The sequence below is a fragment of the Drosophila rhopaloa genome, unplaced genomic scaffold (assembly GCF_018152115.1).
Source record: "Drosophila rhopaloa isolate 14029-0021.01 unplaced genomic scaffold, ASM1815211v1 contig_2, whole genome shotgun sequence".
Taxonomy (NCBI): Eukaryota; Metazoa; Arthropoda; class Insecta; order Diptera; family Drosophilidae; genus Drosophila; species Drosophila rhopaloa.
In genome coordinates, this window is record NW_025335083.1 from 5,958,722 (window position 1) to 6,030,517 (window position 71,796).

Genomic DNA, 71,796 nt, shown 5'->3' on the forward strand with positions numbered 1-71,796 from the left:
CGGTTTGTTTATGTTTTCATAATGCACCTGTTCAAGAGATTTTGTACGTTTTTTTTTATAAGCTACTCTCACTATTGAATGCACAAGCAGACCATGGCTATTTATGAACAGCGTTATGCAGCTGGCCAATTAACATTTTTATTTACTTTGCTGCTGTCTTGTCAATAATGTGCGTCAATTTATTTGACACGAGAAAAATAAGTATCTTTAAATTGAAATTTAAGTGTGCAAGTGATGAATGCAAGAAGATTAATCATGCAAATATGGTTAAAAACCTTTTAAAGTGTTATCTCGATAATGGAGAATTTAATATTGCTTATTTAACTAGTGTTTTAAATCTATTGGATTATTAAGCAGAAGTCAAGCATATTTCCATTTTTATCTCACCATTTGAATGCGAATTTATTATTCCGGATGCGATGTCCCTGCGAACATTTCCTAATTAGACAGAGATCCCTCAACCCTGCGGCGTATCCTTTTGGCAGGCGAAGGCCCACACACTCACATGCACACACAAAGGACTTACCCACACACACATACCCAAATTGGAATGAACGTCGAAAACTTTCAACGCCACAATGAGGCATTGCGTATGGTTTAAGCTTTATTTATTTGCGGCCATAAATAACGCTTAACGCATCTAAATCTTGAACTTTGTGCGAATGCGCTGGGTTAGGATGTGGGCAGTTGGCGGCGGTGGGCGTGGCAGATGGGAATGGCCCGAGTTGTTTACCCGGACTAAGGATAACTCGACATGGCTTAAACGGTTCCCGTCCGATTCAAAAGCCAAAAGTTAGAAGACAATACAAAAATCGTGGGTATTTCCCCTGCCGAGATTTATGAGCGACCTTTTTGCGCTCCCTTGAAGGGTAACGCTTAATAAAATGCTTTAAAGTTAACCATATTTTTGGTGCTCCCTTTTCTGTTTAACTTGTCCAAGTTTTTTCTGTTGATCTTGCGCCATATTTTACAGTTGTTGCTGTTTTCCAGGCATACATGTACAACAAAATAGAGAGTGGAACAAGTGTAGTTGAGCCCATCGAAGCTTACGTACGATTTAAAGCGCATAATGGAAAATAATGTTGGAAATAAATTAATTTTGTATATTTAAAATAGTGATTTTGTGTTCTTATCATAAACTCAGAATTAAGCTCAGGTCTAAATTTTAAAACCTAAAGGCTCTTCAAGCCATTAAAAAAGTATGTTCGTTTTAAGAACAATTAAAAGTAACAATCGTTAAAACATAATCATATTTATTGGAGATTTTTAAAATTGTTAACCAATTTACATACAAATTTAAGTCTTTAAGAATATATTTTCTAAGAAAAAAATTAAAAATATGTGTAAGCATTTAGTCCTTTATTCCTTTGTTACTAGCGTAAAAGCGCAGGGTGCGTGCATCCTGGCCCAAAGTGATGCCTTTCAGGGCTGTCATGTTGTTCCACCAACTGATGGCTTACAGCTGCCTGCTAAAACTTGTGTCTCTTCCTGTCCGCCCCCTCCCCAGCAACCACCTCCGCCCCTCACCCACGAACCAGCACCAACACATCCTGGCACCAACATACACAGATATTGGCTCGGCAAATGTCAGTTTTGGCACCTACAACACTTTGTTGAACTTTTCGGTTTTTTCTTGTTTTTTTTTTTTTTTTTGGTGTTGCGTGAGTGAATATTTTTGTTTGCCAATGCCAGGGGGAAGGTCCTGAAAAGGGGAGGAGGCGGAGCCCAAAAGCTTTCACACACTTTCCCTTGGCGTTGTGGATTTTGCTTACAAATTAACATATAAATTGATTTTTCGCAGCAGCAAAGTGTTGAGCTTTTGTAAATTGTCAATGTGGGCCAAAGGTGGCAGACTTGTAGGATCGTCGGGAACAGCATTTGAAGTCCATGTTTTTTCTTTAAAATGCAATATTTTGTTTACCAGTGAGAGCGATTAAGATTCAATTGCAAATGTTCAGTAATTGTTATATCATGGCTTAAACTCCTTTGGCCCGCCCAAGCCCGTAAATCGTTTTAGCGCTTTTCCTGAGGAACTAGGTCAGCCGGAAGTTGTATAAATTACAACCCCTCCTTTGCCCTAAAAAAGAACGGAAACTGGGCAACCACATGCCCAGCTTAGACTTATTATGGCCAAGATATCAGTAGAACTGCAATTGTTATCTTTAAAATAGCCACAAAATCCATTTAAACTATACAACAAAGGCTGGAAATAAACAAACAAAGCTTAGGCCAGGCCTTCGGGCCATCTTAGATCCAGGCAAAGTTCTGGCCAAGTTAATTACACTTAATACGCATGGAGTAATGGTGAGCGTGTGTGCGTTACCACTTCTGTGTGCCAGTGTGTCTGTGTGCGAATGGCTTTGACCAGAAAACCTGTTTGGTTATTTGGTGATTTGTGTTTAGAGTATGTACAAAATATCCCTGCCAAAGGGTTCGAGGGCATTGGTCGGGATTTGTGTGTGTTAAGAGAAAATATTGGGTAGTTATTTGCCCAGAGATAAGCATAAGATATTGCATACTTCTCAGGGAAGGAAGTGCTGGACTAAACATTGGCTTTAAAATATGCACTGGAGGAATGTAGTTCATTAAATTCAACCCGAGCACAAAGTAAAACGGAAAATACCTGAAATAATACGTAATTATATTTACATAAGAGTCTTAATAGGACAAAAAATACTTACTCATCCAAAAGTTTCACAAAAGATAAGCAAAATCATTTGCGAACAACTATTGGGAAAAAAGACTTATTTCCATTTAAGGTATCCAACATTCGTATCTAGCTATTAAAACTATGAAATCCTCTTTTATTTACTTGCCGAGTCAGTCGAAAGTGTGACCATTAAATATTTTGGCAAATGTTCGGGTGTAATCACCAGCAGAATGACCAAGGATCACAATCCAGACGGAGGAGCTGGGTTGTAGCAACAGCTGGCCAAATTATTCTAATTGCCAGTCAATGGACGTTGCCTGGCAAAACAAATTTAAAATTCCATCAATTTGGCAAAATAGTGAGAGGGCCGAGAGATCCGAATCAAATTATCCTAAAGACGTTGACATTGCTCTTTGTGTGCCGGATCTGGCAAATAGAAAGTTTCCCAAGAAGTCCTTTGTTCGTTTCATTTGTTGCAGTCCAGCAAAATTGATTTGTCAAGCAGCCACATTAAAAATTGACAACTAGACAAATACCAAACGGAGCAGGCCGGGAAATACGTGTAAGGTTTTCCAAGATGAATGGCCGTCCCACATCATCTTCGGGGCCAGCTGGCAGGCCAAGTCTGTTTGTAGTCAATATTTTATGAGTTTGAATTAATTTGGAGACGAAGACATCTCCGCAGCTGCTCGATTCGTGGCCAGGCACGTTTCGGTCCTGTCCATTGTTTGTCAGCCGAGTTTTGCAGTTTGACATATTTCCACAGTCCACTTTGGCTTGGGACACTCAAAGTTTTTGTACGTTTTTCGTTGGCACGGTATTATTAGTTATGCAAATTAATGTGCATGCATGCGTGAATGTGAATATTTAATTCCGACTCTACGAGGAACCTGTGACAAAACACTGGGATCCGCTCTTTTTATGGCACAACCCGAAACGAGCCATATAAATGAAGCAAGTTGGCAACGGCACATTTGATACCAGGGATTTGAAATTGGCTAAGTTTTCAATGGCAAAGAACGTGCCTGAAAATACGGAGAATTTATACCGAAAGTTTTGAGCACTGCTAGTTTCAGCTCAAAGACTTAAATTTATGTCCATCAATATTTAATTGGCCTATTTAGCCAGCTCAACGCCTAATCTCTTTCAACCTAATGACCAACAAAGTTCTCCATGAATCACCTGCCATTTCGAGATGCCTTACTAATGCATGACTCTGATTGCCTTTCTTGTGGTTATAAACCACACTCGCAAGGAAACACATATCGACTGCCTGAATCGTTTACTTTATGCACAAGCACTTCCGAACCACATAGGAAATTTTATAACAAACATTAATTTTGGTTAATAACTTTATAAGACAAACTAGCCAACTTATGTAGATATCAAACGCCCGCTCGCATGCGGATGTTCCGCCCTATGCCACAAACTTTGACTCAACATTTTTCACACAATGTTCAAGGGGCATCCAGCCAGCGGGGTCGAGTTGGGGCATAAAATAGAATTGGAATAACCATACGATAAGCCCAATTTGTGCGCAGCTTTAGTGGAGCATTAGCCAAACATAAAGCAAAGATAGACGCCACCATATTTGTGCGTTGATGTGCGTCACTTCCGCTTGTAATTGTAGCTACAATGTCACAATCACTAGACCATATAAACGCGGCCAGAAGGACGCGGGGTGTGGGTGGATTGGGGGTTCGGCCATCCCTCGCACACATAAACAACCAGCACACTCACCCACACACACACTTCCTATGAGGCTGATATGAGGCTGGCTTTGTGTGCGCTTTTAAGTGGTTCTGCGTCTTGCCCACTCGGGCTCCATTCCACCCAAGTGAAACTTAGACGATGCACTGTGGGCTGCAACTTAGTATTCATGGAGAAAATACCACAAAAAAGAAATATATTTCAATAAATTTACACTTTTTTTAAGGCATACCAAAAATAAAATTTAATTTTTACAAACATTTATAAATTTTAGAAAAATTTGTATTTATTATAACTTATTTCAACGTTGAAGGTCAGAAAATGTTATTTCGAATTGTCGAACATATTGGTATATTATTAATCAGTAGGGTCACGTTGAACATTTTTAAAGAAGGGTTTTATATTATAAAATGAATTTTTATTTTTAATCCTTCAACAACAAATTTTCTAAAAATAAGGCACCTTTCATTTAAATATAGATATATGTTCTTGTTTTTATGTCCAATTTTAGTTTAAAGCAACAAATTGGAGATTTAATAAAATAATTCTTGAGTTAAACGATGCAGATTAAGTTTCGTTTCAATTTTGGTTACGTCAATTACATAATAACAAAAATTTTAATTTTGGGAAATCAACATAGTCTAAATTCTGGGTAATTATAGTTTTAAAATGAGTTTGGTCCCACTGTGCGGTGCCTGGAAACCTCAGCCTCGCAATCCTCGCTCGTACTTGCCACTTTGTAAGTAGCCACACCCACAACCAAATTCGTATCCCGAAGATACTCGGCATTTGGGAGATATGGGTGAGCTGGTGTGTGGGTCCTCTGCATTGCCTTGGCAATATTTACAAGTCACTTGTTTTTATGCCTACATTAATTATGCGCGCCTCTGACTTTGGTTTTTGGTCGGTACCGGGTGCTCGTCTTTGATTTTGATGCCGTTGCCACAATTCCTGCTTGGCTTTGGTTTTTCTCTCAGTTGCTGTCAACGATGTGGCTGCTTGAGAGGAAGCCCCAGTACCAGGACCCGGACCTCCCCATCCCCACCCACTTTCGGGGCCATATTTTTGCCAACCTTAGACGACTCTCGGTTGGGCGGGCTTAAGGCATTTCCAATAAATTTCGACACTCATGTGGAGCTGCTGGTGCGGAGCTGGTTTAAACCCTGCTCTTAATTGCTCGGCGCTGGAAAGTGTCTTTCGCCTCGGGCCAGCTATCTACAGCCTTCTACAGCTGCTCATAAATGTCAGGTCGAGGTAACAACTGGCTGCATTAACTGACCCAGTTGTGCCTTCCCTTTTGGCGCTCGCAGCCGTTCTCCGTTTGCGCCCTTTAATGACATTATTGCGCACTGAAACGTATAATGCGTCAGGGCCCGGGTTTCAGTCCGGGTTTCATTCCGGGCTTCAGTCCGGGCCTTGTGTTAGCTTCGCTTTGAGCGGGGCTGTGACCTTGCCGCGCCTTGATGTGCTCATTTCGGGCAGACACTGCGTATGCGTGATGTGAGCATCTTGAGACCTGCGAACAACCTTGTGATGCAACGGGCTTTGTTGCCCAACTCAAATTGTGGCTGTAAAGCTGTCATTGCATATGCGAAAAGCGTTTGCATTTTGCTGGGATTTTGCCTTTGACTTGCGATAATTACATTCTGCCTTACTGAATTTAGAAAATGGTTCATATTCAAGTTTTGTTTGCTTAAGTATTCCTTTAGAATTTTAAATATGAGTTTGACTTGCAGTCAATAATTGGTCTGAATTTGTCTGATTAGTTTGTTCCCTATTTATTATTTGTATGTACTTTTCCAACAATTTCTTACTCAATTCAAGTTTTAAATACATATTTCTAATGAAATAGCTCAGGCTGCGATAATTTTAATCAACGAGATGGTATTTATCTGCACTTTCATTCACTTTGTTTTACACCCAACGCAGTTCATCTCTCTTTTAATTTTCTTTCAATACTCCAACACACCTAGCTCGGCATTTCCTCCGGCTTCAGTTGCCTACTTAGCGTCCCATTTGCATTTCCCTCGGCATTCGTCGTTATCCCGGCATTATCCAGCTGGAAAAAAGAAAAGGCTCCATCTCCATCTCTCTATTTAATATTCAATCGCTGGAATTGTTTGCGCCCCTTGTTGGCAATGCAGCGCCTGACCATTCGGACTAAACAAAAGGCGGCATAATTTAGTTTTTATTAAATTCTTCAGTTTAATGCGTTTTATTCGGTTTAATTTCTCTCTTATCCTTTTTACACTTTGCTTCTGTTATTATCTTTATGCATTTTAATTTTAATTTAACTTAGAAAACTAATTTATAACTAGATTGTGTGTCTTCCCATTGTTCTTCTGACGTTTACCCACTCTGCTATCCTTTAAATGTTCTGCGACCTTGTGTGGCCATTATATTCGGTTTATGCGTATATGTTCTGCTTTGCCTAACCATTAACTTAATGCTAAACATTCTCTTTATATTGTAGTGTATGCCATATAATATTTAAAATTATTCTGCCTGCAGGCAATTCTTTTGTTTAATATACCTTTAAGTGTGTGTCTGTGTTTCGGGTTGAGATTTAAACAGTTTGCTAGGCTAAAATGTTTTTCTGTGGTATTTTTGCATTGTTAATTTAGTTTCTGCTTCTATATTCCTTTAGGTGCGTCTGCCAACTAACTCACTTGGTGAAAATAAAACTTAATCATTTGCTACATACACAAATCATTCCGAGTACGAGTTTGTGAGTGTGTCTGCAGGTGTTAGTGTTTGCATTGTTCTTACGTCTAATGATTTATTTATGCAATTTACAATATTCCATATTGTGCTTAAATGATTGCTTCTGCCCTCGCCTTCTCATATGCAGATTTCCATTTGCTAATTGTAAGCTTTTTGGTTTTTACATTCTTCAAAATACTTTGCAAACATTTTGCAATATCCTCTTCATTCGATTTTATTTCAATTTATGTTACAGTGGGAAAATTTGAACACTTTACAGAACATTCACGTTAAAAGGGAAAGCTTGGGCTCCGCTTAAACGATCTCTATGGCCTACATTTACATACAAGTCTCAAACAGTTGGGGCTATCCTATATTTAGTTAGTTCTTACAATGTTAGCCGTCTAATTTACGATATCTACTTTAATGTTACCCGGAAACGCTTGTGTTCATGTCTGTTCGATTCGATACAACAAACTTAAGGCGGGAGAATCAAAGTCTGGATGGGTGAAGGTGAAGGGTTAAGGGTTAAGGGTAAGGGAAAAGGAAAGGGATTGCTTAGGACCCAGAGAAAGTTCTGTGGAGAGCCAGTGCGATAAATTATTTAAATACAACACTGGAGCGGATGTGGCCCGAATTAAAATTTCATAAAGTGGAGCACACTACAAAGGGGAAGCCCTTAATGCCACTCGCGATTTTCGGCCGGAATACTCGACTTAGCCCTTCGCTGTGAAAGGTTCAACAGCCGGAGGTCCTCGAGCCGGAGTCCTTTGTGTCGCGAGGAGCAGGTGTCGCCATGGCGAAAACACATGCCACTTGGCTCTGAAGTGGATCCGAAGGGGTGGCTCTGGGTGACTGGGTCTTCCCCGTCGATTGTCAACTAACAACGCCTCCGAGAGCACGACAACTCAATCGGCACCGTCACACACACAGGAACCCCCACATGTCTAGTCGTAGGCCCGGGATTTCTTCAACCCCCCCTCCTCGGTTGCCTTCTTTCTTTCTTTCCTTCTTGGGGCATTGTTCTGCGGGGAAGCTGCTGAAAACTTTATATTAAATGAAAAAGTTTTTCAATTACATCTGCGGAAATAAAATGCTGCCAGCTTGCCACTCGAAGCACGCAGCAAACAGAAACAAACAACGACAAGAGGCTTTTGTTTAGCGGCGTCTTTGTTTTTCGGCTTTATTAGGTTAGGTCCGCCTATTGTTCTGCCAAATACCCTAAACGCATGGAGTCCTGGGAAAAAGTGGTCAAAATGGTGGCAGGAAGTGTCAAATTTCAGGGGGCTACCAACATTTTCCATCCTAAGAACTTGAATTTTTGGTAGCTATTTTACCTTCAACATATACCACTTGAATAACACATGCTGACAGAATTAAATCTTAAAAAAAAGAAATCAATCAGCAATCAGAATGTTTTCAAAACACATCGAATTTTTAAATAGGCTAAGTTTTACCTATACCTTAAATAAACTTTATCGAAACGCTAAGAAATCAAAACTCAAACTTGGGTATTTGAACTTCGGCTTGCCGGTGAATTCCTGTTCCTGCGCTGCTTTTATTTGGTTTTCTGGGCCTTCTTCTTTTCGGACTCGCAACTCGAGCTCTCCTCTGCCAATTATTAGGTTAAACTTGGGTCTGCCTTTTGTTTGCTTGTTTTTTGCGGGCAGGCCAGCAAACAGAGAAGGTAAAACGGGGAAAAAGGGAAAAGTAAGCGAAAAGTAAGCGAAATCAGGGGACGGAAACAAGTGAAGAGTGAACTTAGGCTATGAGTGGTTTGCTGATCAGCCAGGCCATTTACAGAGCCACTGAATCGTCTAAGGCCGCTTCGTCCCTGGCAGGCTGCTGGCCGGGTCAAATGTCGCTGGTCTCCTGCCCGTCGCCCCCGTACCCCTCGTCGGGGCTGTCGGCCAGGGGCCCATTAAGCTGTTTGAGTTTCGCGGTGTCCGGGTTGTTCTCCTCCCCGCCGGCAGGTGGCGCCGCCGCCCCAGCAGCCTCCTCCAGACGCGGCGAATTCGCCTCGCTCTCGTCCAGCTCCGGGATGGTGGATGTGGCTGTGCCTGTGCCCGTGGCTGCCGGCGGAGGTGGTGTACCCAGAGTCGGTGTGGCCACCGCCGGCTGGCTGGTGGGCGACTGGGCGAAGCGGTAGCCGGGCAGACAGCTGGGCCACTGCTGAAACGGCGCCGGCATCACCGCCAGATCGCTCTTGTAGCCCTCTGGCGGCGAGGGGAACTGGTGTTGCTGCTGCAGCTGCAACTGTTGCTGCTGCTGTTGCTGCTGTTGCTGGAGCTGCTGCTGCTGCGGATAGCCCTCCGCCGTGAAGCGCACATTGGGCAGCTGGTACTTCTCGTAGCTCACCGCCGGACCCCGCTGGATGAACTCGGCCTCGAGGCTGTAGCGCAGGGTGGGGTTGCCGTTGACGCTGCCGCCACCCAAGTTTCCGCCTGCCGCCGCCGCCGCCTGGAACTGCTGCTGCTTGTGCAGCCTGTTGTGTGGCAGCGTGCGGTAGAAGTTGGCGGCGGGCTGCACCTGTTGCTGCTGCTGGTGCTGCTGCTGCTGCGGTGGCTGCTGCACCAGGTGGGCACTGCTGTAGTCGTAGGCGAAGGATCCGTCTTGGCCCAGGAAGCACACCGGGTTGAGGTGCACGTCCACCTGGTGGGGAGCCGGCTTCAGTTGCACGCCGCGCGGCAAGGTGGTCATCGCCTGGGCGAAGCGCCCCATCAGCGGGTGTGCCGCGTGCGGATGCTGGTGTCCCGGATGCGGATGCGGATGTGGGGCGGCGGCCAGCTGGTAGCAGCCCTCGTACTGACCGCAATCGCTCTGCGTCTCGTACTCCCCGGCGCCGTCCAAGCTCACGGCCGTCTTGAGCTTGTGCTTCACGCTCTCCGCGTCGTTGACCAAGTCCGGGTTCTTCTCCTGGTAGTTCCTCAGGGAGGCGGGGGGCGAGCAGTAGGCCGCAGCCAGGCCATGGCCATTGCTTAGGAGCAGCGGTGGGGAACCCGGTCCCGTGCCCATCAGGTTCACGTTCAGCTGCAGCTGCTGCTGGCCGGGATTGGGCGTGGCGTAGAGCAGCAGGTTCTGCTTCATCTGATTCCCCAGGATAATCCCTCCGCCGGCTGCTCCGTTCGCCGCCTTGGTGGGTGTCAAGGTGTCACCCATTAGGAGTCCCGCATTCGCGTTCAGACTGTCCCCGCCATCGTTCAGGATCGAGGCGCACTTCATCATGCCCATGCCCGTGTCCTGGTTACTTCCCGTGGATGAGTCCGTGCCGCCGGCAATGCTCGTCACCTGGTCGCACTTCTTCCGCTGCTTGGCCGGCTCCGAGGGCTTCTTGCACTTGACCACGATGGTGCAGAGGAGCACCACGAAGATGATGCCCCCGCCGGCGCTGCTGGCCACTATGTAGTTCATGTAGTCCCTGGGGAACGAGACCTCGTTCACCACCGGCGGCTCCTTGATGATCACCCGCAGGGTGTAGTTGCTGAATGTGGTGCCGGCGATGTTCTGGCCCACGCACGAGAAGGTGCCGTTGTCCTCGGCGCCCACGTTGTAGATGAAGATCTCGCTGCGCTTCTCCTCGGCGCCACTGCCTCCGATGGTCTCGTCGATGTAGTAGTACATGTGCAGGTTGTCCACCAGGCTGTCGTTGCTCATCACCTGGCCGTTGAACAGCCAGAGCACCTTCGGCTCGGGAATGGCCCGCACCAGGCAGGTGATCGACATGTTCCGCCCCTCGCTCACCTCCGTGTAGCTGGACTGGGGACTCACCTCCGGCAGACAGGCCAGCTGCTCCCGCTGCAGCCCCTTGATCACCTGGCCCTTCAGCCGCGCCGGCTCCATGCACTTGGGCTCCTCCGCCAGCGGCGTGTTGTAGTTGACCAGCCAGGAGTGGATGTCCAGCAGGCGGCAGTCGCAGTTCCATCGGTTGCTGTGCAGACTGATGCCGTGCAGCGACTTGGGCAGGATGTGGGGCCCCTGGATGAACCCGATCCGGTTGCCGTCCAGGCGCAGCCACTCCAGGTTGTCCATGCCCACGAAGGCCTCGTTCTCGATCCGCTCCACCTGGCAGTTGGACAGCTCCAGGGTCGTGAGGAAGGACAGGTGGCGGAAGGCCGATGTCTTCAGCTCCCGGATCGGGTTGCCACTCAGCGAGAGGCGCATCAGGGAGCTGTAGTCCTGGAACGTCTCGCTGGGCACGTTCTGCAGCGCATTCTCGCTGAGGTCCAGCTCCACCAGGTTGGTCAGGCCGCGGAAGGCCTTCTCGTGGATGCGGATCAGCTGGTTGCGCGACAGGTAGATCTTCTGCAGGTTGAGCAGGTCCATGCGCAGGAAGCGCTCCGACTGCAGCACCTGCAGGCTATTTCCGCTGAAGTTGAGCACCTGCGTGCCCGGATCCATGCCCTCGGGCAGATTGGACAGCTGCTGGCCGCCGCACTCCACCGTCTGCTTGCCGCCCTTCCACTTGCACACACACACCTCGGGCGGACAGGCCCAACTCAGGGCTAGGAGTGCCAGGAGTGGCAGGAGCGGTGTCCAGCGTTGCACACCCCTCATTGTCTCAAGTGGCTGCCTCTTGGTTCGCGGATTTCTCTGTGTCTAGTTTGTTGGGCTCTGGCTTTAGCTCTTGGGTAAATATTGTCGCCAGCTGGCTCACGTTGGCATGTCAAATTATGCAGCGCTGTTTTGTGCGCGAGTAAATGTTATTAGCCGATCGGACGCTGTCACGTCTACTCGAACAGAGTCGGGCCATAAAAGCCGAGCGTCCCGCACTTTAGTCGCTGTCGCCGGGCCGCCCGTCATTGTAATGGCGCCGGGGCTTTTGTCATGGCTGCCACTTCCGCTTCCACTTCTACTCCTTCAGCGGCCTTTGTATTAATTTCATAAAAATGCCAGGCTCTTGATTCTCGCTCCACAGCGCCCAGAAGTAGGCAATGGAAATGGGCTCGGGGGCTATTGTCGCCTCTTGCGGCTTTCTCACTTTCTCCGCACGCCTTTCTCCGCTTTCCTCTCCCCTCTCCCTCTTATCTCCCGGCAACGCTGTTTCACTGCCGGCAAAGAAAGGCTTTTGTCCTTAATGAAATTATAATGTAATGCATTTGCGAGTTCTTGTCGAAGTTGTTTTGTGCCTCCTTAAATGCCGGGTTCTGGAAGAAAATTAAAAAAGTCACCAAGAAAGGATTAGTAAAAGGGTCTGGAAATAATTTAATATTATAACGAAGATGTCCTTATATATTGTATGATTTTTGTACAAAATATTTCGAAACAAAGTGCGCTTGAGCAGAGAGTTAAAGTTATGTAAAGTGCTAATTATATGTCTGAGGTAATAATTTCCAACATTAGTGCAGGTTTTTTGACTGAATATCAAGCCACTATATATAAAATTACAACTTTTTTTTGATTAGTCATTTATTTTCTTAAGTTATATAAAATTATCTACCTGTGTATGACCACTGGATTATTTTAAATCAATTATTTTAGGTTACAGGTTATTTTAAATGTAAATGATGTATCATAAAGTAATTATTCCTAACAATGGTAAAAGTTGTATTTATTTGCTGTTGAAAATGACACCCAAAGTTTAAACAACATAATATAAATTTAAATTTCGTGAAACCAATTTCCCCTTTTCGATAAATCATTTATTATCTTTGTGCATTTGTAAAACTAATTTAAAATCTATGACCCCGTCGATTTCGGATTTATAAAATGCGATTAAATTAACAAAAATGTGGCTCGCAAACATTTTACTTTAATCCTTACACATTTTATGTATTCTCTGATTAGAGTCAAACAAATTTTCCGCCGTGCGATTAGCACACAAATAAATTGAAAATAATTTTGCTCATTATCTGCCTGACATAGACCCATAAATTAAACGCAGCAGAGGTAATATATTCCCAATAATAAGCTCACTGCCAGTTTCTGTGTCTGAGCGGGCTGATTTATTTTTAACAGTTTACAACGGCAGCTGCAGGCTGCATTTCAACGAGCCTTCTCAATTATTCAAGTGTTTGTTTTCTTGCATAATAAATCGGATCGAATCGGATCGGATCGGTTCAATTTCAGCTCACGAGTGAATCAAGGGCCACAACAAGCTAATTATTGCACTCTTTTCCCGAATCGATATCGCAGTTATGTAAATATATATCCGGGCTGGATGAAATGAAATGTAAATCGCACTCCCAGCATTGACACAGCGAAAGTACCAATTGAGTGCGCATTGTCCGACTTTAATTGGATGGAAATGGATTGGTCGCTTTGTTGATATAATCCCAATCATTTGCTGGCCCCATTAAGAAGCATCATTATGTTTCCACCTTGTCCCTGCTATTATTTTCTTATTATTCATATTTTTATGAGGGCAGTTCATTAAATTCCCCAGGTCCAAGCTGACATTTATATTTGTCAAAATTAATCTAAGTGAAAAACAAAAGGCATACCAAAGTAGAGCAGGAAACGAGAGCAATAAACAATTGAAAATGTCAGGCATAAATCATGCAACATATTGCACGATGCCTTAGTTAAATAACAGATAAATTACAGGAAAATTAACTTAAATGCAGGTTTATTGTGCGCACCGAGAAACTGTGTGTACGTGGAAGCCACCATAAAACAAAGCCCCGGATTTTGTCTCACTTTCTGGGTAACCCAAGATGAGCTGGTCGCTGGACAAAAGCGGATCCTAAGAGATTCCGGCGCTTCATTAGCTTCCCCCACGCCAAAAATAACAGACCGTCTCGAATTTCAGTTGGCTGAAAACGAACTGAACCGTCTGGCGCCAATGCAAATCCGTAATGGATACTCGGCTTCCAGCAAATTGACTTGATTTGGCAGGCACCTGAAGTCTGTTTTTCGACCGACAGGACGACATTATTAATAACCGAGCATTAATCACGACCTGCGACTTTCTATGGCCTAATGCCGCCGCAGCTGCTTTCTTCTTTCGGCTTTCACTCAAATGTTTGGTGCTTAGCAGGAAATGTAAGTCGTGATTGTAATGATACACCGGCCAGGTGAGGATACTTAAGGCCCTGACTTACACACAATGGGAGCTTGTTAATTAGGAGAATGTAATGGAACCGATATTATGTAAAGGAAACTCGACATAACACGCATATTGCACACTGAAATTTACTCAAAAATAAACTGCGATTATTTAGATTTTCCATTGGTCAACTGTAGATATTTGTATTGGCTTTTGCCTAATTGAACAATTTAATAGTTTTTTCCTACTGTTTTCGTTTAGTTTATGCCGAATCGAAATTTTAATTAAATTTCGGAAATGCCTCTCTCTTTCGCAACTTCTGCCCAGAGATAAATGGAAAATGTTCTTTCTCATTTGGTTGGCTTGTCAGCAAACATTTTTTGACATTTTCATTTGTCAGTTATGAAGCAGACACAGACTCGAGATAGAAAATCCTGGCTCGCATTTGTGTGAGTGGAGTGTGCACATTTGTTATATCCTTATCACAGAATGATTTGACAGTCGAGACCAAGCGGCAGTTGAACCCCTGCCAGTGTGTGAAGCACTCACTTTCGCCCGCTTCCATCCTGGTCTGAAACTTTTTCTATCTTGTGTGATTTAATAAGATGACATGAACGTAGCAGCCTTGGGCCATTTGAGAGATTTGTAAAACTCCTGCTACGGCTACGGCTATGGAGACTGCTACTGCTATTGCTGAAATTATTCGGGCTAGATAAATATTTATTTTATTTTTCACATTTGCCATGTTTTTGCAGGCCCACGCGTTGACACGTCTGCTAAACTGCTGTCATTGGAAATAATTTCAATTTCATTCCGTTGGCTCGATCGAAAAAATCAATAGGCATTTACACCAAATTGACCTTTCACTCACGAGCAAATGAAAATTTCATAAGAAATTGATTGCGAAATCGGGTTGCTGTAAAATCCCTTTGAAATATTGATGCCTCCGATAGTACAGGCAATTGATGCGAATAATTTGTGTGCGAAAAACGACTTTATCGGAGCTTAAAAGTTATTCTGGCTTGAGCATGTACAACATGACGTATGTGTGATAATTAAATGTGTAATTTGAAAGGTTGAATTTATATCGTCATGGTATCCGGTAGCTTTGGATTTTGGGTCTGTCAGTTACAGTATTAATTATGTAGAGTGCTTTTCCTGGTTAACATTTATTTTATTTTTTTAAATTACTCTTTTTCGAAGAGGTTTGATGTTGCAAAAGACAACTTATACTATTTACAATTCAGGAAATAACATTTTAGCACTCAAATTCGGGTTTATTTGTATAGCGGAATAAATAGTTTTAGCTTAAATTCAATTTTCTTGGGCCAATCTAAGCGCTTAAGTAGTTAGAGTGCTTTAAACCGCACAGAATTACGGCCTAGGCCACTTAATAGGCCTAAACCTAATTAAAAACTTATCAACAGCTGCGTAGAATGGCAGGCAGTTTGCTAGTTGCCATTAGCAACGCGAAACCCGTCAAGACCAAACAACTTGGGGCGATTTCTTCAACGGCTAACAAATTGCATTACCAAATTTGGGACCAGGAATTTAAAATGCTCTCCTTGAACTTAAGTTCCGTGGGCCCTTTAAAGCCGCATTCGGAATTAGTCTAGTGGTCGGGGAAAAACTTCAATGGGGCCCTGCGAACACGTCATAACATGTGGAAATTAAAATTTACATCACAACTTAAGCGACGTCCTGGCTCAGGCCCTCGACCCGTCGAGATCCGTTTTTGCCGTTTTTTTTGGCCGCTCCTTTTTGGCAGGCAGAGCACTTAATTTGGCACATTGCCGTGCATATTCTGGCAGCGAGACGACGACAACAATCCGCCCAGGTGCAGCCACGGTGGCGACAACAAGCAGCATTTTGTTGTACAATGCATACATTTTTTACAACCTGCCAAAGGAGACCTAGCAGCAGAAACACAGCCTGTGTTGTCAACTGCAGCTAACGAAAATTAGCTAAAATGTGTGTCATATAATATTATATTACAAACTTATAGGCAAGAACCTGTTCGAGCGATAAAAAAACATATTATAATTATTATTAATATAATATAATAAAAGATTAAAGAAACAGCGCGAAAATAGTCGTTGGGCTTAAAAATGTAACTTATGTAATTCTGTACATTCATTTTATAAAATTTTTTTTTTTTAACCGTATTTTCACTTGCTCACTTAACTTCAGTGATAGTTGTCTCCCTTTCTTATAATCTACAAAAGAATTAAGAGGGCATAACTCTTAGAACTCACAATTTCGTTCTACTTTATGGTTTGTCAATAATCGCAATAAAATCATTTTTTATAACTAATATAATATGTTTTCTTTAATTTTACGTAACTTTAATGACCAACATATATTTTTTAAGACTCTGACCAAAGCTTTGTTCATGATCAGTAAATAAAATAATACATCTACTAAACATAAGGTCAGATAAGGTATCTTATCCAATTTTAAACTGCATTTAGCTAGAAAGAAGCCAAGTGCTCACCACTGACAACAGCAACCGAAATCGCGGCAATGGTCATAAAACTTATACCTTCGCTACGAATTACCAGGCCGCAACTAGCCGCAGCAACAACACCGTGGAGAGGTGGGCGCAGGGGCGTGGCGGCAAATAAAATTACGCATGCAATGGCAAAATAAAATATGCATCAAAAATAAGCTGCAGCTGAATCCGAGAGGTGCAAAAAATGCCATAGCTTACAGCAAAAAATATTTATATAAAAGTAAATAAAGGAGCCAGGACTTTTGGGTTCGTTAAGCTCTGCGGGTTTGCAATGGGAGTGATGCGGGTAGATAGAAGGTCCATGGACTCAGTAGGTAATTCTGCGGCATGCATTAAACATTTCATGTCCCATAGAGATCTTAGAACTGTTTGTGTGCAATTAGTTTTTGTATTTTTTTTAGAGGGCATCACAGCTTCGGCTTGTCATTATGAATTCTGCCCGCGTTGCCGCTGTTTTATGTTAATTTCCACTTTACGCTCGCCGGCACAAACACAAACACAAATACAAATATGAATATGAATGTAGTCCAAACAAGCGTTTGTGAGAATTTTCACTTAAAATATATTTTATTTCGTGAGGGCCCGGCAGCAGCTGCTGCTGCCCTAAAAGCTTTAAGAGCCTCGCGCGTTCCGCACGAAGCGTATAAAAAATCAACTAATTTTCATTTTATGCTGCAGCAGAAACAATTTTAATTCAAGACAAGAGCGGCAGTCGCACTCAGAACACACCCCCCCCCACTAACAGCCTCTAAAATTTTAATAGCTCACACATTATAAACGCAAATAAACGCCTCTGCCGGCATTCCTTTGAGCACTTTCGTCCTGCTGCCAGTTCGCATTTCGATGTACATTTGCCTAGAGCAGCTTAGGTTGTTTGTGGCATGTGCACTTAGGGCGGGGCACCGGATTCGCGGGGCGGCGGAATGGAAGGAAAGTTTCCGAGTTTCCCGAGCCACCCCCCAGTTTCCCAGCGTCCAGCGCACACTTTAGGGGATTTTCCTTTTCTCACGCCCCGCCTGCAACTTAAAGGCACTAAAGTTGCACAGAATTAAGCATACTTCCAGGCACTCAGCGGCATATTATGTTTATCATTATGCTTACACTATGGGTATATGGGTATATGGGCCCTAATGTTGCCGTTTTCTTGGCCAACGGCAGCTGCTGCCCGGAAAGTTCATTCCGGCCAGAAGGTGAGTGGCGAGGGGAAATCATAGCACTGCACAAACTTTTTAATTGCTTTTAAAGTTTCGCAAATGTTGCGCAACATTTTGGCTATCGAAAACAAATACCGAAGGGGACATTTTTTATTTTGAATAAATTATTACTAAAAATACTCTAAACGGATCTTAATAAAAGCAGGAAAGCAACGCAGTTTGGCTTCCACTTGCGTGTTGTTTATTAACTTTCATGTACTCTTATATGCAGCTTAATTGCTTTTTAATATAAGAAAAAGTTTGCACGAAAACAACAGCTGCCAAAGGGAAATTGTGAAGGAAACCAACGAATAAATTTGTTTTTCATATTGTTTGTTTTCGGTTAAAGAAATAACGACAGCGCAAATTTCTTACAAATGTTTCGGATAAAACGAAATTATGCTTGGTGCTATATTGAACATTCTTTTTATTTTAAGTAACTTAAGGTGCATTTTATTGTGTATTAAAAAATGGCAGGCTTTTTAACCCCACACTAATCAGCAGTCATTCTATTATCGTAAATACATATGCTGTATGTTCCCCTTCCGCTTTTCAGGTCCATTCAAATGCTGCAAAATCCTCTTCTTTTTGTCTCATCTTTTTATTGCCCTTGCGTAATGTTTAATTATACGCTGGCTGATGACGTCGTGATAGCTTTTCCAGCTTCCTTCTTCTTTTTTTTTGGCGCATAAACATAACGCAGTTTATATTTTATTTATTTTTCCCTTTTTATTTTGGCTCTTTGCTGCTCATTTTCGGGCGGGAAACCCGGCTAAAAACCAATCATAAAAACCGTGCCGTAGCCCAGAGTCTACCAAACGGTTTTATGACATTTTCCTGCCGGCGTGATCCCACCAAAGCCACGCCCTAACGCCCCAACGCCCCCGGCTATCCACACATGCGGACGGGTAATTTGCCATAAAAAATTGGAGCACAGGCTCGTATTTGTGCAATTTCACAGAAATTGTCAATTTGCACTCCCCCGAAGTCTAAGCCGGAATGATGATGACGAGGAATGTCGGCTTTCCAGGACGAAGGGTTCTGTGTTTTACAAGTAGATAAGAAAGGAGCACGCAAATACGCGTTGATATTTTTATGTGTCTACTCTGTGTGCATCGGAAAATCGACTGTTAACATTTAACGCTGCAAATTTAACCGCATTTATGTGTTCTTTTCGGGTTCCCTGGCTTTATTTGATTTTCATTTAATTTCACACACTGGCTGGCCCTTAAAAATTGGCATAACAATTACGCCGGAAATAGGCAATGACAGTTGAGTGCAGAGGAGTGGAGTAGAGTGGAGTACTGTGGGGGTGCTGTAAATACCGGACTCCGAGGAGAGTCCGCTCGGGATGCGACTATTTGCCATCTGCAGTGCACTAACAATGGGCTGCCTCAATGGCACGTAATTGCAGTGCACACAGTCGCAGCGCGCACAGTGGGGCCTATTGCTGGTAATAGACCCAAAAAAGTAATTGGTATTGCTGTCGATGGTTTTAAGAAACAACGCCAACTAGAATTTTTTTAAAAAAATTGTAAATAACTCAAGTCCACAATGAGAAATGTATTAGGGAATGTACTGCCAAAGAATTTTGAAGTGTTAAGTCCGGCTTAAAAAATTATTACACTTTAAATGATTTTATAAGGGAACACACGCACAGTTTTAATATTCTTAAATAGCTATAAGACTTTGCTTTCATTAGGAAAAATAACTTAAGTATAAATCATTCGATTTCAAAGGAATATAGAACTAAAGAAAAAACAGTCGAACTTCGACTTTCCTAAGACAAATTCTATAGATCGAACCAAACTGAAATATATATATTTTTATCTAAACCGAAACACAATGGCTTCGATGCAAAGATAAATAAATTAAACCTACTAAAATATATATATATTTCTCAAACACAATGGTTTCGGTACAAAGAAAAAAATATATATTTTTTGGTAGGTTTAATTTCTTCAACATAAACTCTCGATAAATTGTTATAAATTTTATAGAAATCACCTAATAAGATAAACGATAAACGAACGGGGACAATATTGAACTCCAAAATCTAAAAGTCCCATTTTATTTAAAGTCTTAAATTTCAGTATCATCCCACGGTATATCCAACTATTGTACGGCAGTGCAACATATCCTTCCGTTTCCGTGCGTCAAGGAGACGCTTTTTCTCCTCGACTTGCCGTCGATGATGTTGCAACTTGCAATCCAGCTGCAGTTGTTGTTGCTGCTGCTGTGGATGCCTCTTCAGACCGCCTTTGTTGTCGCTGGCCGTGTGAATGAGTGCAATTAGCAGAGCCACTTGCCCTCAACGATGTCGTTTTTGTTTGTGTCCGGCTCTGCTGCTGATCCGTCGAGCGACTTGCATTAAAAATTAATTGTCCCCTGTCTGAGCACCAGTCTCCTCCGCCTGCATCTGCATTGACATTGTTTCGGGTCGTGATTGCGCAGCACAAAAGTCGATTAAACAAGAAAATTGTCGAGCACGAAGTGGACAAGGCTGCGTTGTCTTCCAAATTATCGAAATATTTTCCCCGAAAAGCTTCTGTAAGCAATTCAGTTTTGTTCTTGAATACGCAATAAATACATGGAAATTGAATGCGTTAAAATATCTCAGTTAAGACCCCCGTCGGCCTTCAAGAAGGATTAGCGACCTGAATTCCTGTATTGGGATTTCTTTGGGGCTGAGCAATTTTTGATTAAAATTACATTCGCTGCGGCCTTTGAAGTGTTGGGCCTCGGACGTCTGCTCTCGTCCCTTAACCGGAATTTCTCGGCCCGGTCAATATTTTGCCAGCTTAGGCAACGCACGTGAGCTGGGCCAGAGGACTGTTTGGATGAAAAATCCTCTGCCTCGGCCAAACTACGGATGGTCACGTTCACGGGGCTTCCTTCTCTGCGGGATTTCGTACCTTTTTGTGGACCGGCCTTTGGGCCGGCATAATTTGCTGGCACTGGCACTGGCACTGGCCACGTTAAGGTCCGGTCCTGATGGATTGTTTGACTAATTAATTTTGCTAGAAAATTTCAGAAATTGCATTTGGCCCGGGCCAAAGTTATTAAATTTTTAATGGACGCTTAAAGGGCCGAAGGCGCTTTATGTGTTTTTATTTCGCCCTTGCCGGCAACCAGCTGTTTAGCATTTAAAGTGATTTTCATTTGGATTTTTCCTTAATGCTATTACGTTCTGTTCGTTTTCCCTCCGTTCGCTTCCTTTGCTCTCGGCTCTCAATTATTTAGCCATTGACAATTAGAGACTTTCGCAGATGCTGCCGCACCTAATGCTATTTCGCCTCATTATTCTCAACAATTGTTCATTCTGCAGCGATTTTCTTGGGGAATTAAATCTGATTCATTGAATTCCTTTGACCCCATTATCGCTCACTCCTCTGTGTGGTCGAGTGTCGCAATGAATCGGGTGAAAATAAAGAAAAAATGTTGCTATAATTTCATTAAACTGGGATTTATTTCTTAGAATTCAATGTATCGTACTGCTAAAATGTTTTGTAATATTGACAAGTGTCTGGCTTCTGGATTTTTGTCTGCTCATAAATACTTCTTAACGAAGAAAAAAAGATGAGAAAGATTACTTCAATATTTATAAGAAGCTCCAATATTAGATAATTGTAAAGTATTATTCGTGTTAATAGAAAATTGCTATCGTCACTACATTTTTAGCTCGCCTAGGGCTGAATTTTTAATGTCATGTTAAGGCTCAAAATTGTATTGTTTTCAATAAGATTTGAAAGCTAAGAATTTCAATTTCGATAAACAGAAACTGACCTGTAAACCTAACATGACATTTAGAAAACGTCTCTAAGGGATGATTTCGTTTGAAAAACTTAAAAACAATCATATAGCAAACACAGAAAACTTTATCGGAGTAAGAAAAGGTCTAAAACAGAGTGTAATTGTCGTCAATTCAATTGTCGTACTGACTGACAGTTCTACGTTTGAAATGGACGGTTGTCAACGCGCTGGCAAGCGAGTCTGCCTTACTTACGTGCTTTCATTTGTGCTGCTTTCGGCCTTTTTTTACTACCTAATGGCGCACAATAGCAGGAACAACATGGGAATAGTGCGACTTCGCGAGGATGTGGATGATATATCGGTGAGTCTGTCTATTTAACGCTTTCAGAGGAAACACTGACCCCGTTAATTTTTCCCAGCATATGCTCCGCCAACAGCAGATGGAAAGCAAGGGAGCCCAGATCTCGAACTGCCTCGGCGGAGAACCAAAGGGAATGGGCAGCGGATCGGGCAGGTGCGACAACCGGGAGGTAACCGCCTATGTGGACACTCTGTTCAAGCGCAAGATGGGCCATCTGATGGACGACGTGTACAACCTGAAGAAGCAGGTGATGAGCGCCGACTGCTCCGCCCGAGTTGGCCAATCCGCTCCCAAAAGCGAGACCGTCTCGGTGGGCAAAGCCCGCATAAACTACGCTTCCGAGGAACTGGGCGCCAGGATCATCGACGTTAAAGCCCCGCCCATCGGAGGCACCAATGTTATCAAGACGCTCCTTGGCCTGGACTTCAGTGCCAATCCTCCCGTGAACATGCTGCGTCCGGCCCTCACTCCAGGATCCTGCTTCGGATTCAGCGGCAGTCGGGCCACGGTGATCCTGCACCTGGCCAAGTCCATCGTCGTGGAGGCCATTTCCCTCACCCACGTGGCCCGCGAGATGACCCCCACCCTGTGCGTGAAGAGTGCCCCCAAGGAATTTGATGTGTACGTGAGTACGGATCGACAAGGTCATCCATTCCGCAGTAACATCTCCTTTTTTGACCAGGGTCTGCTACTGGACAATTCCAAGCGAGAGCTGTTGGGACAGTGGACCTTCGATAACGCGGCCAACAGGCGCTCTCAGACCTACAGTGTACACCACAAAGGCTTTTTTCGGAGGCTGGCCTTCAATTTCAACTCGAACCACGGCGCGAATTCCACCTGCATTTATCGGTGAGTAGTTAGAACGAGGAAAGTGGCCTAAAAACTAAGCTCTCTTCTCATTCGCAGTATTGAAGTGTTTGGGAGACTGCAGAAACATGACTGATTTCGTGCTTACAACAATAATATATTTTGTTAATTATTTTTTAGCCTTAATAAATATTGATTGTTTAAGTTAAATTGTGTATCGTTAAAGTACTAAACGGAAAGTTTATTGATTAAGGTTTTTTTCACTTTGCAGACAAATTACTGAAAGAACTCACATTCAGATTTCTTAGCAAGATCCCATTTGAAGCTTAAGCTAAAAGATTCCGACATTTGAGAAATTAAATTAAACAAGATTTAAACTTGTCGTCCGACAGCCAAAGATAATATAACAATGTATAGATTAGGTATTAGAAAAAATTATCTAAAAATGGTTCCAAGGTAATATATAAACTGGAAGCCTTTTATTAATTAATTAATTTTTCCCAAATGTAGATTATAATCAGCTAATTCCCAAAGGATGTAGTAATTTTGACATTTTTGAGGTCATTTTGGTTTTTGGTATAATGTATAGTATAACAGGTAATGTCATCTCATCTTAATAAAATTTAAAAATTTTATTTTGTAAATTTAAAATTTAGTTTTAACATATGTCCACAGGGATAAGATAACCAAAACCTTTAAGCAAGGCCATACATAAATCCATAAAAAAGCAAAGGGAGGAGTTATATCTTCTGTTTGCAGAATGTTCCCCTGCTAAACGGTGCAACTAATTTTAATTTCGCAGCACGGCCAGCTTGTAAAATTTTGGGATCCCCAAAGACTTGTCGCATTCGCTTTGATCTTTCACAAATGCTGTTTTCGTTTAATTTCGCTCGACCTGAATGCAGAGGGGTAAGCATGGCATAAAAAATGCCGCCCAGGGACGAAAAAAAAGAGGACGTTGAGTAAGGAGGAGGACCTGAGCGGCGGTCTCGAAGTCAACCGTTTGATCTGGGCCCCGGGCACAGTGTCACATTGTCCCTGCCCCGGGACTAATTAGCGCATACAGGAGGTGCCCCTGCACATGCGTTTAATTAGTCGACAATATGCTCAGTTGTCATCTGAGATTACACGGCGTTCGATGGGGAATTCTGCAGCCATCTGCAGGGAACCATGTGCCCAGAATTGTTTCATTTGATTTCGATTCGTTTGATTTGATTTAATGCGATTCCATTTGCGACTAGGAATTCGTTTTCGTAATTTTCAATGGTGTGTGTTCCGAGTACACACACGGGAGGACATGAGCACAAAAGTCTGATTGTCTAAATGTGAATGTCGGTGAGTTTGTGTGGGAGTTGTGCTTGATTTTGTTTGCGCACAAATTTATTTCCGTTTTTCTTCTGACGAGAAGGGTATGGGGAATTTTCGGCGGATTTGGATAAATTAAAGAAAATGTTTTATATTGTTGAACAATTTCTTCCAAATACACACATATTCCATCAATGTTATTCAAATTTGGCTCATTGAAGGTAAGGGAGACATATAACGAACATTTCTTATTTACAAAGCTTGAATGTTTACAATTGACTGAGTTTAAGACAAACTTGAGAGACTTAACTTATTTTTTAAGCGAAATATTCAATGAGTTGATCAAATAATTCTAATAAATTAACAGAAATTCATAAAATGTCTTAAAATATATAAAACTTTGTTAATAATTTTGTAATAAAAATGTAAATGTCAAGTTAGTGCATTTAATATTCGTTTTCAAACGGCTTAATTATTTCCGTTTTCTTTTTCGTTGCCAGCGCAATTGTGGCTTGTTTACACGGCAGCCAGCGTTTCGTTTCATTCTGCGGTCTGCGCTCTAATTGCGCCTCGGCAATATATCAGAGTCCACCTCCCCCAAGCACCACCCACTCGACACACACACACACACCCACCTGAACCAACACCCACCAACACACACTCATGTATGTAGATAGCTCCCCACTTTGGGTTTTTGCGCTTTTTGCGCTATTTCTTAGCCAGCTGCTGCCGTTTTGCCATTTGCTTACGCGTTAAAGCTGACAGGTAAAATGGATTTGTTACGGCAATAGAACAGGTACTTGAAGTGGGAGGGGGGGGAGGGGTGTTGGGCAGGCCAAGGATGGGGATTTCGCAGAGCTGGATGGAAAATGCATGACAAGTGAGAAGATAACCCATGTGGTCGTGAAGGTGCAGCCGGAAAATAACTTGAATGGTCTCGGGTAATATTTAACGGAAATCCCTACTGTGAAAATCCAGAGATCTTGATATTTTAAGCTACATTCAAGTTTAAATACCCAAATGTTCTAATTAGTAATGTATACTTCTTATATAGACTTTTATAATAAAACACTTATTCTTACTTAAAACTTTTTTGTTAGCCAGGACATGCATTTATGTTTTCGTTTAAAAAAAGCCTCAGTTTAAGTACCTATGTAAATCAATATAAAATATATAATAGGTTATGACACTTTTTAGCTAATTCTGCCGTTACAAAGTTCAATAGAAAATTTAAAACTAATATTGCTTAATTACATTGTGCAACATTTTAAGCGTTTTAAAATGTAACTGCATTTTTAAGTTTATATTCTGAAATTATGTTTATATTCTAGCTTATATATTTCTGGTTTTCCTCTCGTTTAGATATTACAGCTACTTAAAGCTTTGAGAAACAACTGCTATTTTTTAAAGAACAATTGGAATTTTATGTTCATTATTATTATTTTAGGATGGGCCAAGGTAACAAAATGCAAAGAAAGTTTCCACCTGTTACACGCATCTCAATGAATACAGTACGGTGAAAAAATGTGGTAATCAGAAAGTTTATCTAATTGGTTTTACTTGTGACAATCAAAGCCTAAACAAGAGAGAACGCTATAGTCGGGTGCCCCGACTATCAGATACCCGTTACTCAGGTAAAGGGAGTGCGAGGGAGATGGAGATAGAAACTTTGATCACGCATAACTTTTTAACGAATGGTCCGATTTGAAAAATTTCTTCTACATTTCGATAGGTATTGATCAACACAATAAAACTGAATTTTTACTTTTCCGAAATATTTAAATTTTTAAAATCGTATATAAGCGATTGTGGGCGTTAAAGGGGGCGTGGCACCTTTTTGAAACAAACTTGCGCTGCGTAGGAACTCCTAGAATCTGCATGCAAAATGGCAATATTCTAGCTTTTATAGTTTCCGAGATCTCAGCGTTCATACGGACAGACAGACAGACGGACAGACGGACAGACGGACATGGCTATATCGACTCGGCTAGTGATCCTGATCAAGAATATATATACTTTATATGGGCGGAAACGCTTCCTTCTAGCTGTTATATACTTTTGCACGAATACAATATACCCTTTCACTCTACGAGTAACGTGTATAAAAAGTTAGCGTTATATGAATCTTTGCTTTCCTCAAAAGGTGTTGTCTTTATACCAAGCGGTCAGTTGTTTTGGATAATTGTATTTTTCAATGGCTGAATATGAAAGTTTAACCTTTTTCCAGAGCTATGCTTTTTAGCCTGAATATGGACTTTTTGGTAAGTTGAAAAACACATTTGAATAATGAGAGCGCTGAGAGCTGTTGCAGTTTGCTGAGTGCTCTGTTCCATTGTTGCTAGCTGGAAGCCAAAAGCTGAAAACTGGCGAACTGGCAAACTGGCAGCTGGCAGGCAGCTGCTGCTCCTGGCTGACGTCCTGAATCCTGACAGGACTGCGCTGTCTGCTGCCCGCCACTGACATTTTGGGATTTCGGGCTGAAAATTTGAGTATGCATGCTGGATGGGCTGGCTAACAACCAGAGCAATAATAATGGTAAGCACTTGCTGTCGGAGTCGAAAAGTTTTGAGTTTGTGCTAATTATGCCGCCAGGAGTTGGGCACTCTCGCATTCGCAATGCAAGGAGCTTGGACTGGCAGCTAATTTTTGCCAGCTGTCAGCGCTCTCCATATAAATCCCTCAAAGTCAACAGCACTGCACCCACGTGACACATCAATTCGCATTCATGTCTGTCGGTGGCACACGCACATACCCGTATGAGTACCCGCATGTGAGCCTGTGAGTTTGTTCATATCCATCATATTGCAATCGTCGGCTGTGTCGCCGCATGCAACGTCGCTTATCGCTCAGCTCTGTAATGATGGCAGCAGACCCGAAAGTCCCCCACGGGAAACCCATCCCGAGCCATCCATCCATCTCCTCGAACTGCTGTTGTACATTTTTCATAACGCAATTCATGTTATTCATGTGCCAGCGACAAGTCTTCGTGCCCCTTGGATCAGACTTTGTGGCACAAAGAGATGGAGATGGAGGTGCACAGTGGTCGGAGATTGGCAGTTGTGCGACAGCCGAATTGATTACTTTTCTGGCGGGGCTGCTCACCCCCTTTTTGGGGCAGTGCACTTGGCTGCAGACAAAGTTGAGCAGGGGATTTAATACAGAAGAGTTCTTTGAAATTGTTGACAAAAAGGCTTATTTTAGAACTTTTTTATTAGAAGCGTGTAATTTCGAGTTTATAAATAAAAGTATTCGTTTAGAGGAGGACACAATCGGTTCCAACACATTGCAACATCCAACATTGTTAAAAATCTAAAAAAATTAAATAAAAATGTAAAAAAAATGTTTAGTTTGTGCTAAGGCGAAGCTTTAAACATAAAACTACTATTCAAATTGAAAAAATAGCTTAGTCTTGAATATATAGTGATAAGACCGATAGTATTATATTTATAGTGCTAACAAATGTTTTGCCAACACTATTTTATATCGGTTTTATTTAAGTTTAAAGTAAATACATTACAACATTCTAATTTGACACTCCAAAGGAAAACATAAAAACCAATGCTAGACTAAACTTGCTAGTTTAAAGACTAAAGAATAGTATTTTGCGGGGAACACAGCCATTACTCCAGAGCAGCAGTAAAGTAATCAATTTAATATCTGCCCATTTCCATTTAATGTCTCCACATTTCGGATATTTATGTCGGCAGACTATTACATGCGCTCGCCCACTGTGCGATGTCATAAAAATTGTCTCATTAATCATCACACGACATGCCGGCTCCCTCGCACCGCCCCCGCCCCAGCCACGCCCCCGTCCACCAAATAACCCCTAGTTCTGGCGTTCTTGTTCGCAATGTTCCCCCACTCAAGGAGCTATTTCTGTGCTGTTTGCAGGAAACATGGACTTAGTGTGAAAATCCAGCGAGCAATTAAATTGGCTCCCCCTTTTCCATTTCCATTTTATTCCCTTGTTCAGATTGGGATTCCGATTCGGATTCGGATTCAGATGCAGCCCCTCGAACAAGTGCAGGCTGCATAAATTAAAGAAGTCGGCCCTTCGTGGAAACGGGAGTTTTATTTTCACTGTCGTGGCATTTTAAATTGTCTGCGCCATATTTAAAATAGCAACTAATTAATTTATTTTTTCACGCCGTGGCTGGGAAGTGCGCATTAATAAACAATTAAGTCGTTTTAATTGCAGTTTGCCTTGTGGATTATAAATTTCCGAGTGAAAATCCCCCAGCACCCATAATGAGCAGGAGCTCCCAACTAAATTCGTTTATTATTGATCAGTTTGGGCCATAAGCTGCTTAACTTTCCGAAGCGCCAAGCCACCCATGGAGCCCCATTTCAAGTCCCCTCGCCGAGGCTTTCAATGGAGTCAGGTGTTCGAGCCCGTTGCGAGGCATTTGGCCAATTCCTGGAAAATGAGCTGGGTGCTGCTCACTTTGCTAAGCCGAAAATCAGCCACACACTCTACGTTGCACACGTGGTGCATGGCTTTTGTAATTAAGTTCGTTGAGGATGTTGACATTTATCTTATTTATTTTTCGCTATCCCGTAAACTTTACATAAAAATAGCCATGGCAACTTGTCAAGTTTCAAGGTGTTATAAAGGCTATTTCTTTTCCGACAAATTATTAAATTTTTTGGGCTTCTGGGAATCTTCTTTAAATCGAAGCCCATTAATTTACATACCTTTCAAGAGCTTTCCAAGTAGTTTGCGGATCTGAAAGTAGAAGACAAGAGAGTTCATTTTAATAAAATAATTAATTCAAAAAAATATCTTCAATCCACCCGGACTGACAGTCAGTTTTTTCCTGCAGCATAAATTCAAGACTTGGCGGACAAAAACATTCGCTGGCATCTTGGCCAAGTTAATATGATGGGACACGTTAAGCAGGCTTGAATGATGAGTATCAAGGACGAAGAGGAAAAAACTAGCAACTGTGTCAGCAGAAAATAGAAACAACAGCAGAACAACAACTCAGTGCAATGTCTGGTTGGAAAAAGGAAAAAAGGGAAAAAAGGACAAGGACGAGCGGAAAACCAAATGGGAATGACGATAGACATTGAACACGAAAAGGGAAAATGGAGCGAAGACATTAGCCTGAAATGACAGCAACAAGATGCGAGATAGACACTTGGCTTATATCTGTTCCGTCCTGTCCTGCGAAGGAGGCTCCGCCTTCTACATCTCCACCCCCACTTTGCTCCGAAAACAAAAGCAACTTGCAACCAAAAGGCGTCGAAAGTGCGTGCAACAAATTGAAGCCAACTCGGTGAACAACAAATGCCAATTGACAGACAGCTCTCCGAATGGAAATTTGGCAGAGCAGAAAGTCGTAGATTTTCAAAACAGCTGTGAAAACATGGTTTTGCCAGTAAATGAAGAGGACAAGATTTTAAAATAGAAAACCATTAGGAACTTTGCTTACAAAAAAGAAATTGTACATACCAGTTTTATTCACTTTTGGTGTGTATTTGAGAGCTTGTATAAAATTCTTATTCACATAACAATGTGATGTTTTAAATTTCTGGTTTAAATTGATTTTTATTTTAAAATACCTAACCTGTTTAGAAATCACTGTTAATTACGCTGCAATAATTCATTCGTTTCGAGATAAAAAATTAGGGCTCTTTGGAAATCGAATTAAATTTAAAAAAAAAAACATGCCATTAAGTTGCATTAGTTATTTAGTAGATATCCTTTTTACAAAGGCGTTTAAAGTATTCGACTTCTAGTTTACAAAATGCTCGGCCTCATTGCGAGCCCATTTCAACCATTCAAAGCAGTTTTTGTTGAGAGTGTGCCAAAGCTGGAGTCTTAGCAAGCAATCTGTAACATGTTGCCAGTTTGAGTTTTCTATTGAAAACCGTTTTTCTGGCCCAAGGACAGCTGGCTTGGCCTACATCCTTGCATTCGCATTCGCAATCGCATTCACAGCCACGCACACACAGGGACTTATTCATCACTCACTCACTTAGTCAGCGTGCCGCCCAAGGATCGATGCAAAGGATGCAAGGATGCGAAGGGATGCTGCTCGGGAGGATGGGACTCGAAGACGATGCTCCTCCTTCGAGTTGCTCCTCTTCTGGCCAGGCAACTACAACGCTTCCAGCTGGCATAAGGCTTTTATTTCCCATTTATAGCGGAGTCCTAAGTGCAGATAGAGAAATGATTTTCAAGCCCCTGCTTTAGTTTAAATATTTATGTAAGCGCGCATTTTATGAGAAATATTTTGCAACTGCTCCGCAGGCCCGCACTCCAGTATTTTGCTTTTATTATTATTGAAATGGGCTCGTACTATGCAAAAACGAAATTATGCCAAGAATTTTTATCTTTTTCAACTGCACTTTGGCAATGAAGTTTGTTTTTGGCCCATAGCCTGAACATTTAAGCATTTTCCATTGCATTTGTGGGATTTTCCTGAAATTATGCAGCTTGTCGGTTATATTCAACTGCTAATATAATTTTGGCAAAATTGCTATGGAAATAATAGCATATTTACAATTGGAATATGTGTAAATGTTTTTTTCTAACTATCAGAGTAATTAAGAACTGCATAAGTGACTACAACATAACCAATAGTTTTCTGAATGTTATTGCCTGAAGCTTTCATTATTAAACATGACAACAATGAAAATGATTGCAAGACCTTTAGAGGCACACATAACATGGCTTCACTTAGATCTCCCAGTTCCAGCCGCAAGAATTCAGTTGCAAACAATACTCCACAACCAAATTCAAATCTATTTATATCAATTTACCCACTTCAGTGCCGACCTGACATACAATTTCCAGCAGAGACCCCAGACTCAGATCTCGTGGTTGAGCAATTTTTCAACAGATAAAATCAAGACCAAACAAATCAAATCAAATGCAGACAACAGCACAAAAATGTTACACACAGAACACAGAACACCCGAACACACCCACACGTGGCAATGGCAACTAAAGAACAGTAGGAAACAACAATAACAGCCAACAACAAAAGTAAATTAATAGAAAACAATAACAATTCCCTTTATTATTATTACTGCAGTGAGTCGAGGGCAGACATCGAAGTGAAGTTCCCTGGGAGAGATTCGAATTTGTTTCGCCTGCCGTTTGCTGTTTGCTGTTTGCCGTTAGCTGTTTGTTGTTGGTTGTTTCTTGTTTGTTGTTCGGTAAATGCCCAAGTTTCTGGGCTCTGAAGTGTCTGTGCTTGTGCATGTGATTTACTCAACGGTATGTACATAAGTAAAATACAAATCATGTTCAACGCTCGGCCTTGCCCCAAAAAGTGAGCCACACTCTTTGACACTGGCCCACGGGGCGGATGCGTGACGGGGGAATATCTGAGGTTTGTCCCGGCAAATGGCTCAGTTCCTCCACTCTCTCCGTGTACTTTTCTCTTTTATAAACTCAACAATAGGGACCAAGAAATCAGGCTGAGTGAAAAAGAACATGAAAAAGCAATACAAATATAAAATACCCTTACCTATTTTAAGCAGCTCTAGTTTTTTTTAGTTAGGATTCCAAACAATAAGAGCAATTTAATTTATACTCCATCAACGGACAACAAAATATAAGATTTTAAAGTATATTTCCTTTCTTTAAATTTAGATCTGTAGAGGTATAGAATTTGGTTGGTTAAAAATTAAAAAAAAATCATTTCAAGAAACAACTTTAAGATAATTTATTCAAGACTTAATGTTTCTGCACAAAGAAACTTTTTAGCTATCTTCAACTCTGGGAAAGTGGCTTGCATTTAACAGTTTAATGATGATTAAAGAAAAAATATATATACTTCGGATACGTATTTCACCTTCCGGGCGTGGCGAACTTTTTAGAAAAACTTATCACACTCTCTGCAAGAGTACAAACTGGAGAAAGAAAATATCACAACAAGCAAAGTGGGATAAAAGTCTCTCAAGAAAAACTTTTGCCAGGTGTTTGTTAGTGAGTATCTGTGTGCGCCTAAAAGTGTGCATGTGTTTTTGTGGCATTACGTGCATTGCATGTCGAATGTTTGTAACAAAGTCTGAAAAACATCAAGCACAAACATGGAGCAACGGCAACTTTATCTAAAGTACAACATTCCCCAACCTCTGCTCAGATATTTCATGTTATTTTCCTGCCTGATTGGTGGGCTCCCTTCGTCGGTTGTTTTTGGCCAGATTTCACCTGCTTTAAGCCGAAAACGAGACTCTGCTTGCTGCCGCCACACATGCCACTTTTTTTTAAGTCGACTTTTATTTATTTATTTTTGGTTGGGTCCGTGTCGTGTTTTGGCCACCTTGCAAATGGCTCGCCAATGATTTTTAATGCGATTTCCGAAGCAAAAGAAAAACATCACAACCTGCACTTACACCCGGCACACGAGCCCATTCGAGGGGCTTTGGCAACCTTTTTTAAGTGGCTGGCCAATGAGAGTGGGTTCGGTTCGGTTTCTGATTCTGGTTCTGGTTCTGATTCTGGCCCTGTTTCGGTTTCGGTTTCCGTTTCCTGTTCCGTTTCCGAGATAATGTTCGCCCCCGTTCGTGTGAGTGCGTGCAAGTGACTTTATTTAATGCCATTAACGCAAATTGAAAGTTTTACGCTTTTCCAGCGGCCGTTGCATGCGCAATTGAGTTTTTCGGGTCTCTGCGTCGTAATGCCCTCTTTATGACATTTCATCGCATGGAAATGGCTCTGCGCATTCAGAATTTTGGCCACGACCCCAGAAAATCCTTTTGCCCATTGAAAGCGTGGTATAATTCACTTCGCCTCTCATTATCCACACACACACACACTCACACTCGTTAGCCAAATCCCCCACGAGCCGTGCGTCACACGAAAATGGTAAAAGTAGCCGGAGTCATTCATGGTTTCTATAGCCACTCTATGGCTAAAAACCAAGGACGAGATCTGGCTTTATTGCCAACACTTTGTCGCGACTGTGGAGAACCCATTACAACTACTTAGAGCATGTAAATAAAGCAGAAATAAGCCAAGGCGAGTGACGAACAGGTAACCAGCATAAGAACCAGCCTGGGTGGGGGGTGCTATCACCACCCCTCCAACCACCCACCCATCCAGCCACCCACTCACGCCCCCTTGCACCACCCGCGACGCATTAACATAATCGTTATGGTTATGCGCGACGTGTGCATAATGGCAGAATGGGAGGAAGATAAAGCAGGAGATAGAGATAGCAATAGACAGAACGATAGAGAGGGGTATAGAGAGAAAGATAGAGACAGAGAGAAATATAGAAGGAGAGAGAGATAAAAACAGCGACAGAGACACGAGGATAAACCATGTTAAGTGCGCTGACATTGTGATATATAGTTGGCTTCGCAGCTCTCAAGTGGGAAAGGGGTATGAATGCACCTTGCATGCAAGCTCTTTTTGATTATATCATTATTTAATTTTAGCTAACCACCAGATGGTAGAGCTTTTTAAGATAATGATAAAGACGAGTTGTATGAAAATATAGGGGAGAACAGAAGCTGAAGCAATAGCACAGTGCACCGCGGAAATTGAAACTGAAGTTATATCTTCTGATTTTTAATGTACCTATGCAAACCTATTTTCGGTTTTCTGCCTTAGATTTCTTTATGCCTTTAATCTTACTTTAGGAATGGACACAAATCAGCAAAAAAAGTACAAAAACAAACCTTAAAAATTTGAAAACATTTTTTTATAAATATTTGTTTTGCATAAATACTTTTTTATGTTCATACCTAAAACAATGGCGAATACATGAAAATGTATTCAAATTGCTCAAGATCTTAAGTATTCCAAGTTTTTTAGTCGTCTCAACTAGTTTCGACAAATATATTTAGAGACTGGAAACAAAACTAAAGATGGACTTCAAACTACTAAAAATGTTGCACAGTGTTTTTAGAAAAGCAATAAAACAATAATTAGTATAAAATGGATTTAATTAATATTAAAATATATAGATTGAGCTTAGGGATGGTTAAAATAATTAACGTTTATTAATTGTTTTTTAATTTATGAAATTGTACATATGTAATAATACAATTTGAATTATTATTATATTATTTTATTTTACTGTTTTTTGCTTTTCGTATTTCCTTTCCGGATTGATTAAAAGTGTAATGCGCGTTGCGTGTTATTTTTCCTTTTCTTTGTTTCCCTCTTTGTTTCCCTCATTGTTTCCTTTTTCTTTTTGGCTAGTTACCTGCGGAGGCGTGTTTGGCTTTAAAGTTCCCAGTTCCCAGCGTTTTGGGCCCGTTGCCAGGTGTGCATATCAAGTAGCCGCCACGTCGGCCGTGGGACACAGCCATGTGGCATACTTTTCGGGCAAAAGCCATTAGCAAACAAGAAAATACGAAACACAAGAAGAGCGAAAACACGCACAGACACACGTATGAATATAATAAATTCCCCGCACACAAACATGGGAAATTGAGAGCAGATGAAGAGTCAAGCTAGAAAAAAAAGGAAATAGGATAGAAAGGGAAAGGAACTTGTTGGCGGACCTGCACAATAACATATTTGAAATTCCACACACATAACTTATAAAATACAAATTAAAATTCCAATTTCAAACCTTAATAATAAAACTTTTAAGGTGTGTCGTAACTAAGTCTGGCTTCACAGAAATATTTTGATCAAGAGGCGAGGTGAGCGATAAATAGAAAAAAAATAGTGGAGTAGAAATTCACTATTTTAATAAGCCAACCAGATATTTTATAGACTTGTAATATTTGTTCACCAAAACAACTCAATTAAATCAAAACCAAATGTTAAATAAAATATTATTTATATAAGTTAAGCTTGTGTTAAAGGGCACTTGCTGTTTAAAAATGGAAACAAATTTTTATTAAAATACAAACATACAAAACATTTTTTCTTAAATAGAAATTGCTTGCAGTATAATTAATCAGCTTAATTTATATTTCTCGAATCATGATTTTATTAATGTTGACATGTTAAGCTTTATGTCCTTTAAATTAAAAAAGTACTAATCGAACACTAAAATCAAGGAATCCCTACTGTGCCACTGCCTCAACAGTAAGTAAAATCCACTCAGACATATTTGGCATACATAAGCACTTCTGAGTGCCCCAGACATTCCTCTCACTTTCCACACACTCACATCTGCTGAGGATTATTAAAAATGTTGGTCGAAAGACATCTATCTGTTATGGGGCTCTACCGCTTCGACAATACGCGACTCATTTCAATGAGTTTGTCTAAAGAAGCTGGGACTGTTTGGAGCCAGTTCAAGAAAAAATACTGTACACTGAAATATTTTGGAAGCAATCGATTATTCTTTTAATACCGTACAATATATTAAATGTTAGTATTAATTTTAAAAGTTGAAACTTAGTAAAAGATACTCAAATTAGTATTTGAAAACAAAGTTATTAATTAAGTGCCGTCTAAAAATATTATACAATAGCAAAAACACACAAAATAAGAAGGCAAACAATATATAGTATTTAGAATTTTTGCTATTCATTTTTCTGACCAATTTCCTTTTCTTTCTCTAAAGGCTGTACTTTCTTTTTTGCCAAGTGGCCGCCACATCTTGTAATTGGCATTCCGCACACTGACCGAAATGAAAACGCTACGTGCTTTCATTTCAGGTTACGACAGTCGGATAAGTCGGCACAACGCTCCATTGACCGCCGATGGAAAAGCGGGAAAACGGCAAGGAAATTGGCGGAGATGGGCCGAGATGGGGCCCGAAAGCGGTGCTTATTTGCCGTGGTTTTGGGGCCGCCTTCGCTCGTTTTAATTTTTTACGTTGCGGGCATACAGAGAGAATGCCGAAGTTCCGGCGATTCTTAAAGTCAATCACATTACGCCGGGACATCGCCCATCAAACAGCCGACAAAGGCACTCGAGACCCTTCGAGATGATGTCAAATATTTGCGGGGCAGGCATGCCTCGCGAAAATCGATCGGCATGTCGAGCACCTTGTAGCCCCTCAACTCTTTCGCATTGGCTTCCGTTTTATGTGCATATTCAATATTCGCAAAAATATTTCATTTAATTTTGGTTTTCCTTGGCGTGCCTGGCATTGACAGTCGGCACATTTCGTTGGCAGCCTCATGCGTCTTTCGCTTGTTTGCGTGGGTTCCTTTTTTTATGTGTTATTTTCTGATGGGTTTTCAACTGTTTGTTTTAGTTTTCTCCGCCCCTCCTGCCACTCTGGCAATCCTTTTCGTTCACTGCCTTAAATATTTCCTGGATATATATCCTCTGCGACGGATTCCTTTCATGATTTATTTCTTGCGTAATCCTTGCTCTGTGCTGTTTGGTCTTGCCCAACCACAACCTTTCATCCACCCAATTTATAAGCACCCAAAATACTTGTAAATTTCAGCCGGATTCCCGGCATAAATATATACGCTGCCACTCAGTTCTTAGCCATCAAATTTATGAGCACTCGTCACACTAACTCATAAAAACGCGGTCCCCAGGGGCGGGGGATTTTAAAACGCCGAGGGGGTGGCGGGGGTACAAGGCTGCAAACACGAGACAACACTTTGCATGTGAAAGGGATTTGTGCAGGATCTGAGGAGGGGGGGGAGGCGGATGGTCCGCCGATGAGATTTATGTACTCTAAAGCCTAGACCGAGCTTCGGCCTGTATTTTGTGGTAAGCAGCGCGTCCTGCCGCCAAATCCTGCCACGCACTCATGGGCAAAAAATAGAGGAGAGGCGGGGGATCGGAGTCGGCGGAGGACTTGTCGCTATTTATTCTACTAAAAACGCAATAATATATCATCTACAGTTTATCATTGCTATGACGCCAGACTGGAATTATTATCCTGCGAATTTATTGCCTTACAATAAACGCAAAGTGCACGGGTGTATGTATTTGTGAGTGGAAAGGCTCTCTCGGTGTGTATCCGCGTGTGTGTGGCTTGGCATTTTTCCAGCAACAAGAAATTGTGCAAAAACAACATTCAGAAAGTAAACTGTTTTGACGAGGCTTCAAAAGCATAGAGAAGGAAACTAAAAAGTAAGAAGCACATCAAGTTACTCTACAAAAAGGATGTACCAACTTTTATTATGTCCCGCTTAAGAAAGTATATTAAATAAAAAATAATATTCTAATACAAATTAGTCTTTCTTAATCATTAATAATCGTGTCAAGTATTAAGCTATACAAATAAAATAAATAACAGTTCTAAACTGATAGCTTATAAACAAAACACAGCGACTAAGATCTCACAGAAATCCTTTTAAATTCCTAAAAATAATCTCTAGGAAATACCCCATCCCAATCTATACCCTAGATACAACGGCAATGGCAAGCATTTGTAATAAAATCGCTGTCTTGCTTGTTTGCTATTCGCTTGCTCACTTTTTTTAAACTGGGTGCACATGTCCCGATGGATACATATAGATATTTCTGGCCAAGCTTATATATTCATGGCAATCTCGAGAGCTGTCACACAGAAACTCCATCGCGCATATTTTTTACTATTAGCCAAAAGCATGAGAAAAAATTTGTCAGTCAGGCCAAAGCCGAAATCAAATTGCTTGTCCTGTCAACTTTTTTGCGTAACCATTTTCTTTTTCTGCTCGTACATATTTTGTATTTATTTCATTTTTGCGCAGCGAGACAAATAGCAGAAGTTTGCTAAATTGTCGGCTCTTGTTGGCCCCATTCCTCGACTTGTAGCCATATTTCCCATTATACTTTCACCCTTTCTGCCTACATTTTTACGACAAGCAGCCCCCACATCGTGTTCACTCGTCAGATACTCGCTCTAAACTACATAGTTCTGTTTTGGCAACTGTTTGCCCAAATTGCCACACATTTTGTGCATAAATGACAAATGCCTTTGATGGCATAAAATATGACTTTGGAAATTGTTTTGTAGCAAATAAAATGGGCGTTGCCATCGCTGTGAAAAGGGTTTGTTTGTGTGTCAGAGGATATTCCATGAATCAAAGGCCTGGAATCGGGGGATTAAGTGTGAATAGTTTCGACTGCGATTGACTAATGGCAATTTGCTGGGAATTTGGTCTAAAATAGCAATTCTGGATTATGGATATTCAAAAACGTTTATGTCCTCGATTTATTTTCCAAATGTTTCTCATTCTATTCATCATGTGAAAATGGTACGTAACTAGCAAACATTTTCCCTGAGTGAATCCATTCTGTTTGGTGCTGTTTGAAATAAATTAATTGCCATTTTCGGCAAAAGTTTTCAAAAACTTTACAAATGTTGCCTTCTTCCCAAAACTTTCATTTCCATGCTGTGAAACCAAATTCAGGCGCCATTTTGGCGTCTCCCCATAAAGTTTTCCACGAGTTCAATGACTTTGGAAATATATTAAAAAGGAAACTCTTTAATTCACAAAAAATTTAGTTTGATGATATACCAAAAAAATAATACCAATTTTATCTATTTAAAATTGGCTTTCCACTTTGGACTGTGTTCCTTTCTTATGAATCAATAATTAGTTTTCCCAGCTCTTTCCATCCATATCAATGTCAGTCCACACTTGACAATTCCGAATTGATTTCTTGATTTCCACGCATGCCTCATATTCGCCTTTAATTATCTGACAATTGACTTGTCAGAACATCAATTACACTTGACACTCGTCGAATGTTTCACGCTTTCTTGGCAGGTCCTCACCGCCTCCCGGAAAAACCCATTTGCATTTACAAGTCGGCAATAAGTCGAAATGTGAGTTTCTTGTTCGCGGTTCTCCCTTTTGCATATCGAATGCGTGCATAAACATGACAAATAAATGGGCGCGTTAAATATTAATTGGCATAATGCTAATCACTCGATGGCTGCGAAATTCATTAGCGCCCCTCACAGCCAGCGATCACATCTGTCTGTCAGCACTCAGCAAACCTCAAAAGCCCAAAAAGCCCGCCATCAAAGTCGAAAAGCCATCCCGTTCCAAAGGGGTTTTGTGGGGTGCTGAAAAAACTAAAAACCCTCACCACAATTTGGCACGTGTTCCCGAGCCCCTTAACCCCTGGAACCCCCTATGGATCCCCATGGAACCCCATGGAACCCCTGCCATCCGCCATTTCCTGCTGCCAGCTGATGCTGCCTCTGCTGGCGGCAAGCAAACATTACACAATTTTGATTGTATTTCCGTTTCGTATGCGCAGAAAGGCAGCAAACAGGCAGCGGCAGCAACAAAAAGCGGTGACAGCAACAGGAAGTTTCGCTTATTTCCGTTTGTTTACCTTTGCGCTGTGCCTTGATTAAATGTCAGGTTACCCCGGGTCGGAATTGTGGGTGGTTTTGGCCGCCTGGCTTTTGCGGTGCTCGAAACACAGCTGGCAGCCTGATATTTTCCAACCATTTTCACCCGGCTTGCCAGCATTTTTCGTACATACGTCAGCGTAATCTTATTAACAAGGCGAGTATTCTAATGATGCCCGGGCACTAAATGTCTTTTGTGGTAATAAGACAGCATCCCACGTTATTTGTGGAGTTTGGGGGAGTGGGAAGAGCATCTGGCGGATTAGTCGGATTAGAGTTGCCTAAGTGGGAATCGCACGGAGACTCATAATAATTCAGGGTAAACTTAAACTGCCATAAATATTTGGTTGATTTCTGTTCCCCATTTACATAATGTCCTAATACCTTAATCCATATAATAACATTTGTGGATTCGCAGAATTATTGGGATTATGTGTTGTTATTACATTTTGTGGGCATGTGCCTCTGGGTATTGGAAAACTTTTAGACGTTACAATAAAATTCATGAAAATTAACATTTTATTTACATATAAAATGTGAAAGGATTTTGAAACTGATTTTAAGCAATTTATATTTTGAAATACCTTTTGCAGGCATTGCTTCACAAATATTTAATCCATCTCTAACAACCCTATAAAACTATTCGACCCTTTGATTTGTCTATTTAACAAACAAATTTGGCTATAATTGTAGCAAATTCCAAATTTATACATTGTAGGCCGTTATGAGTAGGAGGTTTTTGTAATTTCGTTTAGAATTATTATAATGCTAATAAGGTAACTTACATATTTAGAGTTAAGAGCTTACCAAACGTCTTATAGTTCCTCACTGCCAGTATGCGCTTACATATTTTATGGCGAGTTCTCGGATGCTCGACACCTGAACACAATCCCGAAAATTTCAAGCCAATAAATGCTTAAAGTGTCGGGCAGACTTTAAATTACAGGGCACAAATTCCGACTGTCCGCAGACTGCAGCTAATTAATTGGCCGCAATTTGCGCGGACTTGCGCGGAAAAACTTGCCAGGGAAAATGGAAATTGTCTCTGTCGTTTTGTAGGTCAACAACAATGATGTTGCGGCTCTTGTTGTTGCCGGTTGTCTGCCGATTGTTGTTGCCGGCACATGCTTTGGCATAATTTATGTAGCCCGAATAATGTTTGTGCACTCTTCCCTTATTTATTTATTTTCTTATGTTTTTGCGTGTGTTTGCTGTTGCTGGTTTTATTTGGCGGCATTAAAAGCTGCCATGAAAATGTTTTATTTACCGAAAAATGTATTTGCATGTCTGCCCGGGACATTTGCATAATTGTTAAACAAACGCCAGCATAGATGTGTGTATGTATTGAAAAGAGGGATTTCTGTACAATTTTGTGCATTAGCCGAATTGGAAAAAAATAGAATATTTAACGGGTACAAGCTATAGTAAATTAAATTCGATTTTATACTGAAATAGGTTAGATTAAATTTACAATATTTCGGTATTTCAGAAATATGGTAGAATTTAGCTTTTACACTCTTTAACTAATATTTTTGGGAAACGTTCTGGTGTGCTGCTAAATATTCCATTCAGGAAATGTTACAAGTCCACATAATCTTTCCCATTTCCTTATCCTCTCCGCCATTGCAGCATTAAATTCCTGATAGAATCTATTAAATATTTAACTTATCGCCGCTCTAAATCAATAGCCAAATATATTAGCCCCTTTTATGTACGCTCTCAGACAATACATAGACAGACACACGCACACTTGTGCACATAAAAACTCATTCGAGCGTTTCATAATGATATGAGAAAAACGACGAAAAAAGACATGCGAAAAATAGCGAGCCCAACACATTGCCTCAACTCATTTTCGCATAAAAGGACGCCAATGTGTCGGTCCTGGCAAAAGGCCAAAAATGAACTCACACATTCACAGCCACACTCGCACACACACACACACACACACAGATGGCGGGCTAACCCACACAGAGACACTAGCTAAGCTCCTCTATATAGAGCCATTGGTACATGGCAAACAATAAATGTACGATGCCAGCACAAGAGACCAACTAAATTATCAGTAATATTGGAGCACGAGGATAACGCTATGTGTGTATGTGCCAGGGGGCGTGGCAGGAGGGAGGTTCTTCGGTAGGCGTGGCAAATAAACACATCAGGCAAAATGCTTTTTACTTAAATTAACAGAAACGAGCAGCTTGCCTTGCTTTTTGGACACCCAACTAACGCTAAGTCGTTAAGTTTCATGTGCAAAGGGGGAGCACTCGAAAAAATATACTTTAACCATGATAAAACTTAAATGAGGCATAAATGTTCCTCTGAATATTTATTATTTATATAATTTGTTAAATAGCCAAGTCAATAAAACATAGCAAGAACGATTCGGCTCTCATTCGTCGAGATGGTACTATAAATATTTACTAAATATGGAAATATAAATATTCCTTATGCAATCGCTTTATAAAATCCCCAGAATAACTAAGAATATTTTGCAAGACAATATGTAAATTTTTTTGCAAGACAATGTGGAAAACCGTTAGCGGATTTAAAAATATTTCTCATGAAGACGTCTCGTATACATATTTACATGAAGAAAGTAAGGCACTGCAAGCCTGTTAAGCTAATAGTTTATACTTTTTTGTATACATTTTAAAATGTAAATGCAAGCGCAAAATAGTTACCAACACAAAAATATCCATTTTCCTCTTAGTTTACCCTCTAACGAATGCATATTAAAAGAGTCAAGAAATGGATATTCAAATGCTCTTAACCAATTTTTGTTCATGAGATATGAAGTACTTATAAATCCGATAGCTGAGAAACATAAACCACTTTTTGGCACTTGAAAACTGAGACCCCAGCTCATGTTTGATTTGCCAACGGGGCTCATCAATAATTGAGTTTGCACAATTTTTGTGATGGCATATACGATTCCAAGTTCGCTCATAGAATTACGTAATGGTATCGTAATATCCAACTCGCTAGGGTGCAGGAACAAGCTGCTCATCAGCCCAAACCCAAACCCCTCATTTCCAGAGCTTTGCCAGCTCTTTCCTGATATGGCATACTTAAGCAATCGAGGCAAATGTTTTATCGTCACTTTGCCACACACTCTCACACAATACATATTTATATATGTATATATATATATGGGTTTATATGTGTGTGCGGAATACAAAATGGCGCCAGTTTCCTTATGCCTTTGGGCTCTCTGCATCGCTCGGTTCGCCTCAATCTCAATCGCCAGAAAAGTCTATCAACGCATGGGGCAGAAGGCCAAAAGGACGAGGTGGATGGCTAGGAAGTGGGAAAGAATCCGGGTTGAAAGGCGAAAAGACGAGAAGACAAGCAGCAATGGAACTTAAATGCCGAGTTTCGGCAGAAAATGTTTAATAACATCGCTCCCCTTTTCACTCCTGGCATCGAGTATACGACAAGTTGTACCATTGTAAATTTAATAAAGCCAGGGTTAAGCAGTTAGGGTGAAAATCAAGAAGCCAGCAATTATTTGGTTACGCAATTACCACAGCCAGGCAACCGGCAGGTTCAATAGGCTTAAATAATTTGCCCAAATCCCCTTGGCGCAAAAACAAACAAATAAATTCAATGCAGAGAGGCACAAAACTTTCCGGTCCCGCAAAATACAAACACAAATAGTGAAAGTTTACAGGAATGATACGGGGGGGCAGGCAAGTGGGCGTGGCAAAGGAGGTGGGGAAAGCCAAAGCGACAAAAGCCGACTTCTGAATTGCCACACAATTTATTATTATTATTGTATACAAACAGTAAATGCGCGAAAATAAAGTTGCCTCAAAGGACAAAAGGCGAATTTTCTGCAACAACAAACCACTTTTATTCTTGTTCTTTTAGTTTTTAGTGAAAGTCAAAAAATTAGTTCGTACGCGCTTCAAAAGGCTGCAAAATGCAATTATTTAACCGCCGCAAAAATGTTTCCAAAGTGGAGTTTCTGTGTACTTTCTATTTGGACGTGGCACCGCCCTAGTTTCAATGCATTTTTATTTAGAAAAAAAGCGAAAAATATTTGAATTTTTGTTGATTTTATTTCGGTTTGCTTTGAATTCGAAAATGAAAGGGAAACTAAAACAATTTCAACTTTGAAAATGTACACGAATCACAAAAAGGAATTCAAAGAAAACAATAAAAGCATAAATAAAAAAATGTATTTTATGTATTTCTAGAAATGTTTATTTTGCAAATATATTGTTTTTCAATAAGTGCTTTATTTATTGCCGGTTATTCGTCAGCGCCATGATTTACACTGTCCGGAGGAACATTTATTTCGCCTGCAGGACTGCAACTCAATCATATGGGCTTTTAAGAATTTATATTTATGACCAGATGCAATCAACGGAACCAATGTGTCCGCGGATTGTCCATCAAAACGAGAGTCAACAACAAGCAATAATAAAACCAAATGCATTTCGCATTAAATCAATTCGCGTTGACTTGCTGGCCACAAAAAGTTGCACAAGCGCCCATCAATCAAACATAAGACACACACAAAAACAGGGCAAAATGACAAAAGGATAAGCCCCAGGCCGCAGATATATGTACCATATAAACTGCACATGGATTTATTCTCGCACATTTAATTAAAATGCGGCCCAGACACAATATTCGTCAAAGTGATTGGCCCGAAAGCGGCTTAGTGAACTTAAGTAAATTAAATGTTATGGTTGTTGGTGAAGGGTGGGGCCAAGTGGGTGCTGTCGGGGAGAAAAGCTGCGGAAACCTCAATGAAAATTGTCTTTAAAACTGTTTTTTGGCGACGACAAAGCGAATCGCAATAAATACTCCACCAACTGGGGGGTGTGTCTGGGCTCAGAGGGTTGGTACAGAGCTCTGGGAAATTTGCATATTTTAAATTACTAGTGGGGCCTCTCGGCAGCGATTGCTTTTGGGGTTGACAATGGCGCAGCCACGACAACTCCAATTTATTTGTAATTTGTTCGAAATTTATATCAAACGCAGGCCTCACACCTATTTCCTGGCCCCAGAGGGTCTCTATTTCACACACACCCTGCCACACACATAATTGCACTCATAAAATGCCAAATACTCAGCTCCGCACGCTTCGATATTTATGTCTCGAAGTGCTACCCAGTGCAAAAGAGGGTATTATGGGATTTTAGTATGTAAAGTTTTTGAACTTAGTTAATTATTTCGTTAAGAACAATTCTAACAATTCAACATCTGTGCCATTTTTATTTCATAGCAAAGATCCCAACATATTTTTAAATTATCGTTATCTTTATTACATTTCAAATTTTGTATTTAATAATGTTTTTTATTATTTAAAGGAATGCTTTTAGGGCCTGACTCAAAATTAGATATGTGATAGTGCACAGAGGAATATTTATATTAAATGCTTGTTCCAAGAAATAAGATCATCAAATATTACGTTTGTTAACATAAACATCAACGTATATATTTGTTTAACTTGCCTTCAGTTTATTTGCTAGTTGGCATCGCCAGGTCGATCACCCCATTGCCAGGAAGTCCAATCCCACATGTAGACATATCTTAATACCTACAGACTTGGGGTAGCTGGAAAGCAAGCAAACAAACAAATTATGTGCTCATTTGAATACACATTCTAATGCGAATCACGTTGACAAAAATTCATTGGAGCGTGCAGGATACGCACACGAGCACACGCAATCACCCACACTGGACGGGAGGATACCTTGACTTTCGAACTCTGGTCTATCCAATCAGACCTGCTGCCAGGTCCTGGCGAAGATAAAGACAGGGGGAGTGGCAAATTGTCCCCACCTCGGACGCTGACGAGGACATATTTATAAAGCGCTCATTTCGGGCAGAGCACATAGATGGAGTGGCATCCCAATAACCAGTTAATCTATCGGAACATGGTGCAATGTGTAGAAAATTAAATGTGCTAGCTGGAGCCTCTTACACTGAAACAAGCCCGTTCTCTTATCCAAAAGAACTTGTTATGAGTGATTTGTTAAATAACATTTATATAACTTTATGAATTTTTAACAAATTTGTTTGCTTATATAATACCCATTAAAAATAAATATTCGATAATAGCTGTTTTTATGAAAGGAATCTAAATGAAAAATATAATGTTACTGATTTTTTTACTAATATCTGAGTAAGCTGCTTAATTTTTACTTTAACCCATACTTTTCATACCAGATTTTTCTTTAATAATAATTTTGTATGTTGTTTAACCAAAAGTGGAAAAAATAAAACAAATAAAATTGTAATACACAATTTTAGGTTGAAAAACATTATGAAGACATGACAAAAACGTACAGTATAAGTAAAACCAAATTTGTATAAAGAGTTTAACTCTTAAAATGATTTTGACCTAGTTTTTGCACCCAAAGCTTTTGCTTGTTTTCTCTGGGAATCAATTTTTAAAAAAATGTAAAATTTTTCAAGGATTTTCATGTGTCTCCAAACAAGCTTAACTTTTTTACACAACTAATTATTATTCTGATTCCATGTTTCTCTCAGTGCTGTGTATGCCGATGTCCTTGTTGTGTCTGTGTGTGCCATGTAAATGCAAACTAAATATGTACAAACGCCACAGCCAGGCATTAAGTCGATTGCTTCAAGGACTTTCTCGCGCTTAGTGGAGAAGCCCCGGGGAAAGCGGGGAAAGCGGAGAAAGGGGCGCAGACGGACGGAGAAAGGGGCGTGATGGCAGGGGGAGTGAGAGTGAGGGATTCCTGGCGGCTTTGTCATTCACACCCAGTAGGATGTCTGCTTCCATCGCTCTATTCCGCATTGTCACTGCCAACAGCTTCAACCCCCCACCCCACCACGTTGTGGTGCCCCCTCAAGTGTAAATGAGTGGATCCACCCGCCGCACCACCACCCCTTCGGCAACTCCCACAACCACCAAGCCGGCTATGCATGTGCTGGGAAGGCTTTTTAATAAGCAATTTATTTTTAGCCTAACAACGCTCATGTAATGAAAAAAACGGAGCCTCAGTTCCAGCGGCTTACAATTCACTTGCAATGATTTCCACGCCACGCCCACTTTTCCACCCTCTTCGCGGGGCGTGTTTGCCAACGATAATTAATTTTTCGGCCTACCCCAAGCAAGAAGCTAAGACCATGAGTTCGTACCGCATTAAAAAGAAATTAAAATGTTGCCATTCTCCTCCGCATTTTCCACCTCGCCAACCTCAAGTACATCTAATGAGATAACTTGGAGACAACTGGCGAGAATTGAGTGTATAAGGAATAATAATGAACAGCGAAGAATACTGGTTGAATATTCATATCCATTCAAGGTAGAGCTTTTATTATAAGGGTTACTTTAAATGCAATACAAGCAATATATTGTAGTAATTTCGTTTTTAAGCACTACAGAGAGGTGAAGTAAAAAATGTACGAAGGGCTTACAGCAGTCTTGATCGGCATAAAATACAAAATATTATGGTTAATATGAAGGCATATTGATGAAGGATATAGAAGGATAGAACAATGATATCTTGGTGTTAAATGAACAAGTGTAAAAACACACAAAAAATGTGTTGTTAGTTTTTAAATCAGAAACCAATTTAACTATGTATTTAGCAAAACTTTTTAAAGAATAAATATTAATGGAAGAGTAATACACGTAAAATTTATCAAATTTTTTAAAAGTTTTGTTTTTATATTCACTATTTTTTGCACTTAATGTTTTAAATTGCTGACCCTTTTATAGTTATTAATATTAATTGTGACCCTCATTAAACAAGACACTTTTCAAATTACTTCTACTCCAAACCCTGATTATTACCAAAAATATCCGAGATGTGTTATTTTGCAAAGCCCAAATTAAAGAAAAAGCGGTTTAATTTAGTGCAAAAGTAAAAATTAGATGATCAGATATACATCAGCACACTTGTCAAGGACGTTGACAAAAACCGCGCTTCATTTTCATTGGGCTTGAAATAGCTGGCATCAACATGGCAAAATGGCAACATTTCAAGCCTACTCATAAATCAATTTCGTTTTTATTGCGAATGCCGTTTGTCTGCGCTACTTTTACATGGCCATTGCCAGCGATTTTTGTGGCCATTTTTATGCCGTTCAGTTAATAAAGCCTCTACCCAAAGGAGAAAAAAGTAGAAAATTCAACAAACAGGCAAAAAACTCTCGGTTTTACTTTTGGCCCGCAAGCGTATAAATATTGTTTTTAAACCCCAATGAAATATTGCATGCGTTTTTGACGAATCGCCCATATGTACACATAACATTTATAAATAAATAAATATAATCATAAATAAATGAAGCTCAAGCACATGACAGCTTGATGGCAAAAAAGCACAAAGGAAATAAATATTACACAAAATTGAAAACTTACTTCAAAGCCGTGTTTTCGCTTTTGATTTGCATATTTAATTTGATTTGCATAACAACAGGTAGATATACAAAAAAAATTAAATAAAAGGTAAGTTACATTTACCTTTACCTTTAACGGGATTAATTTTTCAGTACCGATTTTACATTGAAAGGCAAGTATTTATAAAAACAATAATTTTGAATGGCGTCAACTTTTTTTTAATTGTGCCTTTACTAACTTTATTCGGTTTTCCCAAAACAATATTTTAAAGCTGTCTGAAATTTTTCCAAGCCTACCTTTTTATCGTTTTAATCATCCGCAGCTTAGTTGTCCGAAGTAACCTGAAAAAAGGAAGAAAGGGCTTTGAAAAAACAACGCAAAAGGGTTTCATATTAGAAATGTATAAAACTTTTCGTTTCATTTTGTTTTGTTCCTCCGTTTTTTTTAATATAAAATGGCTTTACTCGGGGAAATTTTGGAAAGCGAGACGGGAAGGGAGAATATGTAAATATGTGTTGGATGCTGGATGCCTTTGGAGGCCTCGCAGCAGCATGCTCGGAATTTAAATTTGTAGCTAAGCCTCGAAAAATGCGCGCCGCTTCATATTGTGAGAGCAGCCAGCCAGCCTGACCCTTTTGTGGGTGTCTGTCATGTATCTTTGGTGACAAAGGACAATGCCATAAGGCTGCGGGGCCAACAATAAAATTAAATATTCTATTTAATGGCCTCGTAGTATGCCAGACGCGTCGCCCAACTTTTCTTGGTGCATTCCTGCAGGAACAGGGGCGTGGCTCGGGACCTTTGACCTTTGCAACTTCATAACTACAACTTGAACTTCCTGCGATGCCCTCAAAGCCCAACCCTTTGTTTACTGCAAATAACAAACTCGTACTGCAATCCAATAAAAATACCGTAAACTTTCGTTTTAATTCCGTTTCCCCTCAGCTCAAATTGCAACCAGTTTATTCGAATTCTGATTGTCCGTTTATTAGCCCCGGGCCCCTTTCGAATAACCAAAAAGAAAGCCACGTCTCTGTCCTCGCCAGGGGCATGCAAATAAAACAGATTTTATTGGCGGTCCTCGGTCTTCGGTCCTTTTTCTTTATTCCAATTTTTGTCCAACATTTCCCTTTTTTCTGGCCTAACGAGAGTGAAGGAAGGAGACTTATCTCCTACACATAGGGTTGTTGTTTTGCAATTTCGTCCTCCATATAAATTAAGCAGATAATATAAATTAGATGGGATCGAGGCGGTTTGTGTGATCAGATACCCGTACGATATTCAAAAGTAAAGCCCACCGAAAATCGATGACACAAGTAATGCCTCAATTAAGCTGCCAGGGAAATTTGTCGAGCCAGCGACGGAAAACATAATGAAAAGCAAGCATAATATTTTCATCTCCTGGAGGCGGAGGCTTCAATTCCGCACTTTCCCCAATATATATTTAATACTCGGCAGCATTTTTTGTTTGTCCTTCCCCGCAGACCACGAGGGGCAACCACGGCAAACAGAGTCTAAACTTTTTATTCTCCGCTCCTTACGTCGAAAGAAGTAATGAGTGGGTGGATGGGTGGATGGGGAGTTGAAGGTCGGGGGGTGACGAGACTCGGCATTTGTTTGAGCAATATTTTCGTGTATATTTTTCAGCTTTTCTGCACGTTGTTGATGGCTGCTTTTAGTACCCCATGAGACTCTGCTTTTGGGTATTTCGCTTTGAGTGTTTTAAATGGCAGCACTTTAATGAAATGTTTTAATGTCCCACAAACTGGCTGCCACCAAAAATTTTATTGATAATAACTGCAGTAGCACCTCCTCGAATTTGTCTTAAAAGTTTTAAAAATAAAAAATATTTTTTCTTTTTAGATTTTTAATGGGCTGTCAATCAAAAAAAATTATTTTTTTTCGTTTTATGATGTATTTATGTTTTAAGTATATAATAATATAATCCTCTGTTTAAATATAAATACCATCTATTAACTGCTGAAATTAAATTGCCCAATAGACCTTAGTAATTTGTGCATAGTCTTTAATCAATTTTCCACAGATTTTCTTTATATCCCTATTTATTTTCTTTTAAAGTCGACAAGGCAACCGTTTCCAACCCGAATAAATAAAGTTAAGGACGTTTCTTCTGAGAATTCTCAAGGGGTATGACGTAGTCGATGATATAGCTCAACCCTCAACCCAGGGGCAAAGTTTTAAAGGCGTCACGCCCTAACAGCGCATTACAACTCACTTTCTGAAGCTGTGGGGATGGGGGTTCCCAGAAATGGGTTTCGACTGGGGTCTGGGGGTTGCCTGGTTCCCTTTCGAGTAGGCCAGGGTTGCCAGGCCCTGGCACACCCACTCACACCCACTGACGGCGCATAATTGCGCTGCGTCTGAGGCAAAATGAAAATATTTGAAGCTGCGAACTTCTCAAGTGTAAAAAATTTAATTTCGAAATGTAGGTTTAACGAACGGAAATTGCTTTCGCTCTCCGCGGAAAAATTGAGTAAGCCCTTGCCGCGCTTGTTATTGTTGCCTGATTTTCCTTCCCGCTTTCTTTTTTTTTGCTGCCGGGAAAAAAACAAAGTAAATGCAAAGTCAGAAATAAAGTCGGCCGAAAGCATCCCCGGCGAAGGCATATCTCATTTGTGTTTTCGTTTGCAATTTGTTTGGATAACTTTCTGATTGAGCTCGTGGCCCATTGCGGCGCATAACAGGCGCAGAATGGAATTATTTAATGTTTTACATTTGGCCTCCTCAACTTGGCCCCATTTCCCCGATGGCAGACTGGCCGGGTAATTGCAATTGATTTGTCGAGCACTTTGCACGCCAATTTGTTTCTGGTCACGGCCAGTTTGAGCGGGGAATGTGGTCAAGGCTGTGGGGTGCCAGCAGATTGGCACCCAGAAGTGAAAATTGGAGCGCAGTCTTTGATCTTGGGACTCGAAACCGAATTAGCACCTTGCCAATTGCTTTGACCTACAAAATTAGGCAATCAATTTTGCTTGCCAGAATAAACTTCACAAATTTTAAGTAAAATTGCGTTTTTTGATTGAAAAAACGTATATGAGTAATGGTCTTTTTTATTTGAGCAAAGAAAGAAATACTCGAAACATTATTTTACTATTACTATTATTTAGCATGTCTTTTGTGTCTGTGACTAAGATAGATTCAAAGCTACCAAAAAGAATCATTTACATTTGCTTCAGAAAATATAAGAAATCTTAAATCACAGTTACCACTGTGTTTATGTTTGTCAATTTGTATTCATTTAGTATAACCCAAAGTCTACATTGTGCAATTCAAAGTAAATATTTGGTTCCCTTTTTTTATATTTTCCAAAATAAGCGCTTTAAATTAAGACAAAGCTGTGCAAGAAAGCTAAAACATTATACCCACTTACTAGTTGTGTTTTTAATTAATATGTTTCTAAATTTACCACCCTTTTAGAACAAATAACACAGAAATACGCGGAAAAACAATATGCCTTCTGTTACAAGGGAAAAGATGGGAAGTCGATCAACCCAAGGTCGTGGCACCCAAAATGCATTCATCAACTTCATGGCCTGTTTCAAGCAGGTGAACAGTTGGATGCAAGGCAGTCAACTTGAGTATTTAGCCAGGTTAAGATGGGCAGAGCTCAGCAAAAGTCAGCATCGGAAGTTCGATTTCGATAAAAACAAATTTGACATGCCACGCAGGCTGGAAATGGTACCCTTTAAACAGATTACGGAAAAACCTACGAATGGGAAAGTACAGAAGGATGTGTTGGTACTTAAAAGTCCCACGATCTTGCGTTATTCAAAATCGTCGATATTAAGCGACCATTGCTCAGTAAAGACAGTTGATGGGGAAGACATTAATTCGGATTCTAATATTTCATCACAAGGCCATGTGGACTTTGAGAAAACGAAGGAGTTGCCAATGGTTGATTTTTCTAGCACTGATATTATTGAAATATCCAGTACTTCCATCACTGTGGAGGATAAACCCTTTGCCAACTTTCTCCTGGATTTTTACGTTGCTCATGACACCGAGGAAAATGTGCACGAAGTTGCTGTTAAATGGGCCCAAATGTCGGACAAACAAAGGGAAGTTTATGAAGCCGAGAACTATGTCCTTAAGCTTTTTTCAAAGCGCTATAATTGTGATGATATTTTCGATCCAGTTAAGACGCCAATGGATGTTGATACTAATATAAATCACAAGAGCTCCGTGGATAATGAGATTAAGAAGACAAAACCAAGAGCCAACCGGCAAAATAAGAAGGAGAACATATCGACCCAAAAGCCGCGAAAACCCGTCAAACGGCTCAGTGCAAAAGTAAAGCCGGTCAAAAATTCCTCAAAAAATGGGGTTTTTTCTTCGGTTTCTGCAGAATTCCGTAATCGCACAACCAGTAGTTGCTCGGATTGTGATAGTACCCATCTTGCTGATTGTTATTTAATTGAACCACGAAATGATCCCGAGGAATCCTATGAGGCTTTACTGCCGAAATCAAGAACCAAGCGTGTAAGGAAGATCGAGAAGAAATCCACCAAAATCAAAAGAAATATTCGTCCATCAGTTTTAGTTCCAGTCTGCAAAAACAGTAGTTTATCGGCCTACAAAAATTTCTTGCGTCAATTCCGGCGAAAAAATCCGGGTCGACTAATCGTTGAGTGCGATTCCATCTGGCGCAAAATGACCCCTCGCGAAAAGAAACTGTTCCGATGAAACAACACTATAACGCTTCTCAAAATTAATGAAGTATACCAGCAAAACAAACTAAATTAGTAGAAATGTATAATTGTTTCATAATTTTTATAAGCTCATGACTGTGTTTGAAATAAATACGTATTATATATTTCACAAAAATCTTTTGCTCAACTTTTCGTACAAGTGTTGGCTGTCATTATAAAATTTTACAATGTGAATCATGCCGGCAGAACTCCTTTTCATTCCCTTAAGACTTAATTAAACAATACTTTGTTTAAAAATATTTGTGATTTTAATATCATATTTGAGCCGTAGTTTTTAAAAATTAGTTTTTTAGTCTTTTGAACTTAAGACGATAAGAACAGATACTAAATTTTGATCTTATATTAAAAGTAGAGTTACGGATATTCTGTATTTGACGAAACAGCTTGATACTTTAGATTATTTCCGAAAAGATGCCTTAAAAAACTATGAAATCAGAACCGATTTTTATAGGTGCAAAACTACGGATCCATAAATAACATATCCTTCCCAACATGATCTGGCCTTTTTTGATTTTCTGATCTTGTAGAAATCTTTCGCCTCTTACAAGCACAGATTATTTAACTGTACTATGATTGTTATAATTCCATTTAAAAAACCAATATAAAATGTGAGCAGCACTGACATGAATATTTGTTTAAATAAGCCCACAATGTTGCGACTCTGCTTATTTTCAACATTTAAGCCTTTCCATCTGAACTCGCTCAGTAAACTCTCAGTAAACCGCGCAAAGTCAAAGTGCATTTGTGCAAAGTGCTAGAAGGTTGGGATCCTACTGACCTGGCTGCACCTTAAACGCCCCTACTGAAAAGGCTTACCGAAAATTGTGGCTAAAAGTGTGTAACAAAAAACAACAACAGCACTCATGGAAAATCCTCAAACACACTCGGGCAAACTTTTTGAATCCCCAAAACCCAAACTTTCGGCAAATATGTTGCCAAAGCTTTTTTCGGCCAGTGTTCTAGTGCTCTGGCACAGAATGTTGGCCAAAGAGTTCGATAAACTCCCTGGCCACTGTATAGAAACATTAATAACATTATCCGCACCCAACACCCCAAAAACAAATGCAAAACAAACTAATCAAACTTTTTCCAGGATAACCGAAACGACACAAAATGCGCAAAACAAATTGCTTTATTTTCTAATTCAGCTAGAAAGCATTTTCCAGACTTTGTTTCCGAGCAGAATGAACGAGCGAGTGGGGGAAAAATCGAAAATCAATTTCTGTTAATGTGCCCGGACCAAGAGTTTTCTGCCAAGAGTCCTTGCAACCCACACACCCACACTACCGCACAACCAAACATCGCAGGAAAACCCAGCATGCGTTGGCCAGAGCATATTTTTGCATAAAGTTTATGCAAACATTTTTACTCGAAACCCGCATAAATTACGGCGCCTGGCTCGGTGCCCTAATAAACCCTATCTAGCGGATGTCTGGGGCTCAGTAAGTGGCCCGGATGCTGCTGCTCAGGGTCCTCCACTGGTTCCACCGGTTCTGCTGCTTATTTTGCATGTCATTTGCGTCTGAGCACTCTGCGGCCCAGAAACTGCGAATTGGAGGAGCTCTGGACTGTTTGCTTTCCTTCGGTGTGCGCAGATAAATCTTCGATATTTATAGGTTAAAAATTACCAAAAAATATACATTCTCGGTTGCCTTAGAAAGTGTACAAAGGCTTAAATCTCAGTTACCCCTGCCATTATGTTCGTCTAGTTTTATTCATTCAGTATAGTTCATTCAGTATAGGACGCAGTACACAGTTTGAAATTCAAGGTAAATATTTTATTCCGTTTTTTTTTTCCAAAACAATTGTTGCAAAGAAAATATCTGTGGTGCAAGAACCTTTCTTCACACATTCAATTACATACACTTTCATGGAGTACTAAAATTCTAGTCTGCAGCTGCCGAAAACTGCATTGTTCCAACATAAGCTCTTCATTGCAACATATTTTCTTTGTGGCACTTTCTATAACCAATATTAATATCCACCAACTAAAGATAACATAGAAATATACAGAATATACAGAGGAAGTACAAAATGCCGCCCGTTTTGAGAGAGCGAAAAGTGATTCGATCAACCCCAGGTCGAGGCACTCGAAACGGATTTAGGAACTTCGTGGCCTGCTTCAAGCAGGAGAACGATTGGATACAAAACGGTCAGCTTGAGGAATTGGCCAGTGAAACATGGGCCAACTTTAACAAACAACAGCGCCGCGAATTCTCTTACGAAAGGTACAAAATTGACATGGCCCACAAGTTGGATATGGCCACTATTGAGCAGGTTTCGGAAGGGCCCTTCAAATTGAGGAACTTGGACGCTACAGACTTAGAGGTTCTTGAGAGTCCTAGGAGCTTGGATTATTCGAGTTGTTCGAATTTCACCATCCAGGCGGAAGTTCACATTTCCTCGGAGAACGCTAGTGGGCAAGCTAGTGTTTCAAATTCGAATAATGCAAGGAGGGATATAGTTGTCTCAGATACTATAGAGGAATCCGAATTGGAAGGTCCTTCGATTTCCGAAATTAATGAAATGTGCACCTCTACCGTGTCCGTGAACAGTACGCCTTTTGCCAACTTTCTGCAGGACTTCTCTCTAGTCCATGGCAACTCACCCAAGGATAATCTCGAGGAAGCAACTAAGAAATGGGCTAAAATGACTCTGAAGAAAAAAGAAGCCTATAAACCAGAAAAGTACGTTCTGAAGTTACTGTCGCAAGTGGATAATTGTAATGACCTTAATGGGATTGATCAGCAAACAGATGCCGAGGAACTCAGTGATGTTGAGGAGCCCCGAAAAAAGACCAAGCGAGCAAAGAAGGTTCCAAAGAAACCGGTGAAGCGGTTGAATAAGAGGGCTGGTGGCGGGTTAGTACCCGCCGCAAACTCTCCCAAAAAGCGGGGACGTCCCACGACTGCCCCTGCAGTCCAGATTAGTCGCCCAACGGTACCGGCCCGCCGGAGCAGCAGCCTATGGACCTTCAAAAACTTCATCCGCGAATTCCGGCACAGTAACCCCCACCGATTGACCGTGGAGGGCGCATCCTTATGGCGCAAAATGACCCCTCAGGAAAGGGAATCCTATCGCGTCCCCAAAAATAATGCTTCACGAGACTCGCCGATTCCCGAGGTTTCTGAAAGTACTGAGGACACTGAGCCAGTGCAGCAGGTTTCAGATGGCCAACTCGTACCGTGGACGCCTGTACAGAGCTCGCAGTCAGGAGAAAAGCGCAATTGGCTGGATTTCCTAAAAATTTCGAAGGCTGTCGAAAAAGTAAAGGGCTTCTTTGGTTAACGATTCACTTTTCCAAATTTCAAATGTATAATGCCAAAGAAAAAAAATTTTTTTGTTTAAAATCTGTTAGAATAAAAACAAATCAAATGTTTGTTCAGTTCTTAGTGCGATATTATGCAAGCAATTATGGCAAATGCAGTGGCATCCAACGGATGTTTTTCAAGAGTAGACTTTACGAAGAGTTTGAAAAGTACCTTTGTAATTGACATTAATAGGCACTATAACTTATTTAATTTTAAGCCATAATCACAATATATTAAAAATATCTAAATATAACCAGGTCTCATCAATATGTATTTGAGGAACCCACTCAAAAAGGGTTGTATTTTTAATTGTCTATGCGGAATTATTCATCGGCTTCTGCGAAGTGCAATTGTTTTTGATACTTTTAGCCAACCTGAATCCTCCACCCTCAACCCTCCACATTTATGGCTGCTTCGAGGGCGGACTTGCCTCTGAGGTGAGTCAATAGGGCTTTGTCTACTTTCGACTTTCCTGCATCGACTTCCCTGCTCCTGTGCTAACAAATTTCTCGCTATTGTTTACTTGGTTCAGAGTGCGTCGTTCCAGCCGCCTGAACTCTCATAGCTGCTTCCGTTTCCGGCTTTGTTTTCGTTTCGTTTCGTTCCGTTATGTCCCGTTCCGTTCGCCCTGCCCTCCATTTGGAAACCCTCGGGCTAGCCTTCCACATTTGGTGTTTATTTTATTGTACATTTGCTGCCGGCAACTCCGCTGAGCCGTGAACTGTGCGGCGTGTCATCATCTGGCTCGTTTTCAGTTGCAGACTGAGCATCAGCATCAGCACCATCACCAGCCCCAGAATCACCACCATTATCGTCATCATCATCGCCATGTGAGAGGTAAATTTCCTCAGTGGCCATAGACACGAGTGGGGGGATGGGTGTTGATGTCTGAGCCTGTTGTTCTGGCTGCTGTTATTGTTGTCTTTCGTTGCTTTTTAACGTGCGCCTTTCGTGTTATTTACTTAACAATTTACTGAATAATTTAAACACCTTTCCCACCCAGCGGGAGGTGAAAGTTATCCGGATGGGCATTTTGGGCCGGGCAAACAGGTATAGAATGAAAAATTTCCATGAGTTGACATTTTTTTAAACTAAATAATAAATTACTATTACTATTCATACAATGATATTAATCCCCATCATTATTAAAATAACATAAAAATTGAATTTGTATAAAAGTTAGTTAGAAGTTAGTATAAAGATATCTAAACTATAAGTTAAAGATCGAAATGAAAAATCACACCATATTCAATTGATATTCAATTAATAATAATAAGTCTTAGAAACGTTTAAGCAGATAAATAAAAAAGTCTATTTAACATATACAAATTTCGATGTTAGTCTTAAATTAATTAATTTTATTTTTTTACAGCAAAGGAGAGAGCAGGTCAAGGTTTAATCTCACTAAAAGCAGAAGATAAGTCTGATTCCTGGGTACCATCTGGTCTACCACATTCCTGGTAAATTCACTATATGTTCCCTGTTGTTTTTCTGTTGCCGCTTCGCATCCTGTTTGCTCCTTGCTGGCCACCACCATGTCGCCCCCCCCCCACCCTCGCTTTCCACTGACGGCCTTTGAATTATGAACCTGACTTTCCTTTTGGGGGTTTGGGGCTGGGTGGAAAAGTAAAAGTTTCACCTGTGCGGCTGAGAGTGTGTGTGTTGGCTGATAGTTGTCCACAGGCCCACACACACACAAGCCGACAATCAACCACACACGCACACACACACACACAAAGTGGAACGTACATTGGCTTGTGTTTACTTAGTCGAGTCTTTGACTGACATTTAATGCGGTTAGCATACGTGTTTCGCTCTGCGCCTGTGTGCGTGTTTGCTCCACTGTGTTGATAATGTGCATAATAAGCCTTAATTAATGTTAAATAATGAATTTTCTCATTTGCACGCCGTCAGCGTCGAAAAGGCATCGCCTTCGGCATTTCCTTGTATCCATTTTAATTCGAGTCAAACACAGGACTTTCTGTGGGCCTCCAAATGTTTACAGGTTAACCCTTGGTTGCCCCCGAAAAGTGCCGACTTCGAGCAGCTGTGGGTGAGGTCCTTTGTTGTGGTTCTTTCACCTTTCCCTTTTTTGAAATTTACAAAGGCCACAACGCAAACATTTTAAAAATCAGCAAGTTTTACTTTTGGGTACTTTGTGTGTTTGGCAATTAAATGACCTTATCAAAGGGGTTTAATCAGACGGAAGGGCTCGGGCTTGCGAACCATTTGACATGCGTAATTTACACAAGCTTAATTGAATGTTTAACAAATTAATGACAAGTCCCAAGGGCAGTTTCAGAAAAATATCAGAAAAATTTAACAGATAATCCATTCGTGAGAAAGCCATCCCTGTTTAATCAGTTTGAGCTCCTGTCCAAAGTTGAAAGTACTCTTTTATTTGCATAAACCCTTCAAAACATTGCAAGATTCTCTACCGAAAACTTTATCCCCGAACCCCAAAAGAAGTCAGTCCTCACAATGCCAAACTTTTCCTGCGCAACTCTTTTAAATCGAACACTTTTGTTTATTTACAAGCATTTAACCTAATTATACAAGCAACTTTCCGCATAACAAATATCGAATCGGCTTAGTTCGACCCCAAACTTAATGCGGATGGGAAACGGGAGTTCGAGCATATAAAAAGTTCAAACTGTCAGAACTTTGACAGCAATATTGTTGAGTTTTATGTACAACAAGCGGAATAACTAAAACAGTGCAGAAATTAGAAACAACATACCGAAAATGTCCGAAAAAGTTTGCCCTCGATTCCTGCAACTTTTCCTCGTTTCTTATTATGGATGTTGCTGTTGTTGTTGTTTAGCTGATGTTGTTATTGTTGTCGCAGGAGAAAATCAATGCCGGCATATTTTATCCTTTTTTCTTACGCAGGCGGCACACAAATACATATAAATATATATGTATACAAATAAAAGAGACCACTACACTGACACAGCAAGGGAGTATGAAATGTGACTGAGATGCCGGAAAAAAACAGTTGCCCAACTCAGCGTTTTTTTTTCTTATACTTTTTTTCGGTTATTTTGTTGTAGTTGATTAGCCGCCTGATGCTGTGGATTTTATTATTATTTTGTATGATTTTTTTTCGGCTGGCTTTTCCGGCTTTATGCGAGCGTGTTTTGTGCGGTTTTTATGGGCCTTGATTTGATTGCATTTTGTTTCTGGGCCTGTGTGGGATATATTTTTTCCAGTTTGGTTGGCACTTTCGCTGACAGCCCTTGAGGCAATTATTTGTTAGGCACGAAAGCGCTTCAAACGTTTCAATATTTGTTTGCTCTTTGTTTGATTTTTTAGTGAATAGTTGTGGCGATTTTTGTTTGCAACGATTGTTACTCAAGTTCTTTCCCCCTTCTGTTATTTTCTGTCACTTTTTCGTAATGGGTGGCATGCGCTGAGTGGCATGTCAATCAAAATCAATCAAAATGTTCGCGCTCGTTAGCGTTTACACATGCTGTGGTGTCGCTGGTTCCTCAATTTGCGGCAAATGGATTTCAGGTTGTTTTCGGAATTTCCCGTCTCACGTTACCCGGCGCACTCGGAAAATTCAGATGGTGGCACGTTCTGCCCCAGCTTTCGCCACTTTCTCTACACACACACGCACAGTGGGCCACATACACCAAGGGGTTAACTCCGGCTTTGCTGACCTACTGGCCACCTTCTTGTGTTTTAGCTGCCACAACTCCGGCTATAATTTGTACATTCGTCCGGCGGAGCGATCCACGGGCGGGGTACGGATCGGATCGGATCGAAACGGAGCGGTACAGAACGGAGTGGAGCGGACTCGAACGGATCGACTGCGGCGTGTCTGTCGCTCACGGCGAACGCTTTTCAACTGCTGCGCCCGCAACGCTCGACGGATTTCCAGGCAGGCAGACGCCTCCGCCAAGTGAAAACCAGGCTGTCTTCGGGGTGTCCTCGTGCCTCGTCGTCTTTCACTCGGCAAACTGTTATACGCGCTCTCAAAAGAGAACGAGAGAGAGAGCGCGAGAGAGTGCGGGGGAGCGCACCACTTTCACCGGTTTCTCTGCTTGAAAAAAAGGGGGAGGCTGCAGTAGCTAGCTACGTTATTTATACTTTCGATGTGATTTATCCGCCTGTAAACTGCTTAATAAATGCCATTTATCAATTGCAAATTAATACTAATTTATATGTCAATTAAAGAAGCCAAAGAGTTGATCAAAAAGATAACATGTTCCAGCTAATTGTAGTTTGCAGTTCCATAAAAATAATTATGATATTTTAATGACATTAAATTTGGTGCATATTGACATATAAAATGTAATTGAGATATGTTCAATTTGATCTTAAAATATTATTCATGGTCGATCTAACTTAAGAAATCAGAAAATTATTTTAGAAATAATGAAAAGATTTTTTCTAAAACATTGTTCACACCTTTTTAATTAATTATATTCTTTCAAAAGATAATCTTAAAATATTAAAATCAAATTTATTGTAAGAGTGTATTATAACTTTGATTAAATTAGTAGGTACTAATTGGTAATAAAAAATATTTTTAGTAATATATTGTTTAAACATAAAATGTGGGTACTTAAAAATATATTTATCCAATATTTTAAATAAGCTTCTTAGTGAAAGAATTAAGCAATCAACTGAGTAAATAGATTATTATTTCAATACCTATAAAATTGTTGAACAAATCACAAGATTGTATTGTGACGAAATATATATTACTTTATTATATTAGATTGATCTCAAAATACAGAATTTCAAAGATTATATGTTCCAACTTTTATGGTAATATGCAGTAAAAACCAATCTGGTTGAATAGAATATGTATATTAATATTTTTATAAAGAAACCATGACCTAAATGCACTTTATACGTATTGAAAAACACAAACTTAAGGAAGAAATGTTAAACTTTTTATATTGGCAGAATAAACAATGTAATTGTAGCTTCCCTATTTTTTCTGCTTTGTTATTGTTTGTGATTTCCTCGCTGGCTTTCCACCTATTTTGATAAGCACTATACACTGTGTTTTTAGTTAAACCCCTGTTCTCATCAGTATAAGAGCAGCTTGCCAAACTGTTCCCATCGAATTTCCCTTTATACGGCGCTCTCGCAGTATGACAGACGGTATAACAGGGCACTCGCTCAGGGAGTCGGCGCCGCTCTGGAAAAAGCGTAGCCCGAAAAGCCAACCTCAACCAGCAGCTGATGGGAAAACTTCACCACGGACTCAAGCGTGAAAACTCCCAAGCTGAAGTCCTCGGCGGAGGAATATGTGGCCGGAATCGGAGGCTCAAATCGGGAGTGCATTTCCCCTAACCCCGCCCAAATGCCCGTGACACCAGGCCAAAACGGGTCCCCGGGGGTGCCAAAAATCCATTTTGGCCAGGACCAAAGACAGGAAAAAGTCAAGACGAAAAGGAGGCTGTGGGCGAAAGGCAGCAGCGAAAAATATCGATTCGGTTCGATTGTTGTTGCCTGGCCGCCCACAGCGAATTGTATATTGCTTTATAAGCAGCTTCTGTCTTCGGTCCAACCCAGAAATGAAATAAAAAAAAAGAAAGAAAATCAGCAGACCCTGCTCTGCGGTTGCTTATTTGGCTGCTTTAGTTTCGCTGCCATCAAGTGAAGTCCTTTTCGCGATTTCAAAAAAAACAAAAACCAGAGAAGGGAACTTTTCCTTTTTCCGCTGTTTTTCTTGTTTGATGCCTGCGCTGCTGCTCCTCCATCTCCTTCTATTGAAATGAGTAAATAACCAATGAAGCAGATAGAAATGTTTATTGTTATTCTTCGGGGCTTCCCCGCCCGCGCTTCTTGGCCATTCAAATCAATTCCGTAGGCAGCTTGTAGCCGGGTTTGTGTCTCCATTTCCATCTGCATTTTTCTTTAAATTTACTTTAGACCGGCATAAAGGACAAGATTGTCGTCTTGCTGAGCAAACGAGCCATTGCACATTATGAATGTTGGCTTACAATCTTTACCCAGCCCCCCCGCCCGAAATTCTCCTTTGCCGGGAAGTACAATAATTAAGGCTGCGTTAAGTATACGCACCTTGGGCGCGGCTGCGAAGCTTGTTCGTCGTGTTCTTGGCTCCACTCCCGCATAGTTTGTGTCGCATTAAAACTATTTAAGTTTTTAATGCTCTAACAGCGATGATCTTGTGCCTGGCATATAAATTACTCAGCCGCCCTTTAGCCCCCTAGCCTTTGCATTAACGCAGCTTTCAAAGGCCTCCGATTTTCCACCTACCACCTACCACCCACTACCCACCGCCCAGCACCACGTCCTTGGCATCAAGCGAGGAAAGCGTGGAAAGCAGCGAAGCTCCAAGACGTTGAGCACTTTGCCAAAGTTTTTACTTGGCTCGTTGGCAATTTTTACTTTGTTGCTTTATAGGGATTTATGTTTAATCGGCCAAAGGTTACTTCAACTCGCCCGCTCACACTATCGCTCACAAACACACACTTTGGCAGGCAGACATGTTAAAAGCTCCTTTGTTTCAGCATCAGCGGGGCAAAGGACGAAAATCGGAAGGATGGCGGAGAGGAAACTGTTACATGCACTGTCAACACCGAAAGTGAAAATTATTAAGTCTCCGGCGCATCATTTACGACAAACGTGAATATGTCTTTAACTGGGAAACATATTTCTAACAATACTGGCCTTCAAGTTTATAATTTTGTGAGCCCTTACCATTCTGCTATAATTAATGATCTATTTGCTTATTAGTAGTAGTATTCAAATATTTATGTTGTGATTAGATTATATCTATCAGAACGATGAAAAATTAATTGAAAAATATACGAATTTATTTTATTAAAAGTCGGACAAGTCTCTTAGGTTCCACAGAAACGATCAAGAAATTAAAAACAAAATGTTAATAACATCGTTGTTTTTATCAAAGACACAAAGAATTTAAATTATAGTTATTTTATTTATTGTATTCTAACAGCGAATTTGTATTAAAACTGAATGTTCCAATAACATTGATTCTGTTTTAAATACAATGGTTTTATATACATCATACATCTCTGAAATGTAGGAAACTTATATCATTAATACTTAAATAGCTAAGAAACACAAATATTTGTTGTATTCAAAAATATATAACAAATTCTTTGCGCTCTTTTTATATAGAGCTTCAATTAACATACTTAAATTTTAATGAGGCGCTTAAAAGCTTTTCAGCAGGCAGCTTCTTGACAATATTATCCCATTAAATAGTCGGCAAAGAAAGTCAAATAAATAATCCTACTGCGAACAGAATTGCATTTACCCATCGCTGTTGGCCGTTCGTTAACCCGATCTGAGCCGTTTATTTACTTGGATAAACTGTAACAATTGTTGCCAGCTCAGGTTCGGTCAATAAACGAACTTCCCCTGGACCTTAATTGAAGAACTGGCAGCATCTGCATGCCAACCAATCTCGACACACTCCGAAAAAAGTTTTAATTTATTTTAAGATAGACAATAAAAAGTAGGTCTTAAATTTAAATATTTAGGTTTTCAGGCATTTTACACACCATTCAAAGAATAACTTCTCACACTCATAATAATATTTCCTGTTCAAACAGATCATTTAAAATTGTTTCCGATTCCCTAAGATCGTGTCATCATACATGTTGAATCATTTAGAGACTTTTAAGCTTAAAACAAATCTATTTATACATATATCGACATGAACTAAAAATATTGGCTTCAGTCTTAAAATTTAGATTTTATATTTGGCCAATTGAAGAAAGTTAACTAAAATGAAATAATCTTGTAATTCATTTAACAAATCTTTTCTACATTTTTATTAATTCAAGATTGTAAAGTTTTTTACCTTACATGCCTTAACAGAACACTGCTTAAAAATTGTATTCAAATTGTATAGCCATAAACGATTGTTTAAAAAAATATGTATATTATTTCTAGCTTATCTATTTTGTCAGAATCTTATAAATTTTTTTAGGTATGAATGGTTGCATCTTGTTAATTAAAACCGTGCTCAGCGAAGAAGCGCCATGCAACTTTGAGCCAGGGGCTGGAATCCACAGCATGAACTCGGGAAAGGGCCAACATTGATTGGCAGTGCGAGACGTAGTTCTTTGATTTGTGTCTAGACCGAGAGCGCGTGTCTCAGCGCCGGCGGAAAATAGAAGAGCAGCCCGCCCGAGGAACAAAAAACAACTTGGCTTTGGAAAATTCATAGCCCGCGCGCGAAACTTTATTAGATGCTCTTTGCTGTCTGTCTTTGTCTTTGGCTTTGCAAGCGCCGTTGCTTTGTTGCCTTTGAAACGCCGCCAGAATTTTAATTTCCGCCCAGAGCGTGTCGCACGTGGCCGCACTGTCAAGGAAGTTGACAAAGCCGGCAGCGCCTTTGAATTACAGCCAAGTTAAGTGCGGATACCGACGACCTTTGTGGGCGTGGTGGGCCATCAAGTGGGCCGCCTGTCTGTAATTATGACCCGCTCTAATTAAAAGTCAGTATAGTTGACCTTGACTTGCCAGCGAAAAATGTGTGTGGGTAGATCAAAAGCAAATAGTAGATGAAATGGGAAACAAAACCTTTAGCGGAAGAGGAATATTCATGGGAAATAGTTGGCGATTGTTTTCGACGCATTCGAGCGTTCAATGCACTCCAAATATTTGTTCGAATATTTGCCAACACGCTCCAGCTTTTCTGGTGTTTCTGTTTCACTTCTGCTCGCCTTGTTAATGCTATTGTTGTACAACTTTTGTGCAAAATATTTTACGCCCCACAATTTCCTGGAAATCTACATTTCTGCCCTGGCCTTTTTTTCGCTTCACTATTCGGGCAGCTCTCGAACACACACATCCAGCAGCGAACTGAGTGCTGAGACAGACACACATTTATGAGAATGGCTATTGGCATCGAGCCATGGCCCAAAGCCGTGATGCAGTTGGCTCGTTTTGTTCCTTTTCCCAGTCGGTATTTCCAGCTTTTGTTTCGATTCACAGGCACCAATGGGCAAATTTCTATTACCGAAACTTTGTATGTACTCTATAGGGATATAAAAATGCTATCAATCGGTAGCCATATCAATTTTCCAGTCCAAGGGTTAGCACCTCTGCTGGAAAAGTGATAAGGATCCCCGGGTGTGTCGTAACATAGGTTGTTTTTATGTACATTCTAAGATTGCAAGTCCTTGTGACATTTTTCGATACGAGCAAATAGTATTTTGGTAATTAAAAGCAAACTAATATATTTCAAAAATGGTATTATAAGTCATAATGTTGGGAATGTTGGCATTATGGCATTCAAGAAGCATTGATAGTGATATTATTTCGCAAAAATGGGGTTTTATCAAACAAAGAAAAAATTCCCCTATTAAAAAAAGTTAATTAAATTTTTGTATATTTCAAAAAAGCATTTATTAGTAATCAATATATATTTAAATAGTACAAGCTAACAGACAAACAACAAATCACAATCTCACAAAATACATTAAAGATAACAGCTCACAACTGGCATGATTATAAAACTTTAAATATGGAAATATTATTTTTAATAAAATATAAGCAGTTTATAGTAATGGTTCTCCTTCCCGAAAAGAGCATCACCCAGTCGTTCGCTTCGGCTTATCGAAGATTTGCTCAAATTAATACTTAAAATGCGCTGCGTTGTCAGGCTGGGATTTGTCTGGCTGCTCTGCCTGCCAAATGGGAAAAATGTTCGCTCCGCCGGTTCTATTTTGGCACGGATTGCATAACAAATGCACATGCCGGGAATGGTAATGGAAATGTCAAGCAGCCCCCCGTTTTTGGGGTGCGGGGAAAGGTGCTGCTATAACTCAATTTAATGTGGAAATTCGGGCAATTAAAGCGACTTCTGCCGACAAGCAAATGGCTCTAGTGGCAGCTATATAGCAAAGGCAATTGCAGTTGCAATTTGCCTACTTTTGTGCTGCGCACTTCATAAAGTGAATCATTTGGACAGGCAGAAAGAAGCCTCAAGTCGAGCATGCATCGGGGACTTGAGCCAGACTTGAGCTAGTGCAGCAACTCGAAACGGAAGCTGAAGAGCGCAATTAGCAGCCCTTCAGCCAAAAGAATAAATGCCGGGCTAAATAGCTCAGGTAAACGCACGAGGCTCTGGCTAATTGCGGCCATTGAGGCTTTGAGCTGGTTAAAAACTTTAAAGCACCTGAAGTGGCCAAACAATCTCAACTGCTTACAGATTCCGCATGCAGATATAGGCGCACTTGAGCCGAGAAATAATTTGAAGATGTTCACAAGTGCGCCACAACTGCCAAAAAGACATGAAGGTTAATTGCGTTGCACTATTGCCGGGGGCACAGCATTGTATCTTGTATTTTGTATTTTGTATTTTGCATCCTGTATCTGAGTCTGCACTCGAGTGTCTGTGTGTGTGTGTATGGTAAAATAAATTACATTTGTGCTGGCTGCCAAGAAAATTGAAAAATTCTGCATGGCAGCAGTTCTGGCAAGCGTTTGGCCTGCAGCTTCAGCAGTCACAGTTTCGAGTAACACAAAAACTGTCGCCCCGGGAAATCCCTTCATTTTTCCGCCCCCAACAGACACCTTAATGCCAGCTTTATGTGAACCATGGATTCCACATCCTTACACATTTATATATGCATTCCCTTGTTTATGAGGACGAGGACACAGGGGAGTGTGCTATTTTCAGTTGGCTTGAGAAACAATTTGTGAGTAATTCGGAATGTATTTCGCATTGTCTGTGAGAATGTTTTCGATTCAGAAGCCTTTGACACTGAATATAATATTCGAAATATGCTGCACGCAAAACAATTAAAACAGAACTGCTGCCGTCGAATGTTCACATTTGGGGACGATACAAACAGAAACCAAATTACATTCTTAAGTGTTATTCCGAACCAGAGTTTTGGGCTGAACTAATGTGTGTTTATTACGTTGAACTGAGCACGCATGAAAAGATGCTTTTTGCTCTATTCATTTTGCATTTTGTACAAATGCAGTACCAGTTTGCATGTAAAATAGGATTTTAATTCTGTTAACATCAATTTAATCTGGCATTCTGAAAGGAATCACCCAATATTGCTGACAATTGGAAATAAAATATATTATGAGGCAGTTATATACACATATATCCATATTGCTGTAGAATATAATATATTTCATGCTTTAATCGTGATGTTCAATAAATTTTTCATTCATTTTTTATAATCGGGAATTTACTAACCTATTTGAGAAAATTAAAACAGCTAATTTTGTTTAAGAAACTATAATAAGATACAATTTCCAAGAATTCCAGAATTTTATAAAAAATATAGTTTTATGTTATTTAAAAACTCAGAAATTTAAATTGTATTATAATTTTCCAGCCTTAGAATCAGAATCACTCGGTAAATAGTTCTAAGAACTGTGAATTTGTATTATGAAACCACCAGTAACACTTCAATCGCCCGATCATTTGTATATTACCTAAATAGAAGGATATACTTTTTTCAAATATTGATGAGATCATTCCATATTATATATATATTTATAGCCAATTAAAGTTGTGGACCGAGAGCGTATCCGTTTGCTGTGAAAGTGATAAGTTAGACAAGTAGAGTTAAGTGGGCAACTCTTTTATAATGATTACACTTCACAGGACCTCGTCCTTCGAGGCACTTAATCGATTCCTAAGGATCGCCTGAATTGTTTCGCCTGGCTACGTGTGTGCCATCGAAATGAATTGCATTGTTCTTTAAGCACCTTCCATGCATTCCACATGCTGCACTATAATTCACACTTAACACTTGCATTTTTTCGCAGGGTCGAGGGTTGAGTGGTTAAGGTTTGGGGCCATTCTTGGGGCAGTTATTTCGCACTTTGCGGAAAGTTTTTATGCCACTTTTATCTTGCAACACGTAAATATTCGTTAAAAGTTGAAATTTAATTTTATACCCTTGGCGCATCCGCGTTTTGCAACTGCAGCTGCAGCTGGCGCTGCAAGTTCAACTATTCCGCGCTGTTTCGTCAAGTGCGATGGTGGGAAAATCAGCCAAATAAATTTTACTTGCACCTTCGCCGGGCGTGGCGCGTCTGTTCTGGCTGCTTGTTAGCATTAAATTTATGTCCCGACATAAATAAAGCTTTTCTAAACAGTTTGCGCTGTACGTGAACTGGGGAATACTTCCTCGGACCCGGATTAGTTCGCTGGGGCGGCGCATCTTCATTTGGGCTGCGGACACGCAATTGAATACCAGATTACGTCGTTTAGATAATTTCATTGAGATAAATCCGAAGCAGCTGTAATGGCATTTAATATTTATTATTATTGTTAATCCGCATGCGCAGGATCGCTTCCATTGTTTGGCTAGGAAGTTGCGTCGTCATCGGTTCAATGACTTCATCTCTGGCCTCTATTTGCGGGCAAATGGCCTTTATTATTGATGTCTTCGCCCTGTTTATGTGTCAACAACAAGCGAATTCGCATAAGCAGAAATTTCATTAAGTTGGCCAAAGGAAGGGCCAGCTTTGTATAATGATCCAGGCCGAAAAGGGAATCAATAATTTCGCTTTTTTCCGCTTACAATGTGGAAGGGGACCAAACTTTTCCAATGTGTGCTCATATCGGTTTAATTTGACATTAAGTTTCCTTGAATTCGGTCTTTGCCAGAGCTTGAGAATGATGATTGATTGAAATTTCATAACCTGAGCGAAAGCTATTTCTGTTAATCCAATGAGAATAAATATGAAATAATAATTCTTATATTAGAGACCCTAATTTCCAAGAAACCAATTAAAAACACAATTATAAACTTAGTTTACCAAAAGCAAGCCTCTTTACACAGTCTGATTTTTCATAAGAGCTGTCATTGATAGTTTAAATATAAGATTGGAATGTATAATCAAAGTCTTAAATCCATTTTATATTGATCGCAAACTTTAAGTTTTAAATATTAGAAAATACAAAACAACTCAACTAAGAAATCTGGCTGTGTAAGGAAGCCTAAAAACACTTTATATAGAATTATATATATATTTCTGCCATTTTTTCTATCTTCCAAAATTTTCTAATTATATAACGCCATTTCAAGATAATTAAACTGGACCACAGGCCGTGTTTATCATTTTGAGAAATTGTCATAATTGATTGTCATTTCGGGGCTAATGGCATGCGCCTCCGTTCAGGTCTCCAGAAGTTGTTCATTAGCCATGCCATTCCGTTTCCATTTCCATTTCCATTCCCATTTCCATTAGCAATTTTCATTTTCTGGCATTTCAGATGTCAGAGCATCAGCAACATCAGTTTTTGTTTCGGCCGAGCTAATTAATATTGGAAAACAAGGGGAACGCGTTGTTTGCCAACTGTGTTGGCTGTCAAAACTTGCGCAATTTATATTAAATTACGATCGAGTGAAAATCAATTAGAAAACATTCCATAAAAGTGGCTGCCCACAGTTTCCCTTTCTTGGCCATTTTCTTTTTATTGCTCAAAACCTGAATGAATGGGCTGTCGAGGGTGTTTTGTAGTGAATTATTCCGAGCTGTTCGAGGTGCAAGGCACTGCTCAAAGAGCACCAAACGGCCACCCCAAGGTCGGCCAGCAAGTGCAAAAATATTTTTATAATTTACAGTTGACAGCACGACACAAACAACAATGAGGGCAAATGTTTCGAAGGAGCTGGATGGCGATGGCGATGCCGATGCCCCGCCGCACCGCAGCGCAGAATAAATAGTTGTGCAGGTGGTGTTAATTGAAAAACTTTCGCAACACTAATTAAAAGTTTCTAAACAAAATGCCACGGCTATGTCGAGCTCCTGGGATTATGTGAGGCTCTGGGAACTGCCGGAATCCGTCGCCTTTTGGATCAGTTACCAATGCGACGGCTCGCCTCGTCAATTGGCTCGGTGTTTGCTTCTTTATCGGGCAAATTATGTGAAATGTCGAGTGTGACAGCCCAAATTGATTGTGGATTGCTCTGCGCGGGTGTGGGATAATTAAAAGAGCAAAGCAATACATAATTGATTAGGTGAGAGCAATTGACAAAGTGCAATTTCCCCAGCCCCGCTAAGTAGGCCACAAACATTTTTTAATTGCCTATGTGTGGCGCAGGTGGAGAAATAGAGAAACGGAGTGGGACAGATTAATATTGTATGTTTAAGACATGAAATAGGATTTAATAATTGGAATTTTAGAGTGGGTAAGATAAACGGTTGTGCTGTAGCAATCTTAAATATAAATGGAAAGGTGTTGTAATTAGTTTATAAAAGCATTGATGGGTAAGAATATATAGAAGGTACTAAAAATAACTATAACAACTCATATATATAGATTCTGAATGCCTACAAATATATGTAAGAACCCATGGCATTGTCAATAATCAACGAATTGGTAATATATAATAAGGATTTTTCAATATAACAGAGGATAGCAGTCCACGTAGTGACGAATCGCACCGGGAGTGTGCGGACAAGTGTTACTCATTTCCGATCAGAAAAATATATATTTATTTTAATCGAAAGATAAATATAAAGATCATACTTTAAATTGATTGTATTTCGTATTAGAAACCTTTCAAAAGTCTATTGGCTTAAGAAAAATTATGGTAAAATTATAAAAAAGAAGGTGCCATACAATTGTGTTTTTTTGCACACTATTTTTAAGCAACTTAAGTGTACATGACAATAAAAATATTTAATCACTCTGCTTTAGCACTATACTTAATACAATATTACAAATTTAAGTTTTATCCCTGGGTTTTTTTAAATACACAGCAACCCACATGAGAAAATGTTATAAAATTGAATTCCCAAGTCAAAAACAGACTCATTTCCTGTCACAAAATTATAAATTAAAAAGTGAGGTTGTTACATGATGTTTGTTTTGAATTATATTACAATTTAATATAATTTAATATACTTATTATAATTTTAAGACAGGTTATATTGGTACAGAAAATCATATAATAAAATATATTAAATCATTGGCTTTCTAAGCACTTTTTTATTCAAGTTATTTAATGCGATAATAACTGTTCTTATAAATAATAAGAACTAAGTGACACAAAATATTTAATCATTGAAACAAAAATATTCTATTATTTAATTTTGCTTTTTTTCATAACTTTCATTCGCAACTCTAAAATCCGAAATCCAAGCCAAGAACTCAAACAAAAAGGTGGTTTAAAAAAGAAACGTCAAGTGCTTGTCGACAATGGGTTTAATTTCCTCAACATCTTCCTGCACTCGCCGCAGTTCCTGTTCCAGCTCCTCCGTTTGTCTGGATGGGATTGCGTTGGTCACTTTCTGGCTGAGTTGTCATATTTTTTTGTCCGGACAGGCGGTCGTCAGATGGGAATGAGAAGGCACAAAATAATGCCAGCAAAAGCGCAAAGTTGGAGTGAAAAAATGGGGAAAATATTTCATATCAAGTGCCGGCATTGTCCGAAACGAGCCACGTTTCAAATTTAAAATAACTTAAACGACTTGAAACAAGTGGCTGTTGTTTGTTGCCGCTGTGCTGCCACGCTGACAGGCACTGTGTCACGCCGGAAGTCTGGGGCAATAATAGAAAACACACCCAATTTACGTAAAAAATAATTCACTGGGCGCAGCACGAGCCGTGGCAGCAACAAAGGACCCAAAAACCAGGACCAGGTGGCTCCGCTTTCAACGCGCTTCCTGTGAATCCTGCTGCCGTGCGAGAATGTTACCTTTTGGCCCCGATGTCTCGCTGGTTTGTCAACTTTTGTTGTGGCGCGTGCAAGTCACAAAAAAAGAAGCGAAAAAGCCGAAATATTTTTATTTTCCATGTATAAACAAGTTGTAAGGGGATATGGCTTTGGGGAAACGTGCAACTTAGCAAACTCAGCACGGATGGCCAAATAAAAGCGTTTTAAAAGTATTTCGTTCAACCAAAAAATATACTTTTTAAAATTTTATTTAATTTTAAACACAGTTTTAAAAGTATTCTTTGGCCAGAAAGTTAATTTATCTTATTTGTTTATATTTATAGTTCGTAGCACACGATGACCAATTTGGTAAGGCTTATGTTTTATCAGACTTTTTAGAAATATATTTGAAATATCCTTTAAGCACAGGATATCCTTCTGTCGATACTCAAGCCAAACTTCAATATTATTTATTTTAGGCTAGTGCTTGAAACCTGGTCACCTCAAACTGAGGCAAGCAGGCGGGGAAGGGAAAACGAATTTCCATGCCCGGCTCGAACTTGAGATGATAATCAAGGTAATGGCTAGGCCGTTTGTCCGGAAATGACTTAGTGTTTGCTGGGAAATTAAGCAACAGGAAAGGGC

The 71,796-nt window shown here is 40.3% G+C and overlaps 4 protein-coding genes across 9 annotated transcripts; 3 read left to right on the forward strand and 1 right to left on the reverse strand.

Annotated features, from left to right (window-relative positions):
* Window positions 1-6,553: 6,553 nt before the first annotated feature.
* Window positions 6,554-59,387, reverse strand: LOC108045861. Of its 2 annotated transcripts, XM_017125308.2 has the most exons (4): window positions 58,287-59,387; window positions 47,802-47,846; window positions 28,678-28,708; window positions 6,554-12,207 (listed from the first exon to the last, which is right to left on the reverse strand). In XM_017125308.2, exon 4 carries the CDS (start codon window positions 11,615-11,617, stop codon window positions 8,918-8,920), a length of 2,700 nt encoding a protein of 899 aa, XP_016980797.1. In that variant the 5' UTR covers window positions 11,618-12,207; window positions 28,678-28,708; window positions 47,802-47,846; window positions 58,287-59,387; the 3' UTR covers window positions 6,554-8,917. The 2 variants fall into 2 exon arrangements, with proteins under 2 accessions (XP_016980797.1, XP_016980798.1); XM_017125309.2 differs by lacking the exon at window positions 47,802-47,846.
* Window positions 21,642-22,884, forward strand: LOC108045864 (SUN domain-containing protein 3). 2 transcript variants are annotated; one of them, XM_017125316.1, is made up of 4 exons: window positions 21,642-21,867; window positions 21,926-22,492; window positions 22,550-22,716; window positions 22,774-22,884. In XM_017125316.1, the coding sequence occupies exons 1-4, from the start codon at window positions 21,715-21,717 to the stop codon at window positions 22,808-22,810; spliced, it is 924 nt and encodes a 307-aa protein (XP_016980805.1). In that variant the 5' UTR covers window positions 21,642-21,714; the 3' UTR covers window positions 22,811-22,884. The 2 variants fall into 2 exon arrangements, with proteins under 2 accessions (XP_016980805.1, XP_016980804.1); XM_017125315.1 differs by having other exon boundaries at window positions 21,926-22,488.
* On the forward strand, window positions 50,718-52,342 carry LOC108045863. 2 transcript variants are annotated; one of them, XM_044459664.1, is made up of 3 exons: window positions 50,718-50,800; window positions 50,944-52,239; window positions 52,271-52,342. In XM_044459664.1, exon 2 carries the CDS (start codon window positions 50,977-50,979, stop codon window positions 52,207-52,209), a length of 1,233 nt encoding a protein of 410 aa, XP_044315599.1. In that variant the 5' UTR covers window positions 50,718-50,800; window positions 50,944-50,976; the 3' UTR covers window positions 52,210-52,239; window positions 52,271-52,342. The 2 variants fall into 2 exon arrangements, with proteins under 2 accessions (XP_044315599.1, XP_016980803.2); XM_017125314.2 differs by having other exon boundaries at window positions 50,944-52,342.
* Window positions 53,898-55,614, forward strand: LOC108045862. Of its 3 annotated transcripts, none has more exons than XM_017125311.2 (2): window positions 53,898-54,004; window positions 54,230-55,614. In XM_017125311.2, exon 2 carries the CDS (start codon window positions 54,270-54,272, stop codon window positions 55,521-55,523), a length of 1,254 nt encoding a protein of 417 aa, XP_016980800.2. In that variant the 5' UTR covers window positions 53,898-54,004; window positions 54,230-54,269; the 3' UTR covers window positions 55,524-55,614. The 3 variants fall into 3 exon arrangements, with proteins under 3 accessions (XP_016980800.2, XP_016980802.2, XP_016980801.2); XM_017125313.2 differs by having other exon boundaries at window positions 53,955-54,004; window positions 54,249-55,614; XM_017125312.2 differs by having other exon boundaries at window positions 53,958-54,004; window positions 54,239-55,614.
* Window positions 59,388-71,796: the final 12,409 nt, after the last annotated feature.

What these genes read in the sequence shown, in the direction of transcription:
- LOC108045861 (XM_017125309.2), bottom strand. Translation starts at nt 11,617, where the DNA reads ATGAGGGGTGTGCAACGCTGGACACCGCTCCTGCCACTCCTGGCACTC.
- LOC108045864 (XM_017125315.1), top strand. Translation starts at nt 21,715, where the DNA reads ATGGACGGTTGTCAACGCGCTGGCAAGCGAGTCTGCCTTACTTACGTG. An exon ending in GCCCCCAAGGAATTTGATGT is followed by an intron (nt 22,489 to 22,549) that starts GTACGTGAGTAC and finishes TTTTTTGACCAG; the next exon opens with GGTCTGCTACTGGACAATTC. An exon ending in AATTCCACCTGCATTTATCG is followed by an intron (nt 22,717 to 22,773) that starts GTGAGTAGTTAG and finishes TCTCATTCGCAG; the next exon opens with TATTGAAGTGTTTGGGAGAC.
- LOC108045863 (XM_017125314.2), top strand. Translation starts at nt 50,977, where the DNA reads ATGCCTTCTGTTACAAGGGAAAAGATGGGAAGTCGATCAACCCAAGGT.
- LOC108045862 (XM_017125311.2), top strand. Translation starts at nt 54,270, where the DNA reads ATGCCGCCCGTTTTGAGAGAGCGAAAAGTGATTCGATCAACCCCAGGT.